At 43.4% G+C, this 51,391-nt stretch overlaps 3 protein-coding genes across 8 annotated transcripts; 2 read left to right on the top strand and 1 right to left on the bottom strand.

The window, feature by feature from the left end:
* Positions 1–1,777: 1,777 nt before the first annotated feature.
* LOC139533320 (calcium-binding protein 2-like) lies at positions 1,778–6,671 on the bottom strand. The gene is made up of 7 exons (XM_071331377.1): positions 6,574–6,671; positions 6,037–6,169; positions 3,092–3,122; positions 2,612–2,755; positions 2,412–2,521; positions 2,036–2,183; positions 1,778–1,806 (listed from the first exon to the last, which is right to left on the bottom strand). The coding sequence occupies exons 1-7, from the start codon at positions 6,669–6,671 to the stop codon at positions 1,778–1,780; spliced, it is 693 nt and encodes a 230-aa protein (XP_071187478.1).
* A 4,971-nt stretch (positions 6,672–11,642) lies between these two features.
* On the top strand, positions 11,643–36,100 carry LOC139534325 (SH3 domain and tetratricopeptide repeat-containing protein 1). Its single transcript, XM_071333385.1, has 20 exons — positions 11,643–11,928; positions 16,016–16,087; positions 18,080–18,210; positions 18,705–18,810; positions 19,251–19,394; positions 22,292–22,490; positions 22,776–22,852; positions 23,125–23,323; positions 23,591–23,721; positions 23,847–23,888; positions 24,062–25,441; positions 25,555–25,663; positions 25,777–25,837; positions 27,121–27,313; positions 31,115–31,295; positions 31,395–31,545; positions 31,642–31,764; positions 32,320–32,470; positions 33,286–33,482; positions 33,580–36,100. Exons 1-20 carry the CDS (start codon positions 11,769–11,771, stop codon positions 33,856–33,858), a joined length of 4,086 nt encoding a protein of 1,361 aa, XP_071189486.1. The 5' UTR covers positions 11,643–11,768; the 3' UTR covers positions 33,859–36,100.
* Positions 36,101–38,971: 2,871 nt separating this feature from the next.
* Positions 38,972–49,744, top strand: LOC139534322 (serine protease HTRA3-like). 6 transcript variants are annotated; one of them, XM_071333374.1, is made up of 9 exons: positions 38,972–39,852; positions 44,818–44,917; positions 45,165–45,387; positions 46,731–46,925; positions 47,147–47,179; positions 47,425–47,695; positions 47,820–47,877; positions 47,972–48,067; positions 48,317–49,744. In XM_071333374.1, the coding sequence occupies exons 1-9, from the start codon at positions 39,432–39,434 to the stop codon at positions 48,483–48,485; spliced, it is 1,566 nt and encodes a 521-aa protein (XP_071189475.1). In that variant the 5' UTR covers positions 38,972–39,431; the 3' UTR covers positions 48,486–49,744. The 6 variants fall into 6 exon arrangements, with proteins under 6 accessions (XP_071189475.1, XP_071189479.1, XP_071189477.1 ...); XM_071333376.1 differs by having other exon boundaries at positions 38,975–39,852; positions 47,506–47,695; XM_071333375.1 differs by having other exon boundaries at positions 38,978–39,852; positions 47,425–47,620.
* The last annotated feature ends 1,647 nt before the right edge of the window (positions 49,745–51,391 follow it).

Below are 51,391 nucleotides of genomic sequence, written 5' to 3'. Positions count from 1 at the left end.
TCACAGTATCACAATTCCAGTGGGTCAGAAGTTTACATACACTAAGTTGACTGTGCCTTTAAACAGCTTGGAAAATTCCAGAAAATGATGTCATGGCTTTAGAAGCTTCTGATAGGCTAATTTACATAATTTGAGTCAATTGGAGGTGTACCTGTGCATGTATTTCAAGGTCTACCTTTGCTTGACATCATGGGAAAATCAAAAGAAATCAGTCAAGACCTCCACAAGTCTGGTTCATCCTTGGTTGCAATTTCCAAACTCCTGAAGGTACCACGTTCAGTACAAACAATAGTACGCAAGTATAAACACCATGGAACCATGCAGTCGTCATACAGCTCAGGAAGGAGACGCGTTCTTTCTCCTAGAGATGAACGTACTTTGGTGCGAAAAGTGCAAATCAATCCCAGAAAAACAGCAAAGGACCTTGTGAAGATGCTGGAGGAAACAGGTACAAAAGTATCTATATCCACAGTAAAAACGAGTCCTATATCGACATAACCTGAAAGGCCACTCAGCAAGGAAGAACCCACTGCTCCAAAACCGCCATAAAAAACCCAGACTATGGTTTGCAACTGCACATGGGGACAAAGATCGTACTTTTTGGAAAAATGTCCTCTGGTCTGATGAAACAAAAATAAAACTGTTTGGCCATAATGACCATCGTTATGTTTGGAGGAAAAAGGGGGAAGCTTGCAAGCAGAAGAACACCATCCCAACCGTGAAGCACAGGGGTGGCAGCATCATGTTGTGGGGGTGCTTTGCTGCAGGAGGGACTGATGCACTTCACAAAATAGATGGCATCATGAGGGAGGAAAATTATGTGGATATATTGAAGCAACATCTCAAGCCATCAGTCAGGAAGTTAAAGCTTGGTTGCAAAAGGGTCTTCCAAATGGACAATGACCCCAAGCACACTTCCAAAGTTGTGGCAAAATGGCTTAAGGACAACAAAGTCAAAGTATTGGATTGGCCATCACAAAGCCCTGACCTCAATCCTATAGAAATATTGTGGGCAGAACTGAAAAGCGTGTGCGAGCAAGGAGGCCTACAAACCTGACTCAGTTACACCAGTTCTGTCAGGAGGAATGGGCCAAAATTCACCCAACTTATTGTGAGAAGCTTGTGGAAGGCTACCCGAAATGTTTGACTCAAGTTAAACAATTTTAAGGCAATGCTACCAAATACTAATTAAGTGTATGTAAACTTCTGACCCACTGGGAATGTGATGAAAGAAATAAAAGCTGAAATAAATCATTCTCTCTACTATTATTCTGACATTTCACATTCTTAAAATAAAGTGGTGATCCTAACTGACTTAAGACAGGGAATTGTTACTTGGATTAAATGTCAGGAATTGTGAAAAACTGAGTTTAAATGTATTTGGCTAAGGTGTATGTAAACTTCCGACTTCAACTGTACATGTGTAGATATGTCTTCTGTCCCATGTCTTTATTTTGTACTTAGAAAACGTTAAAAAAAAAAAAAAATTAAATGTGTAATTCTGAAATTCTAATTCTTTATTAAAATAGCAAAATGGTATCTTATTTAGATGTAATATTACATACAGCCAATCAGTGTCTACAAGCTGATGAATCCAAATACATTTACAAATATAATCTTGCCCATTGTACACCATATTTATTTTCTCAGTGACAGAGTATAGAGGAGAGAACCGGAGAGGGGAGAAAAGGAGGAGTGAGGAAATGAGAGGAGTACATCTCATCCTTAAAGCTGATCATACACACAAATGATAGCATCCTCTCAGGTCTTCCAGCACTTACCGAATGGACAAAATCATGACGAACTCTGGAAGGCAAGAGAGGGAAATGAGAAAGGCTACAAAATGTATGGGCACCACTGTATTAGATAATTGTATGTTTGTGACTGTGTGTGTGTGTGTGTGTATGTATGTGTGTGATCTTACTTCTGTGTGTGTTTGTGTGTCAACCTGTTTCTGCATGTTTGTGAGTGTTTCCTCCATGTGTGTGTGACCTTGCATGTGTGTGTATGTGTCTCTGCACAGTTATCTCCTCACCATCAAAGTCGATGCTTCCGTCTCCGTTGATGTCTATCTCTTTGAGTATCTCTTCCAGCTCTCCTTTCTTCAGTTTCTCCCCCAGTAGACTCTTCACCGCCTCCTTCATCTCATCCTGGCTGATCTTCCCATCACAGTCCTGGTCAAACTGAGAGGAGGAGAGGGGAAAGTTATGATGGAGGGATGTTGAGGAGGAGAGAAGGTGGGTGATTAAGTGAACATGGGAGTTAATATTGGCTGAGGGCCTAACAATAATGAAGGAGCTGGGAGATTTTAATGAGAGTTTGTGTAGGGCCATAATGCCTGTGTTTGTAGGCCTGTGTTTTATGATCATTCCCTAAATTTCAGTCTCTTTGGCTCCGTGTCAGTCTCCTACCTGTGAGAAGGCGGACCTGAGCTCTTTCAGCCCCAGCATGTCTGCTGTCTCTCCCATTATCCTGGGACCCATCAGCTCACAGAAATCGTCAAAGTCCATCAGACCGCCCACTGAAGGGAGACAGCCAGTCAACAGTCAGGACACAGGTAGGAACGGGACAATAAGCACATTTAAATGACAATAGCTTAAAATGTACATACTCCTCATCTTGATCTGTTGCACTATCTCCAGCAGCTCCATCTCAGTGGGCATGTAGCCCATGGTCCTCATGCACTCAGCTACGTCCTTGTAGTTCAGGTAGCCGTCACAGTCGTAGTCAAACTCCTTGAAGGCAAAGTCCAGCTCTGTGCCAAAGGTTGAAGGTTAGAAGTCAGAAGGTGAGGATGACACCATAGAAATAGAATTACCAGAAAGGACATTGCCATTCAAGTCAACGTTGCCATACTGAGTGTACCCATGAATGTACCGTCAAATTGCCATGGTCTGAGGGGCTTTTCCCCAATCTAGTCAAACTATTTCTATGGATGATTCAAAGCTACCCATTTTTCACAAATATAATGCCTGTCTGAATCCTAACTTGAGTAACACGGGTTCCGTATAATAAGTTGTGCAACTAGTCAATCTACTGTAAGTAAAGCATTCTATTGTATGTGCAGTATCACTGTGATAAGAAGACTCACCATCCAACTCTGCTTGGGCCAACTCCCTCTCCTAAAGGAAGACAACGGGCAAAGGAGAGACACTCTATAAACAAAAGTATGTGGACACCCCCTCAAATTAGTGGATTTGGCTATTTCAGCCACACCCGTTGCTGACAGGTGTACAAAATCGAGCACCCAGCCATGCAATCTCCATAGAGGAACATTGGCAGTAGAATGGCCTTACTGAAGAGCTCAGTGACTTTCAACGTGGCACCGTCATAGGATGTGGCACCCATTGTACACCATATTTATTTTCTCAGTGACAGAGTATAGAGGAGAGAACAGAAGAGGAGAGAACCGGAGAGGGGAGAAAAGGAGGAGTGAGGAAATGAGAGGAGTACATCTCATCCTTAAAGCTGATCATACACACAAATGACAGCATCCTCTCCGGAAACTGTAAGTGCTGTTATTGTGAAGTGGAAAAGTCTAGGAGCAACAACGGCTCAGCGGCAAAGTGATAGGCCACACAAACTCACAGAATGGGACCGCCGAGTGCTGAAGCGCGTGGTATGTAAAAATCGTATATCCTTGGTTGCAACACTCACTATATAGTTCCAAACTGCCTCTGGAAGCAACGTCATCCAAGAACTGTTCGTCGGGAGCTTCATGAAATGGGGTTCCATGGCTGAGCATGGCCAAGCTTAAGATCACCATGAGCAATGCCAAGCGTCAGCTAGAGTGGTGTAAAGCTCGCAGCCATTGGACTCTGGAGCAGTGGAAACGCTTTCCCTTCAGTGATGAGTCACACTTCACCATCTGGCAGTCCGACGGACTAATCTGGGTTTGGTGGATGCCAGAAGAACGCTACCTGTCAGAATGCCAAGTGCCAACTGTAAAGTTTGGTGGAGGATAAATAATGGTCTGGGGCTGTTTTTCATAGTTCTGGCTAGGCCCCTTAGTTCCATTGATGGGAAAACTTAACGCTAGAGCATACAATGACATTCTAGACGATTCTGTGCTTCCAACTTTGTGGTAACAGTTTGGGGAAGGCCCTTACCTGTTTCAGCATGACAATGCCCCCGTTCACAAAGCGAGGTCCATACAGAAATGGTTTGTCGAGATCGGTGCTGAAGAACTTGACTGACCTGCACAAAGCCGTGACCTCAACCCAATTGAATACTTTTGGGATGAATTGGAACGCCGACTGTGAGCCAGGCCTAATCGCTCAACATCAGTGCCCAACCTCACTAATGCTCTTGTGGCTGAATGGAAGCAAGTCCCCGTAAGAAATGTTACAACATCTAGAGGAAAGCCTTCCCAGAAGAGTGGAGGCTGTTATAGCAGCGAAGGGGGGGGACCAACTCCATATTAATGCCCATGATTTTGGAATGAGATGTTCGACGAGCAGGTGTCCACATACTTTTGTATGTAGCGTGTGTTTTAGTGAGGGAGCTGCCATTGAGAAACAACACTGTCTGTCCTTTTGAGTAATATTATAGTGTTTAGATCTATATATACTGGATAGGGTTCACCTTAAAAAGTCAAATGCAGGTACTTTTGGATGGAAGTTTAGCACAGGCGATTTGAGATTTACACAGTTGTGTAAGAGGAGGTTGGAAGTTTTTGGATCCGGTAGATCTGGTGTGGTAGGAAGTTAGTGAGGGATTGGGGATAAGTGGGGATGTTTCCTGATCATGGTGGATTAAATCGTTTGTTTGGGACACCGGTCAACCTCATTCACACGTGTGTTTTTTTAATTTTTAACTAGGCAAGTCAGTTAAGAACAAATCATTTTTTACAATGACGGCCTACTGGGGAACAATGGGTTAACTGCCTTGTTCTGGAGCAGAATGAAAGATTTTTACCTTGTCAGCTCTGAGATTCAATTCAGCAACCTTTCGGTTACTGGCCCAACGCTCTAACCACTAGGCTACCTGCCGCCCCAGCGTGTTGTTTTTTCACACATAGCCTACACACACTGCATGCTCAATATGATCTAGTTTAAGTTCTAGTCCGAATTATTCTATCCTAAATCAATGTCTCCGAGCTAAGTTTTACAGTGTCAAAAAACAAAGTAAGAAAAGCAGAAATTGTTCATTAAACATCAGACATCAATTGACACACAATATCACATCGGTCACTAGTGGGTCTTAACGTTTACAAATATCCCAAGCAAAAAAGTTCCTAAAATTATACAACTTTCCCTTTGTGTTCGATGCTCTTCCGGCAGCTTCTACCTATTAATCCTAATGAATGGTGAGGCTGAGCCACACTAAGGATCTAATAATACTGCTGTGTCTATAAGGATTAGCTGGAGAGGATAACTACTGTGTGTGTGTGTGTGTGTGTGTGTGTGTGTGTGTGTGTGTGTGTGTGTGTGTGTGTGTGTGTGTGTGTGTGTGTGTGTGTGTGTGTGTGTGTGTGTGTGTGTGTGTGTGTGTGTGTGTGTGTGTGTGTGTGTGTGTGTGTGTGTGTGTGGCTTAAAGAGTTATTACCTACACACACACACATGCAGGCAGGTAGGCACACACACACACACATACAGGCACACGCAGGTAGGCAAGCAGATAGGCAGGCACCCACTCACACACACAGCATGCAAAGATCAGGAGCTTAGCTAACGTTGTAGCTTCTAGGACTTTTCATTATTTTGCATGCACATCAATGTCCCCGTGAGAAGAAAAAAACACAGGACTGTTGTTAGCCTAGCATGGGTCAGAGGTGAAAGTAACTTTAATGTGTGTGTGTGTGGGCTCCCGAGTGGCGCAGCGGTCTAAGGCACTGCATCTCAATGCTAGAGACACCGTGGTTCGAATCCAGGCTGTATAACAACCGGCTGGGATTGGGAGTCCCATATGGTGGTGCACAATTGGCCCAGTGTCGTCCGGGTTTCGCCGGTGTAGGCCGTCATTGTAAATAAGAATTTGTTCTTAACTGTCTTGCCTAGTTAAATAAAGGTTCAATAAAAAGAATTGTGCGCGTACCGCTCCAAACACGCTGCTGAGCAGGGTGGTGTGTATCTTCTCCATGTCTTTCCTCTTCTGCTCTTTCTTAGACACCTTCTTGGGAGCCGACTCCGAGCCCGAGGACGAAGTCTTCCGGGATTTGCCACCTTTGCTACAGAACGTGAGCCAAGAGGCACCAGGTGTTCACAATATTGGAGACATTGGCAAGAGCTATCTTGACACTTTGACTTGACTTACAGTACTGTAATAAACATGAGGCGAAGCCACACAAATCTCTCAATGGCTTCGTACATATTCAAGTTTTATAACTAATAGTTGTGATACAATAGAGTTTTTCTGCACAAAAATATTCATACAAGTATTGTGGAGACGGCGCTTGACGGTTTTGTCGATATTTTAGGGCATCACAAACACATCAGGTATATCACAACCATTGAGTCAACAATATCACTTGTACAAACTGAGTGTGTACGGCGCCAATGTCTCTCAATAACTCTATTGTGCTCATCATGGCCAGTCAAGTTCTTCAATCTCAAACTTAGACGTTGATCTTACCTGTCTGTAGAGGCTGCAGACGTTGCAGAGGTTACAGAGGCTGCAGACGTTGCAGAGGTTACAGAGGCTGCAGACGTGGTGGACGGGGTCTTAGACATCCTGAATAAAATGAATACACAGATGAGTGGGTGTGTGCGTGTGTGTGTGTGTGTGTGTGTGTGTGCGCGCGTGTGTGTGTGTGTGTGTATGTGTTGATAGCAGTTTCTCAGAAACTGATATTGCCAGGTGACACTGTTTGCAAAGCATACCCAACACACTGTGAAAATAGGTAGCATAGTGGTTAGAGCGTTTGGCCAGTAACTGAAAGGTCGCTGGTTTGAATAACTGAGCGGGCAAAGTGAAAAATTGGTGCCCTTGAGCAAAGCACTTAACCCTAATTTGCTCCAGAGGTGTTATGGCTGACCTTGTAAAACAACACATTTCACTGCACCTATCCTGTGTATGTTACAATGTATATATATTTTTTTTACTGTAACCTACTTTAGGGACATGCACACATACACAGTCAAGGTGTAGGTAATCAACCAACCTGCAAGGAAAAATCACTTCCACTCTCTATTTAATGCAAATATTACAGACAGAAAATGTCTTTACCTTTAGCTGGTCCTCCTGCGGTAATGTGAACGACAGGACTGGGTCCACTTGCTCTCCTCAACCTTCATCCCTCCCCTCCTTCTCTCTCTCCCTCCCTCTGTCTATCCCTCCATCCATCAAAGAGTATTACCAGGTGATTACCTGGCTAAATGTGTCTAGGTCAGAAAGCTAAACATCACACTCGACACAGTGTGACTGACCGTGGCTCTCTCACACACACTAGCACGCCTACAGGCAGTCAGTCACACCGTGTGTGCGTGTGTGTGTGTGTGCGTGCGTGTGTGCGTGTGTGCGTGTGCGCGCGCGCGCGTGTGTGTGTGTGTGTGTGTGTGTGTGTGTGTGTGTGTGTGTGTGTGTGTGTGTGTGTGTGTGTGTGTGTGTGTGTGTGTGTGTGTGTGTGTGTGTGTGTGTGTGTGTGTGAGAGAGAGAGACACAAATTATAAACAGTGTATTGTCAAGGGTATTATTGTATCTGATATCTTTTAAAGTGTATTTGTAGTTCAACGTTAGTGATAGTTCATAGCGTTGTCAAGGCTATTATTTGAGGTACAGTATTGGGCACCCAATTAGACATGTAAAAAGTATTTTGAACGTATGGTATTTCTGTTTCATTTCTGATTCTGACAAATGGAAATACAACTTATTTATTTGGTTAAACATAACAAAGCACACAAAAATGTATGATGTTTCATTACATTTTTATTTAAATTCATCAAATGCAGAGCAAATTCATTCATGAAGATTTTTTTTTATATAGGATTCACATAAATAGGCTGTGTGGTAACACTTTATTTTACGGTACTACTTTATTTCTAACCCCAATTCATAACTACATGGTACCAAATGATGCATAGATACAAGGTTGGGGTCAATTCCTTTTCAAATCAGTCAATTGAGGAAATAAAAGAAATTCCTGAATCAAATCACATTTTCGTCATTGCCTCCTATAAGAAAAAAATGGAATTGAATTGACCCAAACATTACATAGATAATAGTCATGCACACTTAAGTAAAAAACAAGTTAACAGTGGACTGAAAACACACCAGAACCAAAAAAACATTACTTAATGACCTATTCATCTTCACATAGTAGGTCTAGCCCTGGGCATATCGCTGGGGCACACTTCATGAGGATACACAAGGGCTTTCCTCTATAGCATCTTGCACTTTGTCTTGCACGTTGTTCGCCTGCGTGCCGTGCAGTTGGGTCCGGGGTATCCCTGTCTGGTGGCTTCCAGCTCTCTGTGTCTCTTGCTGGGGCCTGCCTGATGGCTCTCCTCCCCCCAAGACAGAGTACTGTTGCTGGGCTGGGAACAGTAGGGCTGAGGGAGGTAGCTCTGGAGGTTATCCATGGGTCTCATCACGGAGGGGCCAGCCTGGTGGCTCTCGTCTCCCCGAGACAGAGTGCTAAAGCTGGGGTGGAGGCTGGGGCTCCTGGGGGCCCCTCTCGAGCTCACGTCGTTGTCTCTCCTTCTCTTTCTGGAGGGTATGGAGGAGGTGGAGGAGGAGGAGGTAGGCAGGACTGGAGACAGTACATGCTCATGGTGCCTGGATGATGAAGATACCACAGTGGCTGAGACTGAGGATGATGAAGTGGAAGGCAAGTATGGATGAAGGTGCTCTGCATGGCGTCTTGGAAGTTTCTTTGTGACTGAAACAGAGGATGAGCAGGAGGAGCCAGTGATGCGCAGAACTGGTTTCACCACCATAGGAGGAGGAGGAGAGGGACAACGCCTGATCATCTGGCTGTAGAGGAAGCTACAGGCCTGCCTGCCTTCCCAGCTGTCTAGAAGGTGGGCCTGGAGGCAGGCCAGGGTTGGGAAGGGCAGCTGACACAGGGCACACTTGTAGCCCTCAGAGCCCTGGTAGCCTGGACTGTTATTGGAGGCCTACAATAAAATACAATACAACTTTATTGTCCATATGTTTCAGTAAACAACAGAAATGTGTCTTCTGCTCAATTCTCCCCCTTCCTCCACACACATATACACACACAACACACACAGACCTGGCTGGAGACATAGCGGACGAAGTCGGCCTGGAGGTGGTCAGTGCATCTGCCTCGCCGCGATCCCAGTTTTGCCTCAAGGCCATTGGGGACGGCGTAGAGATGACAGGCCCTATCAGCCTCCTGGTCCTGCTGGTTATTGTGGACATGGCTGGGGGAAGATGGTGATGGCTCCTCAGATACATGCACCAATGGAGGAGGAGGAGACGGACACAGCCTGATCATGTCACTGTAGAGGCGATTACAGCTTGTGTTGTGGGTCCAGCTGACCAAGAGGTGGGCCTGGAGGGAAGCAAGGCTGGGGAGGGGCAGCCGACACAGGCCACATTGGTAGCCCTGGAAGCCCTGGTCGTCTGTTCCCTCAGTCAGGTCCTGGTAGACGGAGACACGATAGAGGAAACCAGCCTGCAGGTGGTCGGGGACTCTGGAGGTGCCTCCCAGGTTTGCCTCAGGGTCATCGGGTATGGAGTAGCGCCATTTGGCCCTGCCAGACTGCTGGTCATGCTCCTGAATACTAAATACCTCATCAAAATACCCTGTGGAGGGAAGACAGGCAGAAGTAAAGGTTAATGTCCAAAGCAGCAGCCTATTCCCTACATAGTGCACTACTTTTGACCAGAGAAATTGCACCCTATTCCCTACAAAGTCCACTACTTGTGACTAGAGAAATGGAACACTATTCACCACATAGTACACTACTTTTGAACAGAACCCTATCCCTGGTCAAAAGTTCTGCACTGCATAGGGAATAGGGTGCCATTTGGGTCATCAAGCCAGTACTTGGAAATGTATGCTGACTTATTTGTAAATTATAGAGAAAAAGACACATTCAAGCAAATAAACCTTCTTTATAGTAAACCTTTTATGGAAATACATTCACAATCTTTTAATAATTGAACAGTTTGTAGTCTTACCACTTCGTAGATCAATTTCTTGGTGAAGGATGGGCGATTGAAAAAGTTTGGATGTCATTGTAACTCACACACCTCTGCTCATTGAAGTAATATTTGACTTATGAAAGGATTTGCATATGTTTGGTGAAAAGTGCATTCCAGTCTAATGTTTGGTTCTGTTTCCCAGGGAATAATGTGAAAATTCGGATACATCATAGAACTCAATTATGATGGAACCCTGATGTCATAATTGATATCTACCACGTGTTCTATTTTTTTACAGTAGGTTATTATTTCCTGGTAAACAGCAGAACTAAACACGCGACTTTTTCAGAAAGAAAACATGCACATCACAAAGTATTTCTTTCATTAAAAAAAAGTTTTTTAAAAGTAGTGTTAGACATTTTTTAAATATTGTGTTGCATTGATTATATATTTTGTTATTGTGTTATGGGCTATTATTGTGTGTTTTTATGTTTATGCTTTTTGTCCGCATTTCATAGGTCACACAATTCTTAGTAGTGCGAAAAGTGATTAAAACCACATTTAATACTACAGATGCTAATGGCAATATTGGGTCATTCTTTTCAGTCAGTTGGACTCCATAGCGCTGTAGTGTAAGCCTACAGCAGACTATACTAAGTGTTAACTCCAGGCTGATATAGAAGAGGAAAGGGAAACGCTGATGCTTCCTAGGATGTGCCTGAGTTTAGTTTTGGCAAAGGACACATGAGTGCATGCAGGAGACACTGTGGAAATGTTCAAATGATGCAATGGCTAGGCCTATAGGCTATATAGGAATTGGAATTATAAACTGTATCAATAGGTCTATGCAAGTGTTAAACATTCTTAGATTGGGATAAAGCGTAATACATTTGGATGTATACATTTTCTCGTGTGTGTATGTGTGTGCATGCGTGCGTGCGTACAAGCATTTCGTTACGCTACATCCGCAATAACATCTGCTAAATATGTGTGTGACCGATACGATTTGATATGATTTGATTCGGACTAGTTTACTGCAGTATCCGTTTTAGAATGTGAAATAGCTGAGATACCAAGGAATTATGAATGACATAATTCAGTCAGAGAGGTGGAAATGTTTTATATAAAACACCCAGAACTCAAAGTTCTGGAAAAATGCATTTGAGGATTGAAAAAATAAGTAAAATCTTTCCCACAGGCCTATGGCCTATATTTATAACTGGGAATTCCTGTTTCTGTTGACAGAACAGTCAGCGCAGTGGATTTTGGAAAATAAAGAAACGTTATTTGTTTAGTCAGGGATTATTAACCTGTTCAGTGCACTTTCTCCGCACCTGTGACACAGTGAACTGGTGTCTCATGAGCCAAACGTCACAGGAAAGGACATGACAATTCTGATGATGTTGGGAAATCTATAAGTAAAACAGCGATTTTCTCTAATTTAGAATACCGTAAGTAACAAGTTGACAACACCATATTACTAGTATTCTATGACAATGCATCTCTAAGTGTGGGGTTTACTCAAACGTTTCATGTTATCTTCGACCAGGAAAGTAAAAGTTTATGAGCCCTTGCCCCCTCCCCTATGCGTTCTGCGTGGATAGTGCGCGCGAGGCGCAAGGAGGGCGCGGTGGCGCGTGATCCACTGTCGATCGCGGGGTTTTCGGTAGGGCCACTAAGGTTACATGGAGAAGTGGGAAATTATTTGATCGAAGATGTCAAATGCGGAACAGGAGGTAGAACCGGTCGCGGTGGCGGTGGGTAACGGAGTTGACACGAGTCGCGGTTACCGGAGAAAGCTCTCAGCAGATGACCACAAGCATCATCACCATGATCCGGTAAAAATTGAGACTATCACCCGAAGTAGAAAAATGGGTGAGTAAGTGATACAAGTAAAAAAGTACACTCAGATGTACAACCCTCTGCAGTAGTAGTCTACAGTGATATTGTTATTAATTAGGACTATTTGGGGATATATTACAGGCCAAGGCCATATATAATCATTAGATGTATTTCTTTTCTCAAATACAAACCTTTAGGTAATGATAATCTTTAGGAATAGTTTGACCAAGGTGAAATTAGTTTTATATCGGATATTCGGTGTTTATTCGGTTTTCTCTTCTAAATAGCTATTGAACCAAGCATGCCATAACTATGAAGATGGCATATTCTGAATCAGGGATGGATGGAGAATAATCCATACTTTAAAAAATATATATGATTTCTGATTTCAATCTTCAATAGCTCTTACATAAAGCGTGCCATGACTATGATAATGATATATTCTGAATCAGCGGAGAATGGACAAACATCTACAGCTGTTTTTTGTGGGGAGATTTGGAGAGAGAAAAATATTCAGACTTTCAATCTTCAATGGCTCTTACCAAAGCATGCCATGACTATGACAATTATATATTCAGAATCAACCACTTTTTTTGTTTCTTAAAATATGTGCAGTACCAGCCAAAGTTTGGACACACCTACTCATTCTAGGGTTTTTCTTTATTATTACTATTTTCTACATTGTAGAAATAATAGTGAAGACATCAAAACTATGAAATAGCACATATGGAATCATGTAGTAACCAAAAGAAGTGTTAAACAAATCAAAATATTTCTTAGATTTTAAATTCTTCAAAGTAGCCACCCTTTGCCTTGATGACAGCTTTGCACATGTAACAGTATAACTTTAAACAGTCCACTCGCCCCGACACGGGCGCGAACCAGGGACCCTCTGCACACATCAACAACAGTCACCCACGAAGCGTCGTTACCCATCGCTCCACAAAAGCCGCGGCCCTTGCAGAGCAAGGGGAAACCCTACTTAAGTCTCAGAGCAAGTGACGTAACTGATTGAAATGCTAGTAGCGCGTACCCGCTAACTAGCTAGCCATTTCACATCCGTTACACTCACCCCCCTTTCAACCTCCTCCTTTTCCGCAGCAACCAGTGATCCGGGTCAACAGCATCAATGTAACAGTATAACTTTACGGCGTCCCCTCACCCCGACACGGGCGCGAACCAGGGACCCTCTGCACACATCAACAACGGTCGCCCACGAAGCATCGTTACCCATCGCTCCACAAAGGCCACGGCCCTTGCAGAGCAAGGGGAAACCCTACTTAAGTCTCAGAGCAAGTGACGTAACTGATTGAAATGCTAGTAGCGCGTACCCGCTAACTAGCTAGCCATTTCACATCCGTTACACACACTCTTGGCATTCCCTCAACCAGCTTCATGAGGAATGCTTTTCCAACAGTCTTGAAGGAGTTCCCACATATGCTGAGCCCTTGTTGGCAGCATTTCCTTCACTCTGTGGTCCAACTCATCCCAAACCATCTCAGTTGGGTTGAGTTCGGGTGATTGTGGAGGTCAGGTCATCTGATGCTGCACTCCATCACTCTCCTTCTTGGTCAAATAGCCCTTATACAGCCTGGAGGTGTGTTTTGGTTCATTGTCCTGTTGAAAAACAAATGATAGTCCCACTAAGAGCAAACCAGATGGGATGGCGTATCGCTTCAGAATGCTGTGGTAGCCATGCTGGTTAAGTGTGCCCTGAATTCTAAATATATCACAGACAGTGTCACCAGCAAAGCACTCCCACACCATCACACCTCCTCTTCCATGCTTCACGGTGGGAACCACACATGTAGAGATCATCCGTTCACCTACTCTGCGTCTCACAAAGACACGGCAGTTGTAACCAAAAATCTAACATTTGGACTCATCAGAACAAAGGACACATTTCCACCGGTCTAATGTCCATTGCTCGTGTTTCTTGGCCCAAGCAAGTCTCTTCTTCTTATTGATGTCCTTTAGTGGTGGTTTCTTTGCAGTAATCGACCATGAAGGCCTGATTCACTCAGTCTCCTCTGAACAGTTGACGTTGAGATGTGTCTGTTACTTGAACTCTGTGAAGCATTTATTTGGGTTGCAATTTCTGAGGCTGGTAACTCTAATGAACTTATCCTCTGCAGCAGAGGTAACTCTGGGCCTTTCTTGTGGTGGTCCTCGTGAGAGCGCTTGATGGTTTGAGTGTGTGTAACAGTATAACTTTATGGCGTCCCCTCGCCCCGACTCGGGCGCAAACCAGGGACCCTCTGCACACATCAACAACAGTTACCTACGAAGCGTCGTTACCCATCGCTCCACAAAGGCCACAGCCCTTGCAGAGCAAGGGGAACCACTACTTCAAGGTCTCAAAGCGAGTGACGTAACCGGTTGAAACGCGCACCACTGCTAACTAGCTAGCCATTTCACATCCGTTACACTCACCCCCCTTTCGACCTCCTCCTTTTTCCGCAGCAACCAGTGATCCGGGTCAACAGCATCAATGTAACAGTTTAACTTTATGGCGTCCCCTCGCCCCGGGCGCGAACCAGGGACCCTCTGCACACATCAACAACAGTTACCCACGAAGCGTCGTTACCCATCGTTTCACAAAGGCCGCAGCCCTTGCAGAGCAAGGGGAACCACTACTTCAAGGTCTCAAAGCGAGTGACGTAAACGATGAAACACTATTAGCGCGCACCACCGCTAACTAGCTAGCCATTTCACATCCGTTACATGTGCAAAGCTGTCATCAAGGTTAGTTACTACATGATTCCATATGTGCTATTTCATAGTTTTCATGTCTTCACTTTTATTCTACAATGTGGAAAATAGTAAAAATAAAGAAAAACCCTTGAAGGAGTAGGTGTGTCCACACTTTTGACTGGTACTGTATATATATTTTTCTTCATTCAATCTTCAATACATCTTAGACAAAGTGTGCCATGACTATGAAAATTATATATTCTGAATCAGGGGCGGATGGACCCCAAAAAAATTATGTGTGGATTTTCTTCCATCCTCCCCCGATTCAGAATATATCATTTTCATAGTCATGGCACGCTTTTTCTAAGATCTATTGAAGATTGAAAGCAACAACAAAAATTATATCTTCATTTTAACAAATGAAAAAAGTTGTGAATTTCTGTCCATCCTCCCCTGATTCAGAATATATCATTTTCATAGTCATGGCATGCTTGGTCCAATAACTACTGATGAGAGAAAAAACGAATATCCACCAAATATCTAATGTAAAACTAATTTGACCGTGCTAATATTTTGATGATTGATTGTCTAGTACTATGAATAGTCATAATAGCTCCGTTTGATTGAATTATTTGACAACTTGATGATTTAAAGGTCTATGGTGGTCTGTTTTGTTCCCCTTTCCCTCCCTTTCTATTCTTCCTGCTTAGATGGGGACCCTATGAAATCAGAGCTTGGCAGATGCCTCCTGTTTGCCTTCTCTCTCTCTCTCTTGCTCTCTTTCTCTCTCTGTCTCTCTTTCCTGCACTTGTCATAATAAACAACATGAAAGACATGTCACCCTCTGTCTCCCCAAAATGAACAATGAAGTACTACAAAGTAATAGAAAGATTGATTTGTTACCTATTTTTTTTACAATCTTGCATTCTACGTTGGTAGCCAGTTTATAATAGCAATAAGGCACCTCAGGGTTTTGTGGTATATGGCCAATATACCACAGCTAAGGGCTCTATCCAGGCACTCTTGCGCTGTCGTGCATAAGAATATCCCTTAGTTGTGGTATTTTGGCCATATACCACATCCCCTCGTGCCTTATTGCTATTATAAACTGGTTACCAACGTAATTAGAGCAGTAAAAATAAATGTTTTGTCATACCCGTGATATAAGGTCTAATATACCACGGTTGACAGCCAATCAGCATTCAAGGCTCGAACCGCCCAGTTAAATTTTTTAAAATATTTATCAAAATAGTATAAATTCTGTCTTCAATTGTTGGTTATATGTTGTTACCACTTTACTTAAAGCATCCCAGTACAATGAGTTATAACTTGTTCTAAGCATGTATGGCCCATTAAAATGTCTTATGACAAGGCTTATAATATGTTGTGTCTCTCTATTCATAACCAATGCACCTGTTTATTACAGAGAGGTCATTCTCCAGAGAAGCTGGCAGTGTAAGGGGAACCATGGCAACGTCTGAAGACAACTTCCCAACAGGTAACATTTAACTGATCTAGGATCAGGTCCCACCTGTCCAGGTAATTAATTACGATCTAAAAAGCAAAATGGATCCTAGATCAGCACTTCTACTCTGAGATGCTTTATGGATGGACCCCCAGACATTTGACACCAGTTAAAGGGTCAATTCCATCTTCTCATGCATGTATATCAGACACTTCATTCTCAATGTGGAACTTTCATGAAATTGAATGGAATTTTACAAAAGTTCCAACCACAGTATTCTAATGAGGAGTGGAGAGAATTTGGGGTTTGGCTTCGGCAGTTGGAGTAGTTATGGTTCATGGGTTCTCTCTCTGTCTCTCTCTCTCTCTCTGTCTCTCTCTCTCTCTCTCTCTCTCTCTGTCTCTGTCTCTCTCTCTCTGTCTCTCTCTCTCTGTCTCTCTCTCTCTGTCTCTCTCTCTCTCTCTCTCTCTCTCTCTCTCTGTCTCTGTCTCTCTGTCTCTCTCTCTCTGTCTCTCTGTCTCTCTCTCTCTCGCTCTCTCTCTCTCTCTCTCTCTCTCTCTCTCTCTCTCTCTCTCTCTCTCTCTCTCTCTCTCTCTCTCTCTCTCTCTCTCTCTGTCTCTCTCTGTCTCTCTCTGTCTCTCTCTCTCTGTCTCTCTCTCTGTCTCTCTCTCTCTGTCTCTCTCTGTCTCTCTCTGTCTCTCTCTCTCTCTCTCTCTCTCTCTCTCTCTCTCTCTCTCTCTCTCTCTCTCTCTCTCTCTCTCTCTCTCTCTCTCTCTCTCTCTCTCTCTCTCTCTCCCTCTCTCTCTCTCTCTCTCTCTCTACACGATGAGCTCTGTTATTTAACTGTGGGTTTTGACTGACATTCTGCTACAAACCATCATGATATTTCAGAGTTCATGCAGACTGATTTTTCCACCATCATGATATCAATAGCAGGGGTTGAGAACCACAAACAGTGTTTTGGGTTCAGTTGGTTGCTTTCTGCCTTCTCTTGTAGTTTGATCAACACTACCACTGTAGACTTATTATCGTTAAAAACCCTCAAATTAATTTAGGGCAGGCGAGGTGACATTGAATTTTGTTTTTTCTGGTCCCAGATCTGTTGAACTGTCTTGCCAACTCGTATGGTCATTGTTACCTTTAGCATCACAGTGACCATAGGAGTTGGCAAGACAGCACAAACAGATCTGGGACCAGGCTAGGAATTCACTTCTCATTATGGTAAATCATGTGGTTGACAGTGAACTTTAACTATCTTACACCTTGGACCTGAGAGAGCCTGAGCAAGACTCTTTGAAGTCATTGATTAATCTTTGTAGGTCAGTCACACTGTCAGTCAGTCAAAATGTCACCAGACTAGTGATACTGTAGGCTCCAAAATAGCCCTCAGTTAATCAAGAAATAGGAAGTAAAGCAAAATTGAGGATAAAGTATTAGTACTATACCGGTCAGCATATTGACATTATTTCTGAGAGTTTCTAGTTGCTTTTTGTCTCTAACAATGGCAAATCTTAACCTAAACTTTTGACCTACCTTTGGATGTTATGGAATAGGCTATAATTGTAGAATGAGGAAGTTAATTACCTCAGCATGGTGTTTTAAAACACAATGTTCTTGTTTTATTATTGAGTCACCTGAGTATCTCTGTCACCACTTCTTTCCTACAAAACATTAACTCGAGAAGAATTGCTCATACGCAGCTTGTCATAGACTGTAATGGAGATGTAATGTGTCCTTAGATTGGCGTTAGAGACAGATATTGATTGGAGTGTATTATAACGAACTGTATTTTAAAAGTACTCAAAGTCTATCGCAAAGGAGCAGACTGACACACACACACACTCACACACACTATGGGTCTTGGTCAACACGGTGCACTATATTGTATAAAGAATAGGGTGCCATTTTATATGTATCATGTTGTTGTAGCCTTGCCCTTGCTGCTGGCCATGGTTGAGGGGCCGGACAGGCTTCCTGCCTACATGTTGTTGTATTATATTGTGTTCCTGTCACGTTGTGTTCCAGCTCTACCCATGTTGCTGGCCATCGTGGAGGGGCCCGACAGGCACCCTGCAGACGAGGGGTCTCAGGAAGTGCTGCGGGGGAAACTCTGCCTCCTGGAGGCCGACAGCGCGGAGGTCAACGCTCTCTTTACGGTATGACCCTCTTCATTCAACCTTTACGTATCCGGGTAAGTCTTGTTGAGGCAATATGTTTTTTCAAGAGTAATCTATATGTACAGCTAAACAGCTCTCGGTATGATACTGTTCTCAGTCACACCCCACTTGGTCAACATGCTTGGTCACAGCTTATGTGGGATTATCGCAAGTGTGTAAAGATAGATTGAATGGAAGGAATGCCTTATGTATGGTGGTGCCATTTTTGCACATTTGTTATAACCTGCTTTGCCGCGACATAGACTTCCAGTCATTGTGCTAACACTAGTTAGCATTGGCTTGCAAAACTACCTCTAACGTCCTTCATGCTGGACACAGAGACATAAAAATAGTATCCACGAGGTAATTGTTCACATTGAATACCAATACGTATCTTACTCACAGATTACATTGCTTCATATTGACCAAACAGGTTTAAATGAGTCAACATCTCATGTACAACCTCTCCTCTGCTCTCCTCTCCTGTTCTTAAGGAACTCTCTGCCAGGCTGGTCTCCATCCACAGTGAAGAAAACGTTATATTCGTCGCATTCAAAACATTCGAAGAGATATGGAAGTTCACCACATATTACACAATGGGTATGTCTTATAAACACACAGATAAGGGAAACTACAGAACAACAAACTCTGTTTGTGTGGGATAAGAGGATACTTGGCCACAGTGCTTCTACATCTGCATTCCTTGCTGTGTGGGGTTTTAGGCTGGGTTTCCGTATAGCACTTTGTGACATCTGCTGATGAAAAGGGGCTTTATAAATACATTTGAATTTGATTAATTAGATGTTCAAATCAAATGTGTTATATTTTCTTAGAACATGAAAGTACTAGCTACATAATTTCTTAACAAATACTAGGTAAAAACCAACTGGAATTTAAATGACAGTTTCCTCTCTAACTTGACCTGTTGAACTCTGTTGTCCAGGCTTCCTAGGCCAGTGTATGGAGAACCTCCTGCTGGACCAGGACTTCTGGCTGACCTTTGACCTATTGCACTCTAACCTCTGACCTCTGTTCCCCAGGCTTTCTGGGTCAGTGCATGGAGAACCTGCTCCTAGACCAGGATTACTGGTTGAGCTCGATGGACCAGAAGAACGTGGGCATAGAGATCTCTATCCAAGAGGACACTCTCAACCTAATGTACAAAGGCATCCTCATGCAAGAGGGTAACTCTCTAACTCTCTACTCATTCCTAAAATGTTGCTGTTAATTTTATCATGAAGATATCTGACTGACAGCTTTTTACTATGTTTGCAATGTGCATTGTTGTTGACCAACTCAGTGGCCTTATGGTTAGAGTGTCCGACCTAAGATTGGAAGGTTGGGACATCGATCCCTAGTCCAATCATGCCAAATCCTCAGAAAATAAGCTTATAGTGTTATAAGATGGTACAGTTATCCCAGCTAGCATTTAACGTTCTGAAAACCATATGTTTCTGAGAGCGTGGTTGTCCTATGGTTATTTTGCATACAACCTTCCCACAATGTTCTGGGAATGGTGCAGGATACCCAGCTGAGGACCATATGTTTCTTAGGTGGGAATTTCAGTACTCCAGCATAATGTTTTCTGCAGGTTTTCCTCATGTCTCTATTTAAAGTCATGTTTTCAGAATGTTCAGAGAATGTTAAGAAACAACGTTCTTTTGTTGTAATGTCAGTACTTCAGCATAACGTTTTCTGCAGTTTTCCTCATGGTTCTATTTAAACTCATGTTCTCAGAACATTAAGAAAACTTTCCATAAAAAACACAAGACAATATTAGTAACGTTCAAAGGACGTTCTAAGAATGTTATTTGAAAACAGATATATTTCCTTCCCAGCATCAACAAAACTCTCTCAATCCTCCATCTTGATAAGTGTGTTCAGGTGTGTTGGCCACGCCTTCTAATTGGCCACACCTGATCTCAATGAGTGCTTGTTTCCTTTGAAATGGGGTCTGTTGAATAGACTAAAATGAACAGCTTTGTATCAGTTTAAAAAAGCATGGCATGCTAGGTCCATCCTTGTGGCGCAGTGGACTAATTCCATGATTAGAGAACAGAAGATCATAGGTTTGAATCTGTGTTTGCATGATTAATGTCTAAGCAAATTCATTTATATCGGTACTTGGAGTTCAAAACAGTTAATTTAAGCTAGCATTGTTATCAAAATTGTCATTAAAATGTTCTCAGAATGTTATTTAATTACCATCAAATAACCTATAATTTATATTCTCAGAACGTTAATAAAACCTCCCGGGAAAACATTTAGGGAAACATAGTAAAAAGTTCTCAGAGCCTTCCTGCAACCTAAAAATAGATGTTCCTAGTACAGGCGAAACGTTAAAAAACGTTTAAACGTTTAAAAACTCTCCGCACTCGCCCTGAGGAGCGTGTCATCAGTCCGGTGCAACCTGTGCCGGCTCCACGCACCAGGCCTCCATTGCGCCTCCCCAGCCCGGTACGTCCTGTGAAGGCTCCCCGCACTCGCCCTGAGGAGCGTGTCATCAGTCCGCTGAAACCTGTGCCGGCTCCACGCACCAGGCCTCCAGTGCGTCTTCCCAGTCCGGTACGTCCTGTGCTGGCTCCCCGCACTCGCCCTGAAGAGCGTGTCATCAGTCCGGTGAAACCTGTGAAACCGGTGAAACCTACGTCCTGTGAAGGCTCCCCGCACTCGCCCTGAGGAGCGTGTCATCAGTCCGCTGAAACCTGTGCCGGCTCCACGCACCAGGCCTCCAGTGCGTCTTCCCAGTCCGGTACGTCCTGTGCTGGCTCCCCGCACTCGCCCTGAAGAGCGTGTCATCAGTCCGGTGAAACCTGTGCCGGCTCCACGCACCAGGCCTCCAGTGCGCCTCCCCAGTCCACGGCCCGGAGCTTCCTGCGCCGGTGCCATGGCTGGAGCCTTCCACTGCGCCGATGCCCAGTCCAGGCACGGCGTCCAGTCCCGCTCCATGGCCAGAGCCTTCCTCTGTGCCGGTGCTCAGTCCAGGCACGGCGTCCAGTCCCGCTCCATGGCCGGAGCCTTCCTCTGCGCCGGTGCCCAGTCCAGGCACGGCGTCCGGTCCCGCTCCATGGTCGGAGCCTTCCTCTGCGCTGGTGACCAGTCCGGGCACGGCGTTCTGTCCTGCTCCATGGTCGGAGCCTTCCTCTGCGCCGGTGCTCAGTCCAGGCACGGCATCCTGTCCCGCTCCATGGTCGGAGCCTTCCTCTGCGCTGGTGCCCAGTCCAGGCACGGCGTTCTGTCCTGCTCCATGGTCGGAGCCTTCCTCTGCGCCGGTGCTCAGTCCAGGCACGGCGTCCAGTCCCGCTCCATGGCCGGAGCCTTCCTCTGCGCCGGTGCTCAGTCCGGGCACGGCGTCCAGTCCCGCTCCATGGCCGGAGCCTTCCTCTGCGCTGGTGACCAGTCCGGGCACGGCGTTCAGCCTGGCTCCATTGCCGGATCCACGGTCTGAGCGGGTGCTACTTCCCGCACCGGAGCCTCCACCAACGGTAGTTGCCCACCCTAACCCTCCCCATCTAGTTTCAGGTTTCGCGGTCGGAGTCCGCACCTTTGGGGGGGGGGGGGGGGGGGAATCCCCCTGACCATAGGGCGTGACAGTACCCTGACCGTGTTTTAGGTCAGGGCGTGACTAGGGGGATTTCTAGTGAGTTTATTTCTATATTGGTGTATGTGTATGGTTCCCAATTAGAGGCAGCTGAGAATCGTTACCTGTAATTGGGGCTCATACTTAGTGTGTTATATTTTTCCCCCCTGCGATGTGGGATATTGTTTGTGTGAGTGCTTATGTGCGCTACGTATTGCACGTTCGTTAATTCTTTGTTGTTTTGAAGTTTCCCTGTAATAAATATGTGGAACTCTACTCACGCTGCGCCTTGGTCTGATTATTTATATAACGATCGTGACAACCGGTCAGGAAACATATGACTTTGTTCCCAGAACCAATGGGAAACCAAAAACGTACATTCCCACAACTTCCAAGGAACAAAATTTGCTAGCTGGGATTTTATCAGATATTAGGTACAATGTTATACATTCCTAGAAGCTCTTCAAATAAAATATTACCAAATCTCTTCCCCTCTCTTAGGTTCCTTCTTCGCCAGCTGCAGTTCCACCCAGATGTTTGACAGCTCCACCTCTGGTAGTGACCTATACCTGGAGCAGGGGGACATAGCCCTGTTCGAGCCCCCGTTCTTGGGGTCGGGGTGGACTGTACTGTCCCTGGGGGATGGAGCCCGGGGGACCAAGCCCAAACCAGCCCTGGAGCCCGTCATACCCTTCCACCAGTCAGTAAAATATATAATTTCACCATTTGTTAATATTCTGCAATATAAATATACTGTATTTTGGAGAAAAAAATTATTATGTCTTTCTGAAATGAAACCATCGTGATAGATTTTAAACAAATACATGTCTGTCATTGAACCACCCAATGCCATGATTAGATAGTGAAAAAACACACCAATATCTTTCAGAAATTCATTAAACAATAAAAGCTAATTTACCAACATTTCTGAAAATAGATATATAGCATTTTGGAAATAAACTTTATATTATTTCCCTCCTTAAAGATGGTTCTTGAAATCCTGTGCGGAGAACATCTTAGTTGGTAGTGGCAAGCCAGCATGTGACTTCCTCTGCCAGTTTGGTAAGCAGTTCATATTCCATCACTGTACAGATTTCTACACAGTAAATCAATGTAATCTAGTTCTGTAGTATTCTTCATTGACTTCCCATTCTCCCATCTGTAGGATCATTTCCTAGACATATCTTAGTTCTAAGGTCTCCTCCATCCGGTCTCTTTCCCATAGAATTTGAATTATTGGGGGAATTCTAAACCCACTAGTGGGGGAATTCTTAACCAACCCTAAAATTCGAATTCCATCCTTCCCTCTCTGTATCCTCCTCTTCCCATGCTAGCCACAGGCTCCTGCATTGCCACTGTGGAGTATGACGCAGGAGGGCCAGATGAGCTGAGCCTGGAGCAGGGTGATCACATCCTCATTGTGGGCCTGTTGGTGTCGTGCTTCGAGTGGTTCACTGGCAGGCTGGAGAGGACAGGAGAGGTGGGACTGGTGATGACAACACTGGTCAAGCCAGCTGATGATACCCTTTGTGAGTAAGTGTATCTCCCTGAGTTGTATCAATCAATCATTCACTCAATCAGCCGATATCCTTTGTAAGTGTATCCTTCTGATGAGTTATATTTTGATGAACTGCGTCATGATGTTTCCCTGCAACTATGCAGCTCTATGATATCAGGCATTCTAGTGTATGCAGTAAATGCACATAGACTTTGGACAATGCTTTCAGAGCCATGGTGAATTAGATGTTCAAACATTCTACCTATATTCTACCTTCTTTTGCTTCATCAATCCCCTTTTAGGTCGGCGGACATATTCCTAGACAAAGAAGAAAGGTTATTTTTTAACCTGAAAGAAGAGCAGATCAAAGAAGAAACTATTGCCTTGCTGAAGAAAATCTCCCAGAATGATGTTGGATCCGTCTACAAACTTGGTGAGACAGAAATTGAGAAATGTGCAAGTGCATTTTGTTCGTGATGAACAGCTCTCTAAGACTGCCATACTGTGTAAAGACGGTCAGTTTTGATATTGATTCATGAATTATCCCTTTTATTCCAGATCTGATTGATCAACCAGATTCTCCAAAGGAACCAACTCAAAGTAGGCGTATTTATTGTTTGCTTTGTACAAATAGCACAGTCTGGACGGTTGGGTTTGAGTATTATATTGTTTTTTTTCTCAACAACGAAAAATATTCAAATAATTAACTTATTCTGGCTCCTCCCACATGTCCACCATATCATAAATAGTCATCTTCATCTAATGTCTTACAGATGGTTCCCAAGGAAACATGGACGCTCACCAACAAGCAGAACTGAAGAGGAAGATAGAAGAGATTCTACAAGAAGGGAAGGAGAAAGTGCCTTGTGCGACTGTGATGACAAACGGAACTCTGGAGGACCACAGTGAGTCCTCTAAGACTACATTACCCAGTGGGCCTCACTTCACCATCCACCCAGTAGAGGAAGGCACCACCACCAACCAAGAGAAACTCCTTCCTCTTCTATCCTTTCTGGGCGGCTCTGACTACAAGCCAGATTTTGGCACCCTCTACGCACAAACCCCAGAACTGCTCCTTGCCACTTTCAGCGGCCACTCGGACGACATTGACGAATTGGTGGCATACTTAGGCATAGCCAGGGAAACGGCCAGGAAGAAGCGTCTCCATTGGTCGCAGAGCCGCCTCTGTTTGCTTTTGGGGAAACTCTGCGCGGGAAGTTCAAAATTCTCCCAAGCTCGAGTCTACTTCGAGGAGGCCCTCAGCATCCCTCGAGATGGATTCACGGACATGCTAATGCTAGCTAACATCTACGTAAACCTAGCTGTGATCTATCTCATGCAAAAAAACACAGAGAAGTACTTTGCTTTGTCAGAGCGGATTGCTGCATTGCTTATGGGTATCCCTGACTGCGTCTCTACTGTAGAAAAAGACTCTGAAGTTCTCAAGTTCATCCTAAAGAAAGCGGTTCTCGCTCATAACAAGATGGCTGAAGCACGTGCTTGTTTCCTTCTAGCAAAGCTCCACTGGAGGCGAGGCGAGGGGGAGGACGCTGTCCCGTTCTTGGAGAGACTTCTGGTTCTCTCGGCAGAGCCAGCAGGTGTCCGGAGCGTCAGGCCCAGCCACGGCTACCTGAGCCTGGGGAGACTGTACAGCCAGCTCTCCCTCCCCCATCTCTGTGTCAGCTCAGCCAGGAGAGCCACAATGCATCCCTCCGCTAGGCTAGCCGATTGTCTGAATGGAATGGGGCTAGTGCTGGAGAACACAGCCAGACTCTATGGGATACGGAAGCAGGAAGACACCATTCCAGCTCAAGTGGCTCTGTATCTGAGCCGGTCGCTCTCTTTCACTGGGGAATTAGCTGGAGTCGGTGGCAATGGTGACCACACTCTAAGCCAGGGACTCACACTCTGCCTATCCCAGCTGTTTCAGAAACACGGGATACTAGGACGCGCGGTGCTCTCCATGCACACTCTCATAGACAATCATTGCGGGCCGTCATCATCATCGGGCGCCACTAGCAGCCCTGAACGCATCAGCGCCCTCGTGTGGCTAGCCTGGCTGCACATCTGTAACAGCCAACCGGAGGTATCACTAGATGTCCTCGACTCAGTGCTGGCCTCCATGCCAGAACACTGCACTACTCCACAGGAAGGTGTGATCTCGTTGTTGTTTATCTTATGTTTATATCTGCTGTATGTTTGTACCCTGGCTGTTTGTCAAATTTCCCAATTGAAAAAATTAAGATTGATGAATTGAATTATTAAGGATTGGTCCACAACATGAGGGGTGTGGCCCTTCGACGCACGGGAGACCTGCGGAGGGCGGCAGAGAGCTACCAGGCGGCCATTTATGTGTGTGAGGAGTTTGAGGACAGGTAATGATCATTCTTGTGTGTTTTAAATTTGTACATTGTATCAAATCAATCAGCCTTCACTGCTATTGATACTATATACTGTTTCCTTATTGTAAAATAAACCCTTCTCTCAGGGCCAACTGGGCGGTCGCGCAGGCTAACCTGGGGTTGCTTTGTCTGAAGGCTGGGGCTAAGGTAGGGTTGTAATGTTTTGGTTTTGGTTTTGTAACTTCTTCTTGTCTTTTACATTCGACATTGTTTGTTTTACCATCGAGGACCACTGGGGGGGAATTTTTTTAAAAATGTTTTCTAGTGATATCCTCTGGGATCAAATCCACATCTTACTAGATGTACACAGAACAAAAATAATAACACAACATGTAAAGTGTTGGTCCCATGTTTCATGAGCTGAAATAAAAGATCCCAGAATTGTTCCTTTTCCAAGATAATCCATCCACCTGACAGGTGTGGCATATTAAGAAGCTGATTAAACAGCATGATCATTACACAGGTGCACCTTGTGCTGGGGACAAAAAAAGGGTACTGTAAACTTTGCATGGATGTTTCAAGTTTTGAGGGAGCGTACAATTGGCATGCTGACAGCAGGAATATCCACCAGAGCTTTTGCCAGAGAATTGAATGTTCATTTTTCTGCCATAAGCCAACTTCAACTGTTTTAGAGAACTTAGCAGTACCTCCAACTGGCCTCACAACCACAGACCACATTTATGGAGTTGTGTGGGTGAGCGGTTTTCTGATGTCAACGTTGTGAACAGAGTGCCCCGTGGTGGTGGGGTTATGGTATGGGCAGGCAGGCAGGCATAAGCTACAGACAACTAACACAACTGCATTTTATCGATGGCAATTTGAATGCACAGAGATACCATGATGAGATCCTGAGTCCCATTGTCGTCCCATTCATCCACCGCCATCACCTCATGTTTCAGCATGATAATGCACGGCCTCATGTCGCAAGGATCTGTACACAATTCCTGGAAGCTGAAAATGTCCCAGTTCTTCCATGGCCTGCATACTCACCAGACATGTCACCCATTGAGCATGTTTGGGATGCTCTGGATCGAGGTTTACGACAGTGTTCCATTTCTCACCAATATCCAGCAACTTTGCAGAGACATTGAAGAGGAGTGGGACAATATTCCATAGGCCACAATCAACAGCCTGATCAACTCTATGTGAAGGAGATGTGTCGTGCTGAAGGAGGCAAATGGTGGTCACACCAGATACTGACTGCTTTTCTGATCCAGGCCCCTACTTTTTTTTTAAAGGTATCTGTGACCAACAGATGCATATCTGTATTCCCAGTCATGTGAAATCCATAGATTAGGGACTAATAAATGTATTTCAATTGACTGAATTCCTTATATGAACTGTAACTCAGTAAAATCGTTGAAATTGTGAAATTGCGTTCATATTTTTTTCAGTATATATATATTATTTCACCCAAAATAAAATTCAAGGGACTGGCGGAGAGGCATCTCACGGAAGCCGTGGAGCTGTTCTCAGAGCTGGGTGGAGGGGAGCATGAGGTGAACTTTATTACAGTGCTGCTGGAGCTGGGACAACACTGTGTGAACCAGAGACTCCTGGAAAGAGGGAAGATCTACTTTGAGTGGGCTCTGCTGATGGCCATTAAGTCAAACCATTTAGACAGTAAGTGTTTTTACTGCTTACCTCCTTTTCTCAGTGTAAGTGTGTTACGCATAGAAATTGTCAACTTATGCACACACACACACACACGTGAAATGAATTCCACATGCAAGATTCCTGATTCATCATTTCATCCCCAAATATGTTTTGAGTCCATATCCATTAACCACTCGAGCTTAGCAGGCTAACAGTCTTGTGGCCTGCAGGAGAGGTTTGAATCACTTTTGGTCACATATACACTGAGTGTACAAAACATTATGAACACCTGCTCTTTCCATGACATGGACTGACCAGGTGAATCCACGTGAAAGATATAATCACCTTATTGATGTCACTTGTTAAATCCACTTCAATCAGTGTAGCTGAAGGGGAGGAGACAGGTTAAAGAAGGCAATTGAGACAAGTGTGCCATTCAGAGGGTGAATGGGCAAGACAAAATATTTAAGTTCCTTTGAACGGGGTATGGTAGTGTGTGCCAGGCGCTCCGGTTTGTGTCAATAACTGCATCGCTACTGGGTTTTTCAAGCTCAACAGTTCTCCTTGTGTATCAAGAATGGTCCACCGCCCAAAGGACATCCAGCCAACTTGACACAACTGTGGGAATCATTGGAGTCTGGAGGCGAAAGAAACGCACACCTGTTTAGGTGAGGTGCTGGGTAGCGGAGTAAAGGAGAGCCGCACACTCTAGGACAAGGGGGAGGGGCAAAGTACAGCCCGCGTGCCGTATCCGGCCCACGGAGGGAACACCGTACACCTGGCGACTTGTCAGGGTGCATGCGCCCGGCCCGCCACAGGTGTCGCTAGAGTGCGAAGCGGCAAGGATATCCCGGCCGGCCAAACCCTCCCCTAACCCGGACGATGCTGGGCCAATTGCGCACCGCCTCATGGGTCTCCCATTCACGGCCAGCTGTGACACAGCCTGGGATTGAACCCAGGTCTGTAGTGACACCTCAAGCACTGCGATTCAGTGCCTTAGACCGCTGTGCCACTCGAGAAGCCCCCGCAAATTGATTTTAACAAACAATTGGTCCCCCGGAAAATGGGGCCCTCCTTTGAATTTCAAAATCCCGATGTGGCCCTCGAGCCAAAAACTTTGCCCACCCCTGCTCTAGGAGCTCAGATACAACAACAACTCAGCAACAACAAAAAATGTCCTCTCACTGTCAACTGTGTTTATTTTCAGCAAACTTAACATGTGTAAATACTTGTATGAACATAACAAGATTCAACAACTGAGACATAAACTGAACAAGTTCCACAGACATGTGACTAACAGAAATGGAATAATGTGTCCCTGAACATAGGGGGTTCAAAATCAAAAGTAACAGTCAGTATCTGGTGTGGCCACCAGCTACATTAAGTACCGCAGTGCATCTCCTACTTATGGACTGCACCAGATTTACCAGTTATTGCTGTGAGATGTTACCCCACTCTTCCACCAAGGCACCTGCAAGTTCCCGGACATTTCTGGGGGGAGTTGTCCTAGACCTCTCCCTCCGATCCAACAGGTCCCAGACGTGCTCAATGGGATTGAGAACCGGGCTCTTCGCTGGCCATAGCAGAACACTGACATTCCTGTCGGACCCTCCACCTCCAAATCGATCTCGCTCCAGAGTACAGGCCTCGGTGTAACGCTCATTCCTTCAACGATAAACGCAAATCCGACCATCAACCCTGGTGAGACAAAACCGCGACTCGTCAGTGAAGAGCACTTTTTGCCAGTCCTGTCTGGTCCAGCGACGGTGGGTTTGTGCCGACCACTGTTGCCGGTGATGTCTGGTGAGGATCTGCCTTACAACAGGCCTACAAGCCCTCAGTCCAGCCTCTCTCAGCCTATTGCAGACAGTCTGAGCACTGATGGAGGGATTGTGTGTTCCTGGTGTAACTCGGGCAGTTGTTGTTGCCATCCTGTATCTGTCCCGCAGGTGTGATGTTTGGATGTACCGATCCTGCGCAGGTGTTGTTACATGTGGTCTGCCACTGCAAGGACGATCAGCTGTCCGTCCTGTCTCCCTGTAGCGCTGTTTTAGGCGTCTCAGAGTACGGACATTGCAATTTATTGCCCTGGCCACATCTGCAGATGAGCAGGGACCCTGGGCATCTTTCTTTTTGTGTTTTTCAGAGTCAGTAGAAAGGCCTTTTTAGTGTCTTAAGTTTTCATAACTGTGACCTTAATTGCTTAACGTCTGTAAGCTGTTAGTGTCTTAACGATGTTCCACAGGTGCATGTTCATTAATTGTTTATGGTTCATTGAACAAGCATGGGAAACAGTGTTTAAACCCTTTACAATGAAGATCGTGAACTTATTTGGATTTTTACGAATAATCTTTGAAAGACTGGGTCCTGAAAAAGGGACGTTTCTTTTTATGCTGAGTTTAGTTTCCATCCGGTAGAGGCGCATATAGACGTGCAGGGAAGTTTTGGGGCGGTAAATCAGAGTTTACCAATTGATCTCTGAGATTTCTGCCCCGCGAGAATACATCCACGGGAGGGTTCGAAAACATATTACCGATACTGTCATCGGATCTTAGAATGTGCCAATGTTTGTGGACGATTCCCTTAATTTGTTCAGAGCATAGCGGGTAGTTAGAACGCAAGAATGCTTCTTTTTGCGAGACTGTCCTTGAAAAAGATAATGTATCGATTTGTTTTGATTTAACCAATGGCAGTATTAATCTGACCATTGCTGTTGAAATCTGATTGTTTTTTTGCAAATTCTTTTGATTCGACAGAATTGGCTGAAGGGGAAATTGTTTTTCAAGGGAAGCAGACAACTATCAGCCCTCAAAAAAACTGTTTCGATCAGTAGGTTTCCTGTAAATATCATTGTATAGAACATTATCCCCACGCAAAATCGGAAGATCAAGGAAACTGATTTGTGTGTCAGATTGCATAGTAAATCTCAGGTGCTCGGGAACAAGAGTTAAGAAAAGCATGGAATGCCTAGGGCTGTTTTGCATCACTCCACCATACAACAAAAATATCATCAATGTACCGTTTCCAAATAATAATGTTGGGCAAGAAAATATTTTTGAGAGGATTGAAAATGTACTGTTTCTCCATGTAACCCACATACAAATTAGCATAGTTAGGAGCAATAGGGGATCCCATAGCAGTACCCTGCGTCTGAATAAAGAAATAATTTAGAAACATTAAGTAGTTGTGAGTACTATTTCAGCCAATGTTATAATGCATGCACTGGAATGTAGTTCATTCTGGTCACGTTGCAAGAGAAAATGTTCCATGGCTTTGATACCGCCCTCGTGTGGAATATTCGTGTATGACGACTCAACATCAAAAGTAACTAACTAAGTATTATCAGGGAGAGGATCAATAGATTTAATAATAGAGATCAAACTCCTGGTGTCCTTTACAAAGGAGGGGAGCGGTTCTGCGAGTGGTCTAATTTGTAAAAAAATCTACAAAAAGTTGATAAAGGGGCCGTTACTGCGTCAATGTCGGCTACAATAGGGCGCCCTGGAGGTTTTGTAACATTCTTGTGTAATTTCGGCAAAGTATAGAAAGTGGTAATTTTAGGGTGTAGAATAAGCCAAAAAGTCGTGTTCTTTTTTTGTGATTTGACCAGAACTTAATTACCCAAGCATTGGAGTCAACATGGGCCAGCATCCCTGTGGAACACTTTCCACACCTTGTAGAGTCCATACACAGACGAACTGAGGCTGTTCTGAGGGCAAAAGGGGGTGCAACTCAATAGTAGGAAGGTATTCCTAATGTTTTGTACACTCCGTGTATATACTGTTGCTATGTTGACCTGATTATCCATCCATGTTATGTGTGTCCCAGGTCAGTTAAGTGCGACGCGGCGTCTGTGCCACCTGTACGGAGCTGTATGTTCTGACGAAGCTCAGTGCATTATCTACAACGAACATCAGCTTGCCATACTGGCGACCCGGGGAGACAGGGGACAGGAGGGCGAGGTGCTGGAGACCATCAGCCAGCTATACCTCAGTCTGGGGACAGAGAGGTGTGTGTGTGTGTGTGTGAGATGTGTGTATGTCTGTCTGTCTCTAGTTGGCAGCAAATTATAACATTTCTGTCCCTTCCTTTCTATCTCCGTGTCCAGGGCTAGGCGGTCGGCTCTGGACTACACCAAGCGTAGCCTGGGTATCTTCATAGACCTGGGCCGGAAGGAAAAGGAGGCATATGCCTGGCTGCAGGCTGGGAAGATATACCAAATGCTGGGCCAAACCGAACTGGTGGACCTCTATGTACAGGTCAGAACTTATTCTACTGTATTTTATTCTATTATACAGAGCAGACAGCATTGACTCAGAGTTACATTGACTTATTGCTTCTTGTATTCCTCCCAGGTGGCCCAAGATGTGGGCCTGAGTACAGGAGACACACACTTTATCCTACAGCTGCTGGAGGCAGCAGGAGATGTCTTCTTCAACCTCAACCAGGAGAGAGAGAAGGCTGTCTGCTTCTATAGGGTATACACACATGCACACACTGCTTATATGGGGTAGGACAGAGGGTGTGTGTGTGTGCATGCATGCATCCATGCATGCATGTGTATGTCTACATGTGTGTGTGACCTAATGTCTTTGTGTGTGTACATGTACAGTACCAGTCAAAAGTTTGGACACACCTACTCATTCCAGGGTTTTTCTTTATTTTTACTATTTCCTACATTGCAGGATAATAGTGAAGACATCAAAACTATGAAATAACACATGGAATCATGTAGTAACCAAGAAAGGGTTAAACAAATCAAAATATATTTTATATTTGACATTCTTCAAAGTAGCCACCCTTTGCGTTAATGACAGCATTAACTGTTGCCAACTCTTGGCATTCTCTCAACCACCATGAGAAAAACTTTTCCAACAGACACATCTCAACATAGTTCTGATGTCTTCACTATTATTCTACAATGTAGAAAATAGTAAAAATAAAGAAAAACCCTTGAATGAGTGGGTGTGTACAAACTTTTGACTGGTACTGTAGGTGATCTCACCTGTGTGTGTATCATTGTGTGTCTACAGGACCGTGCCCTGCCCATCGCTGTGAGGACCAGCAGTACAGAGGCCAGACTAAGGCTGTCTAACAAGCTGGTGGAGCTGCTACTGCAACTGAAGCTGTATGGAGAGGCCGTGGAGTACGCCCAGGCCGCCCTGGACATCAGTGTTACACTGGGTAGGACACAACAGAGCCAGTGTATTCTAGCTATGGCCACCAGATGTCAGACTTAACTTAGCCCAGACCTAGGTTGAATCCCAAATCACCCCTTTCTCCTTCCCCTAGCCCCTCTGTCCTCCATTTGCAAGTTGACGCGCGCCTCCGCCATATGCACAAGTGTCCCAAAGTTGAGGGTGTGAAAATGATGGAGGATGTAGGGTCTAATTAGTCCAGAAATGGAGAATGGAGAGGTGTGTCTAATTATATACCATGTGTATTTTTTTTTTGTTGTATGTCTGATTTCGAGACTTGACACATAAAAGATGAAATAACTCCCAAATGAAATGTTTAACTGTTACTGAGGTTTATATCTTGTAAAATGACAGGGGGGTTTGTTCATTTGAATTTCATGCTTGTTTTATTATTTAAAAGTGGAACATGAATTGCATCCTTCAAGTCATGAGTGTGTCCCAAAGTTGATGGGTTTATTGTTCCCCCTTGCCCCTTTCTGGAAGTCACCCTCAGTTTTGTCAACAACACGTGACAACGGATGACCCTCTGAGCGAGTTGGTTGGGTCGAGGGAGTAGTATGAGATTCACAGCTAGTCCTTACTTGTATTTCCCTAGAGAAATCTGCATTTACAATTAGCAGATCCTCTTATCCACAGCAACCTACATGAATACATTCAATTAAGTTTGAATAAAACGGAAAAATAGCCATTATCAGCAGAAATTGTGCCAGGGAAGAAAAAACAAGTGCAATGCCATAGCCTGGTTATAGCTCATTTTTTTAAGAAAAACTAATGAAATGATGGTTGTATATTTTGAAATAGGAAATCGTCTAAATGAGCGCGTGGCCTTCCACCGGCTGGCCACCCTGTACCACTGTCTGGGTCAGTTTGAACTGGCTGAACACTACTACCTGAAGACCCTCTCCCTCTGCCCCACACCCCTGGAGTTTGATGAGGAAACCCTGTACTACGTTCGAGTCTATCAGACGCTAGGGGACATCATCTTCTATGACCTGAAGGTAAAATAATCGGAAACAGCTTTAACGATTCCTCCACTGACCCCATCCAATCTCACCTCTAAACCCTGACCCATAACCTTTCACCTTTGACCTTTAGGACCCCTACGATGCCGCGGGGTACTACCACCTGGCGCTGGCAGCAGCCATGGATCTCGGCAACAAGAAGTCCCAGCTCCAGCTCTGCACGCGATTGGCTACGATCTACCACAACTTTCTGGTTGACCGGGAGCTCTCACTCTTCTTCTACCAGAAAGCGCGAGCGTTCGCCTCAGACCTCAATGTACGCCGCATCAACCTCTCGCCCGACCAGAACTTCAGTAGTATGTCGCAGTACAAGTCGAATAGGGTTAGCACTCAGGAACCAACAACAAAGTAACCACCAAACCACCATCTTGGTTTGAAGTTTGGCAGAAGAATGGAGAGTTTAAGGTATCAGAGGAAATTGTGCCAAGTGGATGTCGTATGTTGGGTTTGAAGAAGTGTACATATGTAATTTTGAGATTTTTAAACCTTTGAGATGTGTTGATGTGATTTTACCAATTAGGGTTCTGTGCCATACTGAACAATTTCACTTATAGAATCATACAGCAATATCTACAATGGTCTTCAGTTGATGACCTGAAATTAAATGAAGTCATGTAAAAGGAATGAATCATGAAAGACATACAGTACCAGTCAAAAGTTTGGACACCCCTACTCATTCAAGGGTTTTGCTTTATTTTGACTATATTATACATTGTGGAATAATAGTGAAGACATCAGAACTATGAAATAACACACATGGAATTATGTAGTAACCAAAAAAGTGTTAAACAAATCAAAATATATTTTAGATTCTTCAAAGTAGCCACCCTTTGCCTTGATGACAGCTTTGCACACTCTCAACCAGCTTCACCTGGAATGCTTTTTCTTGAAGGAGTTCCCACATATACTGAGCACTTGTTGGTTGCTTTTCCTTCACTCTGCAGTCCAACTCATCCCAAACCATCTCAATTAGGTTGAGGTCGGGTGATTGTGGTGGCCAGGTCATCTGATGCAGCACTCCATCACTCTCCTTGGTCAAATAGCCCTTATACAGCCTGGAGGTGTGTTTTGGGTCATTGTCCTGTTGAAAAACAAATGATAGTTCCGCTAAGCGCAAACCAGATGGGATGGCGTATCGCCACAGAATGCTGTGGTAGCCATGCTGGTTAATTGTGCCTTGAATTCTAAATACACCCCGACAGTGTCACCAGCAAAACACCTCCACACCATCACACCTTCTCCCCCATGCTTCACGGTGGGAACCACACATGCGGAGATCATCCGTTCACCTACTCTGCGTCTCACAAAGACACGGCGGTTCGAACCAAAAATCTCAGATTTGGACTCATCAGACCAAAGGACAGATTTCTACCGGTCTAATGTCCATTGCTCGTGTTTCTTGGCCCAAGCAAGTATTCTTCTTATTGGTGTGTCCTTTAGTAGTGGTTTATTTTGCAGCAATTCGACCATGAAGGCCTGATTCACGCAGTCTCCTCTGTACAGTTGATGTTGAGAACTCTGTGAAGCATTTATTTGGGCTGCAATTTCTGAGGCTGATAACTCTAATGAACTTATCCTCTGCAGCAGAGGTAACTCTAGGTTTTCCTTTCCTGTGGTGGTCCTCATGGGAGCCAGTTTCATTATAGCGCTTGATGGATTTTGTGACTGCACTTGAATAAACTTTCAAAGTTCTTGAAATGTTCCATATTGACTGACCTTCATGTCTTAAAGTAATGATGGACTGTCATAATATGGACTTGGTCTTTTACCAAATATGGCTATCTTCTGTATACCACCTCTACCTTCTCACAGCACAACTGATTGTCTCAAACACATTAAGAAGGAAAGAAATTCCACAAATTAACTTTTTACAAGGCACACCTGTTAATTGAAATGCATTCCAGGTGACTACCTCGTGAAGCTGGTTGAGAGAATGCCAATAGTGTGCAAAGCTGTCATCAAGGCAGAGGCTGGCTACTGATTTGTTTAACACTTTTTTGGTTACTACATGATTCCATATGTGTTATTTCATAGTTTTGATGTCTTCACTAGTATTCTGTAATGTAGAAAATAATAAAAAATAAAGAAAAACCCTTGAATGAGTAGGTGTGTCCAAACTTTTGACTGGTACTGTATATGTAATAAAAGTAATATAATTAAGAGAATTAGAATTAAGGGAAGATAAAGGTGAGTATGAAGGTCCAGTTGTCAAAGGTTATTGTGGCGTGAATTTCTTTGTGAGATTAAAAACAACATGGACTGCACACCTGGGACCCTATCCACAATAAGTCCTGATCTAGGATCTGTCCATATAATCTTATTCATTATTATCTAAAATACTAAAGTGATCCTAAATCAGACTCTTTGTGGTTATCTGCCCTGACCTCTAATCATAGCCATGTCCTTCAAGGGAAGCATAGAGCCGTAACAAGCGCCTTGAGTTTTTCCTGGTCAGATCTCTAGTCAATACAAACTCCCGCCCCCTATAATCATAACTGATGAGCCACCAATACCTTTTTTGTAATTATTCTCTGTTTCTTGCAATAAACAAACACTGTGATGATGTTTTTATAAAAGTCCACATGCTAAAATAAGTTCTGAAAACTCTTTCTATGTGGGTTCCCATTGTGAAGCATCTTCAAAATGTCTGTCATAACTGGGGCCAGGAGGTTTTCCTGACAGAAAAACTCTGGGCCCTAACTTATAATAGTGCTAAATGTTTGAGCAGTGGTGAGGGTGCTTGGGTAAAATCATACCAGATGGAATGCTTGTCTGCCTTCTCCAGATGGTGTAGAAAAGAAGAGAGAAAGACATGGAGAGGGAGAGAGATAGATGGAGAGATAGGGGGGAGAGAAACAGACAGTAATCTCTGGCCTGAATGGTATCGAAGAGGTAGGTGAGAAACCTGACCATGGAAACCGGGGTGAGAAGGTGATGAAGCATACCTCATGAGCAGTAACCGAAAAACAACTGGCATTTGGAAAGTTTGAGGTGAGGGAGAAAGTGTGGTGGAACAAGTATTGTTAGCATTGTTAAGTATCTTGCTAACGTTAGCTGGATCGAATTATCTGTTAGCAAGCCAGAGAAATGTTGAGCAACATTAGCCAATTTAACTGATCAAATAATTGATTTTATGGTGTGAAAATTAGCTGGCTAATAAAGTCAGACAACGTTACATCAGATGAGCTAAAGTTAGTAACCTAACCAATTCGCTATAGTATTAACTGGTAACGTTATACGGCTCCTTGCCGTTCCTCAAGTTATCTTCGCGTTAGTTGCTTACTGGACCCTGGCAATCTGTGTGAAATGTTAACTAGATAACAAACTAATACTATATGTGAACTAATATTTTCCCTCTACAGTATGTGGTTAATTTTCAGAATGAGAGAATTAGGTGAAAATGAGGCGTTGCTTGTTAAACCGTTAAATGGAGCTGGAGCTGGGCCTGGCTTAAGCTGGATGCCACTATAGAGGTGAAAGGAACACCACACACACTCCCTAATTCTCACTTTTTCAATACAGATAAAAAGGGGTATGCCAGGTGTACTCTCTGCCTGAAAGAGATCAATTTAGCCAACAACGGGTATCATTCTCTGCTGGCACGTTGTAGAACAGATGTCCACAGGCAGAAGGTGTACAATGTAATCATGTGCAGTGTAGCCCACAGATATTGCTTTTGTTGTGTTGAACTTGACAGTAACACTTGTGTGTGAATGAGGGGGGATTATTCAATGTTTTACTTAGTGAATGTTCTTTTTGCACACTTGTAGACTTGTGCACTTGATCTATGTCTACTCTGATTCAGAGGGGCTGGGTTAAATACAGAAGACACATTTCAGTTGAATGCATTCAGTTGTACAACTGACTAGGTATCCCTCTTTCCCTACTATAGTGGCCACCATCTCCTACTAGAGACGTCGCTGGTTCAAATCCAGGCTTTATTTGGGAGTCCCATAGGGTGGCGCACAATTGGCCCAGTGTCGTCCAGGGTTTGGCCGGTGTAGGTCGTCATTGTAAATAAGAATTTGTTCTGAGCAGACTTGCCTAGTTAAATAAAAATAATGTTTTTTTCCCAAGTGCGATATTTAGATGTGTGTGGTCACAAGCGTTCTATTATAAAGGCTGTCTTGGCTAACTGCAATATTAGTGTATTGTTTTTTCTCAAGACTTGAGTGTCATTTGCAGTAAAGTCTATGCAACAAATAACATTGGATTGCTTTCTTTACATTTTTTAGCTGTGAGTTGGGTTCACATTAACCACTTTTTTTTTTACACACAGCGACTGATCATGTAGATCATATTCTTTGTTGTTTAATTAGTTAAAACCTGCATTTCACCCTGAAGGGATTTTTTTGCATGTTTCAGTGCAAAACAAAAGTGTCACCTTTTTGGGCCCTCACCGGTTTGCATCCCTGCCCATTAACGGCCAGCACAATGGATACATGTGACTGGAACAAGGGGTCCAGTGTTTCCGGAAAGTGCGAGGAGTGATTGACATCGAGTTTTCAAATAAACATATGGGCCGTGGTATAAAGTAGTGCACTATACAGGGGATAGGGTGCTATTTAGGATGCATTCCATATGACTTGTTGGACACCCTCACTTCTCTACCATAACAAACATGTATTAGCTCTAACCATGTTATATCCATTTCCCTTAGAGAGAGAGAGAGAGAGAACAAGAGCATGAGAGAGAGAACGAGAGAGAAAGAAAGAAAGAGAACAAGAGCGAGAAAGAAAGAAAGAGGGAGAGAGAAGTATGTGCTAAAAACAGAACCACATCTGCCATTATGTCTGTACTGGTAGGTCATCTTAAATTGTCCTTAAACGGGTACTTATAAAAACATGGTACTATACAGTATGTGTCCCAAATGGTACATAGGGCCCATAAGGCTCAAAAGTAGTCTACTATATAGGGAATAGGGTGCCATTTGGGACGTAACCATGCACTCATTCACATCCAGACTGAGGAATGGATGACTTAATGTTTTGAAAAGGGAAAAAATATAATGTGTCAGATCAGTCACTAGCTGCATGGATGCCCGTGTTGTTTGACAGAGACCCAATCATTTACATCAGTATTTCGACACTTTTTTGGCCCCCAGTATAATATTGTCCAGGTTGTGTTGCTACTGACAACAACGTTAATTTCCAAGTCTTGCATCTCAGGGTATGATGACAACGTTCATGCTAGATATGATAAAGAGTAAACCGAAGAGTTATGCTGGTCAAGAGGATCCAACTCTCCGCTTCCTGGGGTCGCGTTTTTATTGTCAAAGACCTACTTTGCGGAGCTACTTTGGCTTAGTTTATTAATTCGACGATTTTAAAAACAAGCACACATAAAACTTGAAAAATACAAATAAAATCATCGAAGATAACACACAATAATGTCTGGGATTTATTTCCATTGTTGTCCTCTTGTGACATGGTGGTTGGTCAAGATCACTTGCGCTTTGGAGGGGCAGAGCCAGACCAGACGCAACAAATGATGTTGGATCTTCAAAAAACTGAAAAAACAAAAGGCACCGCACTACTGTGCTGAGACTCATTGGTGTTCATTGCAAATATAGCGCCAGCCAGTGCATCGATTAGACACACAATAACGGCATATTTGGGATCAGTTTCCACTCCTTTGGGATAACGTTTCCCATTTAATCTGGATCAAGAACGGGCTGCATATGAGTTGAAAACTTTTCAGTTTTAAGAAAATCCCGGATGTCTGCCCTGCAAGCGTAACTTTATCTCGACAGTCCTGTGAAAGAGATGCTTAAAAGTGGGGAGTATTGCTCGTTGTTCAATCTTTCCAAATGACCGGCGACCGTTTTACCACGTACATGACCGTGTAAATACTTAGCCTAACATTATTTGTTATTATTTTATAGTTTTCATTTTCTCATATCTCCACTGCACTTGATCGCAAACGATGCAGGTCCTACTGTTTGCTACGGTTATTTACTATATCATGAACTTCGTCGGGGCTGAGCCCAAACCAAAATGCCCAGAGCGGTGCGACGTGAGCACTTGCCCCAGCCCTAGCTGCGCGATGGGATACGTTCCAGACCGATGCAACTGCTGCCTGGTTTGCGCCCAGGGAGAAAGCGACCCATGCGGGCGCAAAGATGACCTACCCTGCGGTGATGGACTCGAATGCAAGCACCCGGCCGGAAAGCGGCTAGCCAAGGGCTTTTGTCAGTGCAAATTGGGTCACAAAGTTTGCGGCAGTGACGGCATTACCTATGGGAACGTGTGTCAGCTGAAGGCGCAGAGTAGGAAGGCTCTGCAGCAGGGGCTGCCCGCCATCAACTCGGTCCAGAAGGGACCATGCGAAATCAACAATAACAAAGGTAAGTCATTTGTGTCTAAAAAGAAAACACCAACAACAATAACAGCTGCAACACATAGGCATACTGTAGCTCAACATTAATCAGTAACAGCAGAAATGTATAGGCTGCATACACAGTTGCACTTCATGCAATAGACATGGATGGATAATTTAATAGATGTTTATATATAGTGCACTACTTTTTGGGGGGCTCAATGCACTATATAGGGAATAGGGTGCCATTTGAGACATAAATATAGTCTAGGCTAGAGGAATATAATTAGCAACCCCTAAACCCCTCCTTTGTCAAAAGGGGAAGACAGCAGACAGCAGACTGTCTGGGTCATTAAAGTTAAACCCTACAACTTTGCCACTAGACACTGACCTGAGGCCAGTTTTGTGGTTCTCCAAATCGTTTAGTTTAAGATTGGGGGAGCGAAACTGATCACCATAATTATTCTCAGCCAGACTCCCTATAGATTACAGTCTCACATGATAAAACTAATGACCAGCCACTGAATGACTGAGTTCACTTGTCAGAATGTAATGTTTGTTTTCCTGTCTATTTTTTATTAGCCTTTCCTGTGTTCTTTTTTCCTCCTAATACCCAGCAAAAACAAAAGCGTTTAGTGTGAAAAAACAGAAAAAATAACAAAATTATTATTATTATCGTATGTGCAATGTAGTGGCCATTAGGTAAAATAAACATGACAGTAAATGGGGACAGTAGACAAAAAACATAGTTGGCACATCCTGATGTCCACTACAGAGGACATTTATTATTGTTATTTAGCTCTTATTGTTATTTAGCTCTTATATAATGTGAAAAGAATTACAGCTAGCACATTTGGTTCTTTGGAAGTGGTGGCAATGTACATTTTTGTTTTCCCATTGGTTCTGGGAACAAAGCCTGACTGGTAAAATGTAAAATAAATTTTAAAAAATGTTCTGAGAACGGAAGTGAAAAATGTATCTCGCTCTGGCCACGTTAATTTTAGGTTGCAGGGAGGTTCTGAGAACGTTTTACTATGGTTCCCTGAATGTTTTCCTGGGAGGTTTTATTAACATTCTGAGAACGACAATTATGTTATTTGAATGTAATTACATAACATTCGAAATGTAAAGGTTATTTGGAGGTTTTTGAATAACTTCCTTAAAACGTTCACTGAATGTTTCAATAAGACTTTTAATAAGACTGCTAGCTTAAGTTAACTGTTTTGAACTTCAAGCACAGATAGGACACATGGAAATTAATTTGCATTAATCATGCAAACACATTTATTTTTTATTGTGGCATGGCATCAGTGAGATTCAAACACTATTATATTCTGTTCTCTATCCATGGAATTAGTCTACTGCACCACCAGGATGGAGCTAGCATGCCATGGTTTATTTTAAACTTATACAAAGCTGTTCAAAGGAAACGTTAAGATCAGGTGTGGCCAGTTAGTGGGTGCGGCCAACACACCTGAACACACTTAACAAGATTAGAGGTTTGAGAGAATTTTGTTGACGCTGAGAATGGAATGTATATGTTTTTAAATAACATTCTTGGAACGTTTTTTGAATGTTACTAATGTTTTCTTGTGTTTTTTATGGAAAGTTTTCTTAAATTTTCTGAGAACACGACTTTAAATATAACATTAAGGAAACCTGCAGAAAACGCTATGCTGAAGTACTGACATTCCCACAGAAGAACGTTGTTTCTTAATGTTCTCGGAACAATTTGAGAACGTTGCTTTAAATAGAACCATAAGGAAACCTGTAGGAAACGTTATGCTGAAGTATTGAAATTCACACAGAAGAACGTTGTTTCTTAACGTTCTCTGAACTATTTGAGAACATACCCAATGTCAAAGCAGTTTTGAAAACGTTCCTAGAACATTACCAAAAAATGTATATACTGTAACTATTTTTGAACTTTTATGAAGCGTTCTGTTATAGTAATATAAAAACAAGAAAATAATGTTATTTTGTCAAGTTTAGAGACCATTCCCAGAATGACCATTCCCAGAATGTTGGGGCAAGTTTGAATGCAATACAACGATAGGACAACAACCCTCTCACCAAGCCCTAAGAAACACATGGTTGTCAGAAAGTTATGTGCTAGCTGGGACTGCTCAGTAACCTCACCAAACTATTCCTGAGATATTTACCTATAGAAAAAATCTGAATATCAAACTCACAAATATAATAATTACACAATTACACACACTTACCATAAAATTGCTGGGTCTCAGGAGGTTATAGGCATTTCCTGGCCAAAGGTGGCAGTTGCCTTGGTTTCCATTCAGAACGTTTTCATAATGCCATTTCATAATGCCCAAGAAGCCAGTGTTTGGAGGATATTTTGGCACGGATGTTGCAACCGTATATGATATGATATACACTACCGTTCAAAAGTTTGGGCTCACTTAGAAATGTCCTTGTTTTTGAAAGAAACTCCGGGATGCTGGCCTTCTAGGCAGAGTTCCTTTGTCCAGTGTCTGTGTTCTTTTGCCCATCTTAATCTTTTCTTTTTATTGGCAAGTCTGAGATATGGCTTTTTCTTTGCAACTCTGCCAAGAAGGCCAGCATTCCGGAGTTGCCTCTTCACTGTTGACGTTGAGACTGGTGTTTTACGGGTACTATTTAATGAAGCTGCCAGATGAGGACTTGTGAGGCGTCTGTTTTTCAAACTAGACACTCTAATGTACTTGTTCTCTTGCTCAGTTGTGCACCGGGGCCTCCCTCTCCTCTTTCTATTCTGGTTAGAGCCAGTTTGCGCTGTTCTGTGAAGAGAGTAGTACACAGCGTTGTACAAGATCTTCAGTTTCTTGGCCATTTCTCGCATGGAATAGCCTTAATTTCTCAGAACAGGAATAGACTGACGAGTTTCAGAAGAAAGTTCTTTGTTTCTAGCCATTTTGAGCCTGTAATCGAAAGCACTAATGCTGATGCTCCAGATACTCAACTAGTCTAAAGAAGCCCAGTTTTATTGCTTCTTTAATCAGAACAAAAGTTGTCAGCTGCTGTGCTAACATAATTGCAGAAGGGTTTTCTAATGATCAATTAGCCTTTTAAAATGATAAACATGGATTAGCTAACACAACGTGCCATTGGAACACAGAAGTGATGGTTGCCGATAATGGGCCTCTGTACGCCTATGTAAATATTCCAGAACAAAATCTGCCATTTCCAGCTACAATAGTCATTTACAACATTAACAATGTCTACACTGTATTTCTGATCAATTTGATGTTATTTTAATGGACAAAAAAATGCTTTTCTTTCAAAAACAAGGACATTTCTAAGTGACCCCAAACTTTTGAACGGTAGTGAATATGTGTATGATATTAGCATATGATGAGTACTGTTTACATTTTGTTTTTACTGCTCAGATCCCACGTACATTTCACTTGCCTCTCACATCTCAGCCTATATGGCTATGTTTAAACAAGCAGGCCAATTCTGATCTTTTTCCACTAATGGATCTTTTGATCAACCATAATAATTTGGGCAACAGATCAGAATTACTCACTCTTACTTACTTCAGTCAAATACTATATCATCATATGAACCCATTCAACTTACAACATGTATTTCAACACAAGTCATCCTTGAGTTACTTCAGATAGGCCTACTACCACTTTAGACTAAACCTAAAATGATCTCGTCATTATCATTAGGATGGGCTGGCCTTCGGGCTAATGACATGTTTAGTATCTTCAAACTGTTCTTCGATCAAAAAATAAATTTTCCAGAGTCATCTCAAAGCTTTTTGGCCACCACTCAGGATAATAATAGCCTGCAGTCCCAGATTTATTTGTAATGTTTTGCTACTCTCGTATGGTTATTGGTGGCAAAACAGCACAAACAAATCTGGGAGCAGGCTAGAATAATAGCCGAGTTGGGTTTTTCCATGGTTACTGCCAAGATTGTGCCATTCACTGGTTTGGTTTTCTAATGCTTGGTTAGCCAACTGAAGAGGACCAATTTGTAGCCTAGTGCTGACATATGCTCTTCTGAGAGTCCCTTTTACTTGCATGTTTAATTCTACACTCCCATAGCCAACAATTTCCGATTGGTTAGGAGGATGACCATAGCCAAATATTTGATTAGCAAATGGATAGGATGTGCTGGGAAAAGTTCTAAAATGTAGAGCCAGATGTAGAGCCATGTAGAGTCTAAAATGTTGTTTGTTTGCTCTCTAAAATCAGCTGTGTAACCTGAATGTTTATACGAGCCAAGGCGATCTCACACACACATACGCACGCATACATGCATGCACATACACGCACACACACATAGCCAAGGCAGTCTAGTCACAGGAAACCACGGTCGGCTGAGGAGAACGAACGCCAGCCAGCGGAGCAGACCGCCATGTGCTGGAAATAACCAACTGTAATTAACATTAGTTTACTGCAGCACGCCACACACACAAACCCACACACTCACGCACAGGCCACTGAGGCGTTTTCATGGCCCTGAAGGAGCGCAGCCCGGCGAAACTACCCGGCTGTTTTTAGACCAAATTACTGAGGTTTCATGTAGGAAGGGGTGGAGTATAGGAAACAAATATTGCAGGGTATTACAAAGGAAGTTCACCTAAGAACCTGTACTTGTCGGACAAAAAAAATAATTGGTATTGCTATTTTGATGTATTTGTTGTTGCTGTTCTTGTGGTTATTTTTAAAGTCAAGTTTTTACTGACCACTTGATCAAACCTGAAAACACTCCTGGCCCCAGTTACTCTGTGACCACTTTTAAGCAGTGCATTTAATAAAAGCGTTATACAACAATATTAAGGCTCATACGTGCTTATAATAAGTTATACATCATTATATGTGGATGGTTTAAGTAAAGCGTTTCCAATATATATTTTTTTCTGCACGTAAGGTTGCAGGTAACATGTTAAGAAGCGATAGTACTATTGTTAGAGAGGGGATAGTGTAGAGGAGGGACTGTGTCATATTATTAACATGAGTCATTCTTCCTGCTAGTATAGGTACTTCACACCCCACCAGTCCCAGGTACAAGTTTAACTTCATAGCCGACGTGGTTGAGAAGATTGCGCCGGCTGTCGTCCACATTGAACTTTTCCTCAGGTACCGTGTGTTTGTGTAGGCAGACTCGGACACAATCTTATGTCGTAGTACAGTGTGTGTTGTGTCTGTAAAGTATGTGTAATGATGGTTGAACCAAAATAATCATTTTTATCACATATAACTTACTGGTAGTAACTTCACAACAGTGTAGATATTATGTAATCTCTCATCATAAGCAATAAACTCAAAACACATCACAGGAAACTCTTGTCTTGTTGTTGTTCTATCTTGACCTCTTGACCCCCAGGCACCCTCTGTTCGGCCGGAATGTCCCTCTGTCCAGTGGGTCAGGCTTTGTGATGTCAGACACAGGTTTGATAGTGACCAACGCCCATGTAGTCTCCAGCACCAGGCCTGTGTCGGGCCGTCAGCAGCTCAAGGTCCAGATGCACAATGGTGACGTCTACGAAGCGACCATCAAGGACATCGATAAGAAGTCAGACATCGCCACCATCAAAGTCAACCCACTGGTGAGAGGAGTGTCTCAGGATTGGGGTCAATTTCGTTTCAATTCCAGTCAGTACAGGAAGTACATTGAAATTCCAAATCCAATTGGAATTGAAATGTTGTTTACTTTCTGACTCCCTATTGCTTAAGAGTCAGACAAAAGACATGCTGCTTTTTTGTCTTAGGCATGTTCTTATGCATAGGCCTATTGTCAAATCTCGACCTATTGTTCATTGTAATGAGACATACAACAACAATGTTTGTGGTTAGAGGAAGACTGACACTGTATTTTTTCAAATGAAACCGTCCAAATACTATGTTCTGGTTCACATAATAGCTGTATTGTATTCTACAACAAGAAGGTCTTACTGTTAAAAACGGGGAATAGGAACAAAGAAACAGCAAAGAAAAGAAAAAAGCAGGGGGAATTCCTGTACGTTAATGAGTTGAATAGCTATTTGATGGATGTCATGAATGTCTGAGCTCACAAATAGTTATGACTGATGTCATATCCTGTTTGTGATAGGATTAATCAGGCGTGGTGAAACACAGTTCAATTACCCCCTGGGTGTAGCTGAATGTTTTAGGCCCAGGTGCATAGTTTATGACACGGACCCTACCACTTTAGGGATAAGTAGGGGGATTTTAAGATGGGCCAGTCAACCATATTGCGTAAGTGTTCAATCAACGAAAGCCCCTAAAGTCTCCAAAACGATGGATCGGCCTACAGAGAGAAAGACAGGGAAACGTGTGAGCAGTGAGAAAGACCTCAAAGAATTCCTACACAGCCCGGTCCCTCTCTCTTTAACTCTATTTCTGAATCTCACATCACGATATGAGTCAGAAACATGTATTCTAGTGTCAAAATGTACTACAAAGTTTAAAAAGGATAATTAATATACAAATATTGAAAGCATTTAATGAGACAACTAAAAGATGTGCAACATAAAAATATTGTCTCAATTCCGTTGTGTAATTTATTGACAGTCCCTAACTAGCCCCAGAGATAGGCTATCTATTCAATGTCAAACCAACTTTGCCATGGTTGCACACCAGCCAGCTGAAGCTAATTGGTGAAAGAAGTTAGCTAGCCTAGGTGACTTCAAGACACAAGTTATCTGGAAGGGTTAGTGACTGTAACTGTGTACTGAATGTACAAACGCTTGCCACATGCAAACACACAGACAAGAGGCACCCAAATTAACCCGCCCCCCCCCAGACAACTCTCGTTTGTTGTCAGTCATGGCCGCTGCTTTTCTTAATGGCCAGGCCGAAAAATGATTCCAAATCAGGAAATTCAGCCCCCCTTTAATGCTTCTCTCCGGCCCTCTCTCCCCTCTCTCTCTATTCCCTTCCTCCCTCTCAGAAAAAGCTCCCGGTGCTGTTGCTAGGCCACTCGGCCGACCTTAGACCTGGTGAGTTTGTGGTTGCCATTGGCAGCCCCTTCTCTCTCCAGAACACGGTTACCACAGGGATCGTGAGCACTGCACAGAGAGACGGGAAGGAGCTGGGCATCAGAGACTCTGACATGGACTATATACAGACGGACGCCATCATCAACGTGAGACAATCAATTCACTACAATTTAGCTTCACTTTATTTAAAGAGCAATTATAGCAGACTACACTTATAACCAACTCAAAAGGCTGTCCAGCTGTCTTGTTTTGACATTTTAGAAGAGGGCATGTATGATCATGGAGATCAAATACACAGACAAATACATACACATCCCATTGATTGATTGAATAATTGAATGATTTATTGTTTTTGATATTTTCTCAGTATGGAAATTCAGGCGGACCTCTTGTTAACTTGGTAAGTGGTATGTCAGCACCCAACACTTTTTCACAACCTTCACTGTGATAATATTGAGTAGAAGCAGTAGTGAGACAGCCATAGAGCTTTTTAAATACACTAGTATGAAAGTATCCCAAAGATGGCCATCTTTTTGGTCACGTTACCAGGATGTTAATGTCCATTGTAGTGTTCTATTTAATTCAATGGAGCCCGCCCTGTTCTAAACCCCTAATAACCTGTCACCCTGTATTGTCTGCCATCAGGACGGGGAGGTGATCGGTATCAGTTGCGATCCAGTTCCTATTCGTAACACTCTGTTAAGTTGTTTGTCTGACTGCCACCAGGACGGGGAGGTGATTGGCATCAACACTCTAAAAGTGGCTGCTGGGATCTCCTTCGCCATCCCTTCTGATAGGATCACACGCTTCCTCGAGGAATCCATGGACAAGCAGAGCAAAGGTAGGCCCGCCCCTCCCCTCCCCTCTGATAGGACAACACTCTTCCTCAACGAATCAATGGACAAGCAGAGCAAAGGTAACTATGTCTGAGATAGCCAGACAGCTATTAACTACTAGTATGATCACATTATAATTCAACAAAGGCAAATTATGTATTATTATGTATGTTAAAGGCAAATTATTGTTTTTTTCTTTTAAAGAAGTGAGATCACTGAAGAAACGTTTCATTGGAATAAAGATGCTCACCATCAACCCAGCGTAAGTCTTATACAAGCATGACACTCTGCAATACTACAGTTACCAATAATAGTGTGTTAAACTAAGACAGACGTTTCTAATTCGTCTTGTGTAGGCTGGTTGAGGAGCTGAAGCAGCAGAACCCAGACTTCCCTGATGTCTCTAGTGGGATCTACGTCCATGAAGTGGTGCCTCACTCTCCTGCACAGAAGTAGGTGGCCTCAGTCAAAGCTACCATACACTGTGCAAATAGCATAGTTTCCCTGAGAAGGGTCAAGGTGACTTTGTATGGAAATTCGGCATGGACTATTTCATTACATCTCTTGGTTTTCTTAAAGGAGTAATTCATCACTCTCTTTCATACTTTTAATATCTTTACCCACGTGTCTCTCTTTTGCACGTTAGCCTTTCTCGTCTCAAAATAATGTGTTTTTACCCTCGTCCTCCTTTCCACACACAGAGGTGGTATCAGAGACGGCGACATCATCGCGAAGCTGAACGGCCGTCCTCTGCTGACCACAGCTGATCTACAAGGGGCGCTCACGGAGGAGACAGCCCTGCTGCTGGAGGTCAGGAGGGGCAACGACGACCTGCTCTTCAACATCCAGCCCGATGTCATTATGCAGTAACCCAGTAACCATGAAGACATTGACCAGGAGTACCGTGTTCGAGATATATTTCTATCGGGAACATTCTGTAAACGTTAGAACGTCACTCATGAACATGCTCCCAGCTGTTCAACATCGAGCCAGACGACGTCTTCATGCAGTAATCACAGCAACCGTGGTGTGGAACCCGGGAGACTGAAAAAGTATAATGACCAAACAAAATAAAACAAAACAGAAACTCTGGTTGAGAGCCCTATACACTGATAAAGCTGCCCCTATAGTCACTGACCTGAGGTCAGTTTGTATTTGTTTTGGGAGGGTAAACTGATCCTAACTCGGTGCCTAAAGGGTGACTTTTAACTACTCAGAGCCCAGGGGAGAACGATCAACAAACAAGTCAAGAAACAGAAAACTTTGTTTGTTGAAACCTTGATCTGGAAACGATAGAGACTGACTGACCCTTGCTTGGTAAATCCAGCCAGAAAACTCTCTGGAGTCTGGATGCATTTAGGACTGAATGTTGGAACGCCCAGCGAAATGAAACACTTGATTTTTATTATTGTTGTATTTGTGTTTTGTATCATCTGTCTTTGTCAAAGCACACCAGCTGTTTTTTGAGACTCACTTACTCCCAATGCAACCTATCATTGGTAAGACAAGTTTAGCATGTAGTTAATTCAAAGATGTGTCCATTGTTACACTGCTTTTATAGCCTTTTTTTATCTGTTGACCAGAACTTATATCTGTACATGCGAGTACAGTAGCTATGTGTCCAATGCTTTCCGTTTGAAACCATTCCGTAACCAACTGTGAATGTTGTTTTTTGGTCAGTGATACGTTGAAAGAAAGACCAGAATTTGGTCGGAAATGTTCAGTTAGAAGTTGAAAGAAAGACCACATTTTTATTCAACTGGTAAAATGTAAGCAAATGTCTGTTTGAATCTCACTGTTACTGGATTCTTGATGTCTTCTACTATCACCGACCCATTGGGAACACTTTACATTAATGTCCTAAGGGTTTATAAAGGGTTTATAAAGGGTTTGTAAAGGTGTTATAAGCAGTTTTATAAACACTTTACAATATTGACCTGTGCTTATAGCATGAATAAATAAATTCCCTTTACAGTCAGTTACTTATATCTTAATCATCATGACTTAAGAACAGATTGAATGTTTACAAATCTGGATTCCTTACCAACAGACTATGTCAATGGGAGTGATTGTTTTAGTTTTTGCTACTTTTATAATGTGTATAAAATAAAATAAATTGCTCTATAGGACGTTCTTGCGTTGGATCCAGTGAGACGTGTGTGAATACATGCGTGTGTGGGTGTGATTCCTTTGACAACATTCTGCTGTACTTGGACATGGTTGACGAGGAAGCTAGGAATGTTTACTGCTTCAGGCTGTAAGGAGCTTAGTCTTGTTTAAGTACAATCAGGTTATTGTGGCTGATATATATATATATATATATATATATATATATACAGTGGGGAGAACAAGTATTTGATACACTGCCGATTTTGAAGGTTTTCCTACTTACAAAGCATGTAGAGGTCTGTAATTTTTATCATAGGTACACTTCAACTGTGAGAGACGGAATCTAAAACAAAAATCCAGAAAATCACATTGTATGATTTTTAAGTAATTAATTTGCATTTTATTGCGTGACATAAGTATTTGATCACCTACCAACCAGTAAGAATTCCGGCTCTCACAGACCTGTTAGTTTTTATTTTAGAAGCCCTCCTGTTCTCCACTCATTACCTGTATTAACTGCACCTGTTTGAACTTGTTACCTGTATAAAAGACACCTGTACACACACTCAATCAAACAGACTCCAATCTCTCCACAATGGCCAAGACCAGAGAGCTGTGTAAGGACATCAGGGATAAAATTGTAGACCTGCACAAGGCTGGGATGGGCTACAGGACAATAGGCAAGCAGCTTGGTGAGAAGGCAACAACTGTTGGCGCAATTATTAGAAAATGGAAGAAGTTCAAGATGACGGTCAATCACCCTCGGTCTGGGGCTCCATGCAAGATCTCACCTCGTGGGGCATCAATGATCATGAGGAAGGTGAGGGATCAGCCCAGAACTACACGGCAGGACCTGGTCAATGACCTGAAGAGAGCTCGGACCACAGTCTCAAAGAAAACCATTAGTAACACACTACGCCGTCATGGATTAAAATCCTGCAGCGCACGCAAGGTCCCCCTGCTCAAGCCAGCGCATGTCCAGGCCCGTCTGAAGTTTGCCAATGACCATCTGGATGATCCAGAGGAGGAATGGGAGAAGGTCATGTGGTCTGATGAGACAAAAATAGAGCTTTTTGGTCTAAACTCCACTCGCCGTGTTTGGAGGAAGAAGAAGGTTGAGTACAACCCCAAGAACACCATCCCAACCGTGAAGCATGGAGGTGGAAACATCATTCTTTGGGGATGCTTTTCTGCAAAGGGGACAGGACGACTGCACCGTATTGAGGGGAGGATGGATGGGGCCATGTATCGCGAGATCTTGGCCAAAAACCTCCTTCCCTCAGTAAGAGCATTGAAGATGGGTCGTGGCTGGATCTTCCAGCATGACAACGACCCGAAACACACAGCCAGGGCAACTAAGGAGTGGCTCCGTAAGAAGCATCTCAAGGTCCTGGAGTGGCCTAGCCAGTCTCCAGACCTGAACCCAATAGAAAATCTTTGGAGGGAGCTGAAAGTCCGTATTGCCCAGCGACAGCCCCGAAACCTGAAGGATCTGGAGAAGGTATGTATGGAGGAGTGGGCCAAAATCCCTGCTGCAGTGTGTGCAAACCTGGTCAATAACTACAGGAAACGTATGATCTTTGTAATTGCAAACAAAGGTTTCTGTACCAATTATTAAGTTCTGCTTTTCTGATGTATCAAATACTTATGTCATGCAATAAAATGCA

The sequence above is a fragment of the Salvelinus alpinus genome, chromosome 11, assembly GCF_045679555.1.
Source record: "Salvelinus alpinus chromosome 11, SLU_Salpinus.1, whole genome shotgun sequence".
Taxonomy (NCBI): Eukaryota; Metazoa; Chordata; class Actinopteri; order Salmoniformes; family Salmonidae; genus Salvelinus; species Salvelinus alpinus.
The sequence above is the reverse complement of the archived record's forward strand: the minus strand, read 5'-3'. Positions and strand labels throughout refer to the sequence as shown.

Excerpts from the sequence above, each read along its gene's own strand:
- LOC139534325 (XM_071333385.1), top strand. The coding sequence starts at position 11,769 with ATGTCAAATGCGGAACAGGAGGTAGAACCGGTCGCGGTGGCGGTGGGT. Across the intron at positions 18,211-18,704 it reads AGGTCAACGCTCTCTTTACG|GAACTCTCTGCCAGGCTGGT; the intron begins GTATGACCCTCT and ends CCTGTTCTTAAG. Across the intron at positions 23,324-23,590 it reads GCTGATGATACCCTTTGTGA|GTCGGCGGACATATTCCTAG; the intron begins GTAAGTGTATCT and ends ATCCCCTTTTAG.
- LOC139534322 (XM_071333374.1), top strand. The coding sequence starts at position 39,432 with ATGCAGGTCCTACTGTTTGCTACGGTTATTTACTATATCATGAACTTC. Across the intron at positions 44,918-45,164 it reads CACATTGAACTTTTCCTCAG|GCACCCTCTGTTCGGCCGGA; the intron begins GTACCGTGTGTT and ends CTTGACCCCCAG. Across the intron at positions 47,180-47,424 it reads GCGGACCTCTTGTTAACTTG|GACGGGGAGGTGATCGGTAT; the intron begins GTAAGTGGTATG and ends GTCTGCCATCAG.
- LOC139533320 (XM_071331377.1), bottom strand. The coding sequence starts at position 6,671 with ATGTCTAAGACCCCGTCCACCACGTCTGCAGCCTCTGTAACCTCTGCA. Across the intron at positions 2,184-2,411 it reads TCAGGTCCGCCTTCTCACAG|TTTGACCAGGACTGTGATGG; the intron begins GTAGGAGACTGA and ends TCCTCCTCTCAG. Across the intron at positions 1,807-2,035 it reads CGGAAGCATCGACTTTGATG|AGTTCGTCATGATTTTGTCC; the intron begins GTGAGGAGATAA and ends CTTGCCTTCCAG.